General features: G+C 37.9%; 4 protein-coding genes across 6 annotated transcripts in view; 2 read left to right on the top strand and 2 right to left on the bottom strand.

Moving 5' to 3' along the window:
* Positions 1-6,161: 6,161 nt before the first annotated feature.
* On the bottom strand, positions 6,162-8,435 carry LOC117413172 (forkhead box protein I1-ema-like). The gene is made up of 2 exons (XM_034021972.3): positions 7,774-8,435; positions 6,162-7,287 (listed from the first exon to the last, which is right to left on the bottom strand). The coding sequence occupies exons 1-2, from the start codon at positions 8,348-8,350 to the stop codon at positions 6,677-6,679; spliced, it is 1,188 nt and encodes a 395-aa protein (XP_033877863.2). The 5' UTR covers positions 8,351-8,435; the 3' UTR covers positions 6,162-6,676.
* Positions 8,436-15,762: 7,327 nt separating this feature from the next.
* Positions 15,763-34,447, bottom strand: LOC117973822 (lymphocyte cytosolic protein 2-like). Its single transcript, XM_058996843.1, has 21 exons — positions 34,244-34,447; positions 30,436-30,498; positions 30,083-30,129; positions 24,238-24,303; positions 24,065-24,093; positions 23,793-23,836; positions 23,309-23,504; positions 23,027-23,130; positions 22,870-22,924; positions 22,629-22,727; positions 22,411-22,436; positions 21,868-21,887; positions 20,930-21,034; positions 19,574-19,601; positions 19,472-19,484; positions 19,217-19,343; positions 18,681-18,721; positions 17,946-18,061; positions 17,215-17,289; positions 16,781-16,936; positions 15,763-16,623 (listed from the first exon to the last, which is right to left on the bottom strand). The coding sequence occupies exons 1-21, from the start codon at positions 34,319-34,321 to the stop codon at positions 16,495-16,497; spliced, it is 1,617 nt and encodes a 538-aa protein (XP_058852826.1). The 5' UTR covers positions 34,322-34,447; the 3' UTR covers positions 15,763-16,494.
* Positions 34,448-36,129: 1,682 nt separating this feature from the next.
* On the top strand, positions 36,130-42,936 carry LOC117431060 (putative ammonium transporter 1). Of its 3 annotated transcripts, XM_034051662.3 has the most exons (10): positions 36,136-36,303; positions 36,712-36,801; positions 39,053-39,274; positions 40,164-40,246; positions 40,454-40,579; positions 40,829-41,053; positions 41,471-41,609; positions 41,792-41,871; positions 42,030-42,156; positions 42,528-42,936. In XM_034051662.3, the coding sequence occupies exons 1-10, from the start codon at positions 36,237-36,239 to the stop codon at positions 42,602-42,604; spliced, it is 1,236 nt and encodes a 411-aa protein (XP_033907553.2). In that variant the 5' UTR covers positions 36,136-36,236; the 3' UTR covers positions 42,605-42,936. The 3 variants fall into 3 exon arrangements, with proteins under 3 accessions (XP_058852825.1, XP_058852824.1, XP_033907553.2); XM_058996841.1 differs by having other exon boundaries at positions 36,131-36,303; positions 42,030-42,612; XM_058996842.1 differs by lacking the exon at positions 40,454-40,579 and having other exon boundaries at positions 36,130-36,303; positions 42,030-42,612.
* Positions 42,937-57,194: 14,258 nt separating this feature from the next.
* The window catches only part of LOC117413430 (Kv channel-interacting protein 1), an 83,104-nt gene continuing 68,209 nt past the window's right edge, over positions 57,195-72,089 (top strand). The window contains exon 1 of the mRNA XM_058996840.1: positions 57,195-57,870. Within this exon, the coding sequence (XP_058852823.1) occupies positions 57,783-57,870 (88 nt within the window). The 5' untranslated portion in view covers positions 57,195-57,782. The remainder of the gene's footprint in view (positions 57,871-72,089) is intronic.

The raw sequence follows: 72,089 nt of genomic DNA, 5'->3' as shown, positions 1-72,089 counted from the left end.
AATTTTATTTAGTTATAGAAACTGACCATATAGAGTAAGAAGCGGGTTCTGAAAAATGTAATGTTACACGTTCCCATGTGTTGCTACAACTGTTTAAATAACGTACTTGCAGTTTTTGTTTTTATTGTTAACATCCTGACAACTTTTTACAAAATCTCCACTCTAGTGCACTGAGTGTTAGGATTATTACCCACATTGTGAAACAGGTAACACAGCAATAACGATCCATGATGTGGTATGGAACAGAAAAGCCAGAGCACCTGCTGTTATGTTTTTTTTAAATCACTCTTTCTCCACTGATTTAGAGGACAGATCTCAAACCACAGTGCACTAGAGCGGAAATTTTGAAAACAGCTTTGAAACAGACTTTAAAGGTATATGTGTAAAAAGTTGTCAGGATGTTAACAATGAAAAGAAAAATGACAGGTACTTTATTTAAACAGTTGTAGCAACAGGTGGGGATGTATAATGCTGTTACTTACTCTATAAGTTCCTGTATGGAGCCCTGGGAGACACTATTTAAGGCTCATACCTTATACTGGGTACCTTTGATTCTACCAGTTATGTTCTACTTGAACGAAACTGGCATGTAATTGGTACCTCGTTAGTTTTTTGGAGGCTTCTCATAGCTCAAAAACATCATAGGCATGTTTATTCAGAAAGGATAACTTTCCTTAAAAAAGTTTGCCATACAACAGTTCAGATATTTAATTTAGGGGCTTTTTTCTAGTCTACAGCTGACCCTTTTTATCTTAAAAGTTGCAAACTTTCAGTGTGAAAAAAACAGGCTAACAGAGACTTATCGATTAATATAAATGTAAGGATTAAACTGAGTGAATGTGTGCTATCCTTTTTAAGAGATCATTTATAAGACATCAGATAAAAAACTAAGATATCCATATGCACTTGTTGCATACATTTATAATAATAAAAATAAATAAATGAATAAATAATAAAATGCTTTTTTTTTAATTGGGCCCTACGATAAAAGCTTGGCCTAAATTAATTGAAAACAAAGCACAAACATAAGCAGTCAAACATTCTCTTTCCATTGTGAAATGAATTTCTTTTTGTTGTAGTATTGTTTCAATCCAGTCTTACATGCCAGAATCAGCAGTCTATCCTTCTCTTTGTGTAAACACTTATTGAGACACATCCTAGTTTCCCATGCAGTCCTTTCTAATGGTCTAGTGGTGGGATTGCTAGGAGTCTAAAGAGAATGACTCCTCCGTTGGCACGTCCTTTCAGGTGACACTGCTGCATGCATCCTTGTAGTTCACTCAAGTGGAAAGGAAGGTTATACAAATAAGCTACAGGTAAAGATAGGGGTTCAGCAGCAAAAAACTGTTAAAAAAGCCGTTTTTCTAGCTATACCGGAAAGTACTGAATTTGAGGATTCACATACTAGAATAGAACCAGTTTTTTTCCCAGTAAATCAGCATTTTCAAACAATACTGTGGATAACTCCTGTCAAGCAGGGACCCTTGTTTGGAAAAGTACAAAATTATACTATCGGGAAAATAAAACGATAGCATACGTGTTGGTAATGTTCCATCCTTAACATCACAGCATGTTTGCTGAGTGCGTGTAGTAAATATTAGGGTGGCGCATGTAGTTAATGTACCTGCATTTTTAAGTGTATTCCAAACACAATGTGTATTTGGTGTATTCATGTTTGAATGTTCCATTTATTTTTAGTATTTGTATATATATCTTTTATGAACTCCAATTTTGCTGAAACTGAATTGTCTCTATAAAAATAGTTCAACATTTCAGGAAGCCAACTTCACACCTTATTGGCACCCTTTCTTTAGAGAAACATCGAACCTGCATCAAAAGTCCACATGTATAGAATGACCATGTGTTTTTAATGACCATGTACTTATACTTACTACTGCTTTAGCAATTGATTTTGTGACAGGAGAGAAGGCAAGTCATACCTACATTAAAGACCCAATTTTAGAAGGACCCAATCACATGAAACCTTGTGTTTACAGTATATTATTTAAATTAAAAGCTACATTTCCTATAAAAACTTCCTTCAGCGACTCTAATAAGCAGGTTTAAATAAATAATCACATTGTTTCAGTGGAGAGGGGTCAACCCCACCATGCTGTGTTTGCAGGACATAGCTCAGCTGCAGATATTTTGCTCATCAGGTTTGTTAAAGTGATTTGAAGCAAAAACCGTCTTTCCTAAGTTTATTTTAAAGCCCAGCTTTTGGGAGTTTCCCAGTCTGTGACTATAGTAATTTGAACAGCCCAATGAGGGCTTTTCCTGTAGGGTCATCGAATGTGCTGACAGGGTCATCGAGTCAGTGAGCAGTCGATGGGGTCTGGGAAGCAGTGAGATCCATCTCTCTATCTGGACTGCAGGTTCTCCGTGGCTGACATCAATGATACTCAGAGCAGTGCCCCAGTTGGCTCACACTAATGTCATACAGAGGAGAAAATTGACACCTGTCAGAACCCTATAAAAAGGGCCATCGGGGGGTTTGGTTAGATTACCCCTCTCATTAATCTCTTATTGTAAATAACCTCTAATTGCCTGAGGATAGCAGGAGTCAGCCTTGTATTTACAGTTGCTGTTTGAGTGCCCCAGGCAGGCCGCAGCAGTTTACCCATAAATAAAACACACACTTCAGCACATTGCCAGAACCTATGAAACTCGAGCTGCCCTTGTCATTGTCAGGGGCATTGTCAGTCACACTGTCTCACTTTGCTTCAGCCTTGGTATTTCTGTTCTATATACTGTATTAGCCAACAAGACTTGAGCAAAATATTTCAGGCCTACTTTTTATCCAAACTGAATGAAAATTGGGGCCCACTGATCGAGGAAAGCAAGCCATGTACAGGACAGCAAAAGGAAAGTCGACCAAAGTCGATTAACGGGTAAACTTAGTGCCTGTTCACAATGAAATAATGATGTTTAATATGAATAAGTGAGGATCAATACAATGAATAAGTAAAAAACAAATACCGGGTTTATTTAGTTTTCACTGCAGGTGCCATAAACTCAGTTATAGGAAATGGTTGTTTACGTTATTTTGACAAAAGGTATTTAGAGTGTGTCGCGAAGTGGCTGAAAACCGCGAGATTTCGAGAAAAATGTGGGGATAACGGGACCTTTGATGGAAAACCAGGACTGTCCCGACTAAACCGGGACGCCTGGTCACCTTACAGTGACTGAAATCATCTTTTGAATGCTTTACGGCTAAAACTAATAACAAGTAAACAGCAGTTAGGGGAAATCATTCAACTAATTGCTTTTAACTGCTTTTTTTTTTACTTGGGTAAAATCAAGATGTGATTATAGGTTTCGGTTTCAGGAAAACATCTCCTGGTTTTAAAGCACTGGGACATTGTACCTTAAATGAACATGCTGGGATAACATATAAACTGAAGTTTAAAGGTTGTATAATTCATTTATTTTTAACTGCCCCCCTTATCGTCATTCAGTTGAAGCAAATTTCCAATTCTTGAAACATCTCTCCACACATACAGTACAGGCAGAGGTGGTTTTAAGGGCTAGCAACCAGTGCGAGGCTAAGTTAGGTCTTATCTACAGAGTAGTGAAAAACATACATTTAACACACAAATTCATAACAGTACCGCATATGTCACCTTAAAGTTCAACAGTCTACTTCAAGGACTGTTTAATTTTACAACAATTGTTTATATAAAAGGGTATCATTACCTATTAACAGGTATGTAACAATAATTAGGCACCTAATTATTGGGCACCTTTCCAGGTAGAACTACACCCCTAAATACATCTTACTGTCCAGCACAGAGATAAGTGGGGTACCAGTCTAAGTACAAGGACAAATATTTAAAAGGCAGGACTGTCCACAGTCGGGACTGGAACCATGTGAACTGTGTCTCAGAGCTCTGCCAACACAATAATCTCGGCCTAAAGGAATCTTGCAATTGTGCAAGCTTTTGTGTTTTGGATCCATTGACAACCTCCCAGTTTGCCAATGCTACGAAATGCAGTATATCTTACATGTTTTATTCACAAAGCACAGAAAGCTTGAAGGAAACCAAACAGCAGTCTAGACGTTTTCATGAATATCAAACTTCATTTCATCAAGAAGAGTCTTTGAATATGTCATTTGAATTTTCCTCTTTTGTTGTTGAAAAATCTGGCCAAATGTCTTTTTTAAATGAATGTTCTAATACATGATACAGATGGATTTACAGACTGCTGCCTACAAGTGGTTTGTGAAACTGGCCCCTGCTTTATAAATGCAGCACGGGTTTAGAAAAATGTGTCTTGCATGGAAGTTCTTGGGAAAGCCACAATTAATAAATCAATATGTATCTTTAAAATATAAATGTTCACATATACAGTCATATTTCATAAATTATACTTAAAAAATACTACTGTAAAATATAACACAAGATTTTCTACAGTTGACATGGTCTGGTTCTTATTCTGTAGTGAATTAATTGCTTGAATGCTCAATTTAACTAAGTAAAACATCCACAAAAGTTAGATATTGTTTTACACAAAGCTTTATTTTACAGCTTTTTTCAGCCATTTTGACTCATCTGCTGTCACTCAGTCATCCCACAATGCAACACTCTGTGCCAGAAGGGTGTAAGTGTGCTAGTTATGCCCTCCTGGCACTAAGTTTACCTAGATTGTGCAGTTGTGTCTTTATTACTTTCTCACTTTATTCAATGCAGTTTGTGATTTCAGTGAGGTCCTATTGGCACCAGATAGATCAAGAGATTTAATTTGATATATAATATGCCATTTTGACAGAAATGTCACTTACGCCCCTCTGGTTCTGAGCCCTCAGTTTGTACTTAGCTATACATTTGTTTTACAGGTCTTTTTTCAAATAAGTTTAATAGAGGGCTCTTCTACGAGATGAGCCTTACTGTATAAAATACAAGTAATCACTCGCACTACTCAAATAAGCAACCGTCTGATGGAGAGTTAAGAATTTTACTGATAGCGTAAGTATACAGTATGTAAAGTACTTCCATTATTTCAAAGCTGCAGAGGATAAACCCTGATTTGCAGAATTATTATCTGCCTTATAAAATGCAATTTGATTCTGTTCTACAATAGCAGATAGATTGTTCCATACCAATGGACCTGACATGTATTTGACCTTGTGACTTTGTGGTGGAGAGTGCTTTAGGCTGTACCTGCCGCCAGTGTTTGTAGTATACACAAGAGGGTGAGCTAGGATTGTAAAACCAGAGCGTATTTAATCAGATTCACTTTCACAAAGAGGCTTTCATCTTTAATCATTTCATGTTATCTCCCTATCTGCCAGAGTTCCTGGCTCCAGCTATTTAGGCAATTGCATAATTGAAGCATTTAGGAACTGGTACATTTCTACTATGTACATTGCAGGCCTAAGGATTTACTGGCATGCTAATTCTTCCTGAATACATCCCCAATATCATTTGGTATTTACATGAAGGAGAACTACCCTTCAAGGCAAACCTTAATGATATTTATCAGAGTGACAAGGTCTGACTTCTTCGTCTCATTCGCAGGGTGTGTAAGTGAAAAAAGAGTAATTGCAGGAAGAAATATTTCAATGTTTTTTTCTGTTTAAAAAATACTTTATTACAAATATGATACCCTTTGCCCACAATGGCCAGTATTTACAGCACATCAGTAACATATAAAATTATAAAAGTTGTGTCACAGTGTTCTTTCAATCATAGAGTATCTTGCCCCGGAAATGCTCAATAACAATTCTTAGCACTTTTAAAACAATGACTAAAACACATCAATCGTCAAGACCTAATATACATACATACATATATATATATATATATATATATATATATACACAATCTCTCTGAATATTTTAACCATTTTAAATATACATTTTAAAGAGTAAACATAGTTTTGTTTTTTTACAATACAATAACCTACTACAAAAAGATGCAAGCTTCATTCATAACTTCAAAACATTAAATTAATTCTTAGCAGGTCGAGCAGACAAACATTTTGACTTATGCCTTTGTCAATTTAACTAAACGTTTTGCCACAAATGCTGGAGGCACTTGTAAATGAATTACATCTGAGTTTCAGCACAGACTAGCATGACACAAGTCTATATCTGGCTGCAAGACGAAAGCTTTTTGCCTTCATTGTGGATACAAATTCAAAATTACTGTGACAGAGAATGTAAAGAATGCATTTAATAAAAACAGAAAAAATATTACTCAATGTAATTACTGTTTAGCGATCTGGATGAATTGAAAAGGGAATAACAAAATCATATAGCATTAAAGTGCCAGTACTACACTGAAGTCCTATGAATTGACTATCATGCTTGAATAAATACATGATACAGCCTCTGTCTGGAGCTATTAGATAGCAGAAAGTACAGTAATGTACTGTATCAAAACCTTAACTGGCAGTAACCTTGCAGAACAAATAATGCTACAGGAGAGTTGGCAGAAATGTCTTTGGTCAACCTCTTTAATTTAAACACACAAAATCCTACAATATCTCTCTAATTGTGTTTTACAATGGGCCAAGAAACTGTTACCAAACAAAACCTTAAAAATAATCTTTGAGTAAAATAAAAAATACAATTTTTTTTTTTTTTTTCCTGTATTTGTTTGTTTTTTTAAATGTTGAAGGCAGGCAGACAGAGAGAGCTGCTACTTTCCTACATTTGTCTGTCTGCCTGCCTCTACACCTCCGTGCCTTCCCTGGGGTAGAGAAGCCCCCCAGAACTCAGACTGGGGTAGAAGTGGCTGTTAAACTGGTTGAGGACGGAGCTGCTGTAGCCTAGTGAGGAGGGGGGTGCTGGGGACGTCCACTCTGTTCCACTGACTCCAGGGATGCTCGGGGTGTTGGGGGAGAAGGGCCCAAAGCCGCCCATGGTCTGTCCTGCTCGCTGAGAGATCTCGCTCCCGAATCCTAGTGCCGTGGGCCTGCTCAGAGTGGGGGAGCCACTGTTCATATAGGATGTCATGCTGGACAGGAAGTTGTTGAGGCAGGGGGAGGAGGCAGTAGCGGAGGATGACGGGGAGGGCCCTCTGTCCTGGGCCCCTGTCTCTGAACTGTCCAGTAAAGCCTCAGGTGCCTTGGGGCTCCCTTCTAGGGAGCCCCCCCCCTCCAGCGGGGCTCCTCTCAGGGGGCTACCCCCCTCCAGCGAGCTGCCTTCGGGCCTCTCAGAACTCAGCGCCCCCCCGCCACTACTGGAGTTTAAGTCTGACTTTCTCTTCCTCTTTCGGCGGAAGTTCCCGTTGTCGAACATCTTCTCGCAGTTGGGGTCCAGGGTCCAGTAGTTTCCCTTGCCTGCAGAGAGTGGGGCAGAGAAAGCACCTACTTATTTTCATTTCCACTAACAGAAGTTCTAATTTAAGAACATCAATAAATATCAAACCTTTAGAGCCACTATAGTCATTATTATTATTATTATTATTATTATTATTATTATTATTATTATTATTATTATTAATAATAATTATTATTTTCTATGAAATCATGTGCTACATATATATTTTTTTACATTTAATTCTGGCTAAATACCTTCAAAATTCTCATAAAAACAGTAGTGGCAAGACAAGCTAGTGGAGGTCAGAACAACACCAGCTAGCAAAAAATGTTGATTTTGTTCAGGTGTATATTTTAAATTAAGGTGTGTCAGTAATATATATATCTATATATATATATATATATATATATATATATATATATATATATATATATATATATATATATATGTTGAAATACTGTAAATGCTCAAATCAGACTAGCACTCAGTTGTCAGCCTGCTCTTACCTGGGTCATCCTCATCACGTGGCACCTTCTTGAAGCAGTCATTGAGGGACAGGTTGTGGCGGATGGAGTTCTGCCAGCCTGCCTTGCTCTTGTTATAGAAGGGGAAGTTATCAGCCACATACTGGTAGATCTGGCTGAGGGTGAGCCTCTTTTCGTGGGCGCTGTGGATCGCCATGGCGATGAGGGCAGAGTAGGAGTAGGGGGGCCTCACCAGCTTCATCAGGTCCTCCTGGGAGGGAAGGGAGAACCAGCTCAGGTCTGCGGCTCCGAGCCCTGGGCCGCCTGGCAGGAAGGGTCTCTGCATGCCGTAGTGCTGTGGAACGAATGGTGCAGCACCTGACCCGGGCAGGTAGGGAGTGCTGTTGATCCCTGAGCTGTTGAACCACAGGTAAGGATTGGGGGTGGCCCCGCTGTAGTCTCCAAGGTCATAACCTGGTGGCCTCTGGGGGCTGGGCAGGCTGCCCGGATGGTAGTAGTTGTCGCCGTACATACTCATTTCTGGTGGCTCCTGCCCAATGTTGGGGAACTGAGGGCTGCAGCGAGGGGGAGATTGTCCCTGTGGGTCGAATGAGCTCATTATCAAGCGCTCTCTCTCTCTCTCTCTCTCTCTCTCTCTCTCTCTCTCTCTCTCTAAATTATCTACCTGTTTCCTAACAGGAGAGCTGCTGACAGGTGTATCATCGGGTGGCTCACCTGCAGCTTTAATACACCAGCTAGCCATGCCCCCTGGGCTCTGATTGGTGGAGCTGCCTCGCTGGGGTTTAGGGACCATTTCTCAGGTTTCACCATAATAGCCACATTTCAGTGTCTTGATACTTACAAGAAGTTGGGAGGAGTTATTTTCCATTGTTAAACGTTTTTTTTCTTCCCCAAACTAAGATTTTCTTTAAAGTAACTGGTCACACTTTTATTTTTTTTTAATGCATCCTATCCTTTTAATTAAAAACGTTCTCTTTGCCTGAGTTTTCTGTTTTCAAAGGAGATATGGGAGCTCCTTCTTTTACAGTGTCACACTGTAAACACAAAACCAAATGAGCCTGAGAGGGAATAAAAAATAATTTGCCTCGCTCTACTCCAAACTTATTTATGTAATTAATTAATTAAAGTTCTGTTTATCAAAGTCACTGCTCAGTTGTTTGTTTTTGTATTTATTTCACTAATTATATATTCAAATATAAATTACTGCGGATTCTTCTTATTGTTATTTAAAACCAAAATATAAATATTGTTATATTTTTGGTAGAAGAGCAGTAAAAAAAATAGATTACAACCATACGAAAGTTTGATCAAACATATACTACATTGTATTACATTAACCCTGCAAGTATATAGCGTTTTAAAAAAAACAACAGGATTTGTGTTTACATTACAAAATGAACCCAAAAAACGGATTAAAAAAAATGTATATATCGTTTTGAGATTGTAAACTGTCCTTAGATTGTCTATAAACTATTATTAAAACGATATTATTATTTTTTTTTTACATTATATATATATATATATATATATATATATATATATATATATATATATATATATATATATATAAAAGGGAATTAACGGGTTAAGATTCACGTTAATTTATTAAATGGTTAAACATAATATATATATATATATATATATATATATATATATATATATATATATATATATATATATATATATATATATATTACTTTTTATACAATTCAGTATTTAGGCTATGTATGTATTTTGTAGTTTCGCACAATTTTTTTGTTTGACCAAATTATAAATATTATGGTGTGAAAGCTATTATTGTTATTCGCTGTGTTTGTTAAATAAAGCAACACAAATCTGAAACTACCTCCAGACTTGTGGTACCCAATAAAGCCAAAATGTATTGAATTCAATTACAAAACAATCGGGATGCAATATATTATTTTAATTGGAGACCGAATATATTTTTGTTCTTTTTTGTTTCTGTTACCGAATATTTTCTGTTATTTTACAACTAGTTTAAACAGTAATCTTAGTTAGTTATAGTAGCCCACTTGCACAATTGGTCACCGGTGCACTTTGCATTAAACAACAAATGGGTGTATTTGAGGGATATCGGCACAGCTGATACCAGCAGCGATCTTACAGTATAAATATCTCATTGTGCGACACTCGCAGTTTTATTTTGCCTTTGCAGAAATGTTGCAAGTTAAGACTACAGTAAGTAAAAGCTCTCTAAATATGGGCATCTGTTTTTAAATATGCACAATACGCAGGCTATTGTGCGTGGTTACTACACATATATATACCATATGAAATTAAGCCACGTTTAAAAATATTATATATTAAAAATATGATTTTATTTTCTACTTTTGAAAACCACGCTTAAGGTCTCGAACATTAAAAAAAACTCGGCAATGACCTGGACTCCCCTAGCACTAACTCGTGTTGAAAATGTTATAGGGACAAGCACCTGTAAATTTTATAGGCTATTGACTATTACAGACTATTTGGAAATACAACTGAGGAGAAACTGGAACAGGTAAAAAAAAAAGTGTAATAACAGAGTGTGGTTTTGGCATAACTGAGCAAACGGCACTTTTTTAGTTTTATTGAAGAAAAAAAAACAAAAACAAACACGACACCCCTAGCCCCCTTGTCTAATCAGTTATCAGTAATACCCTATAAAACCAGTCAGGCCACGTTACACCCGCATAAATAGCCATAAATCAACATCAACTGGCGACTAAAAATATGTCATCAAGTGCTTTCGTTATCACTTGCCAGCGACTCTCGTCCCCCCTTCTACCCCCTCACACTCCTCTGAGTGCCTCAGAAAAGCTAGACTGTCCTGAGCACTTTGTTTTACTGTGGGATGTACTCTTGTGGTAGCTATACGTTATTCACTTGAAATAAGTACAGTGTTACAGTGCCCCCCAGTGGTAACTGAATGTGTTTGAAAGTAAATCAAGCATTTTCGGTGCGCGTAACAAATGATGCGTTTTTTTTTTTTTTTTTTTCAAAACGGCATCCTGGTATTTAGAAAAACCGCATACACAGATCATATGGATTACTTTGAACATCAGGGGTAACATTTTTTGTTAAGAACACAAAAACATAAGAAAGTTTACAAACGAGAGGAGGCCATTCAGCCCATCTTGCTCGTTTGGTTGCTAGTAGCTTATTGATCCCAGAATCTCATCAAGCAGCTTCTTGAAGGATCCCAGGGTGTCAGCTTCAACAACATTACTGGAGAGTTGGTTCCAGACCCTCAAAATTCACAATATTTCAGATATACAAAAGCAAAACATTACTGATAGGCCCTATTTTTCTGCACGGTTTTATTAATGGAACCCGTATATTTTGTTAATAGTAATAAAAATATTACACACAATGGATTGACTCGGGAGGGCAAGGCAACAGGTGTTGTAACCAATTCTGTATCCCCTCAGAATCCCTGGCACAATGCACATGAGTAAAATGAGATCGGCCACAGGCACGGCTGATTCTTCTGCTCGTATTTGAGGTGAGTTACGGGTGATGTGCACGCGCAGCAGTTGTCAGCTGCATTTTGCAATCATTTACCAACATCCTGAATACGTATTATCGACAGGACGACATTATTCCTTTGTGATGTGTATTCTAATGAGATGTGGTTTATTTCATTAAAAACGTCTTTGACGTGTTCTTTGGTAGGCAAGTTATTACAAGGATTCAGTTACTGTGTGCATTATAGTTACTTACATTAGGACAATGTTATCTACTAGCAGCGTAGCGTGTGCTTTTTTTTATAAACTTTTTTTCTAATTGTATTTTTATTTATTTATTTTTGCTCTTGAGCAACCTGTGAAGTTTTGTATTGATTAAAAACGAAAATACACATTACGTAAGTCTATTAAATGAATGCATAATCTAGTAGCTATAACGTTACATTCATTTGTTTATATATTTTGTTACATACATACATACATACATACATACATACATACATACATACATGCCTGGCGCCAAACAGATTTGTGGGCCCCCATTTTTCCCCTTGTAATAGGGGGTTTCCAAGTGCAGAAGGACATACACAGAAGTGTACAGAAAATAAATTATTAATACAAAAACAAAAACACTGTCGGTAAAAACAGCTAACAAAAGTCAAAACTGGCCAAAACACCAGCCGTGCGTTAGTCCCACTAAAAAGGGAAACTTCACACTTTCTCACCCTTCGCATTTTTCATATGAACTACCAGGGCTTGAATTTTTTGTGCAGGACTGTGTTTCGTACTAAACTGTTTCGTTAAATAGTCCTGAGTGTGGGAAGAAGTGGTTTGTGTGTCTCAAACATTCGTTAATCGTGCCTTAAACGTCCCTTATTAAGGATGTTGGTAAATGATTGCAAAATGCATCAGACAACTGCTGCGCGTGCACATCACCCGTAACTCACCTCAGACACGAGCAGAAGAATCAGCCGTGCCTGTGGGCCAATCTCATTTTACGCATGCGCATTATGCCAGGGTATACAGGATTCTGAGAGGTTACAGAATTCGTTACAACACCGCCGCACACACGCGCAGTTTCGGTTGAGGTGTTGTGACTGGGCAGCACTGTTTGATAGAACAAGGCAGTCGACAATATAGATATTAAGGTACATAATTAAAATATAATACACATTTTTTAATATTATGATATACTATCAAATCAGCGAATTACCAAAATAAAGATGTCATTCTTTAAAGCATCCTAGTTTCTAGTGACTATCGAAATGTAGTTAGTGACAGGAAATTATTATTTTTTGCAACGTGTATTTTAAGATATATTTTAACAAAGTTCACTTCACAGGTCTATATCAGCAACAGCATTTTTAAACAAGATTAAATGTTTGTAACTTAAAATTTCCATTCCGCAGGCACTGTCATATCTCCACTGCTTGTTTAGTAAACGTATGGTAGATAACCTTTTTTTTGTTGTTTAAAAAGAACCAGAGGACGGTAGTGTTTTTACTCAGTTTATGTATGTAATGGCTCTTTATTTAATGTGTTTTTGTTGTTGTTTCGTATGAGAAATCAACAGCAAACTAACTGACTAACGTAACTTACCAGGTATGTATTTCAATGGTTATAGTACACTTTGTTCATAAAACAGTTGTTTCAAGAAAGCGGTAAGTGTTGTATGAAATTACAGTTTGTGGTTGATTTAAAAACAAAACAAAACAAAACAAACAAAAAAAAACAACAACAAAAGTGATTTTATAAGTGGCGTTCACGTATTATTGCAATGGTTTATTTGTAATCATTACTTTTAGATGAAAGATTCTGGAACATATCGCCAGAACCCAGAGGAAACAGTGCACCTGCTGGAGAACTTAGACAAGGATTTAGAAAAAATGATAGAGGATATGGAAAAAATATCAGGTAGATAAAATAAAACTTTCAGTGGTTTGACAGGGACAGATAGCCAGGACTGTTTACTAAATATAAACTGTATTTACATGGTCAGCACTGTAGCTGTGTATAGTATTTAGGGTCATGATCTGTACTGAAGATCTAGCCCCACATGTTTAGCTGTTTACAGTATACAATGTGCTGTCTCACAGATCCCCAGACATTAATTTGCTCTCATAATCACCCAGACTGTGTATTACTATATTTGTTCAATAAGCACCTCCCAGATCCCATGTACTGGCTAAGTTAGAACTGTACATGGCATGTCGCCTCCAGAGATATCTCTGCATTTGCAGAGTGCTAGGTACTACATGAAATCTCTTTAAATTATTATTATTATTATTATTATTATTATTATTATTATTATTATTATTATTATTATTTGTTTATTTAGCAGACGCCTTTATCCAAGGCGACTTACAGAGACAAGGGTGTGTGAAGTATGCATCAGCTGCAGAGTCACTTACAACTACGTCTCACCCGAAAGACGGAGCACAAGGAGGTTAAGTGACTTGCTCAGGGTCACACAATGAGTCAATTACATACTGTTAATTACTCACACTTTTTCTGTTACAGCGAGTGTTCTACAGTAGGACAGGAAAATAAATCTGGGTTGAATTTAGATTTTTATAAGACATTTTTAGTGGAAACATTTGTCATTAGATTTTAGTTTCAAGTTGCAGCACTGTTGAGGGTTTAATCGTTATGGATGATAAATCTTTGTGTAGCATGTGAAGTCTTCACTACTCAAGTATTTTAGGTTTGTACTGTAAAATGGGCTTCTTAACAGTAACCTACCCTGTTTGTTTTAGTGCAAGTGACCTGGATGGCCTATGACATGGTTGTTTTGCGCACAGACCCAGAAGTGTCCGAGTCCTTGGGGAAACTGAAAGACTCGTTTCTGAAATGCACTGCAGTGTTAGAGTCAAACTGGCAAGATGCTATTTTGGAATCCAAAGAAAATGATGTGGCAGACACTATGTAAAATATATCTCTACTTGGCAAATGCATGAATTATATTAGTGGAACCTATATTTTTCTCGAAAAAAGATTGAAAATGTAATGGTTTTCAAGTTTTGTAACATTTTGTGGTGTTCATTTTTGTGCTTTGTTAAAATTAAACAGATTAAATAAACATCTCAGGTCTCCATACTTATTATCTATGTGATTTATTTTTTCTTATGAGTTTTTCAGGTTTCTTGTAATGTATTCACTCACTCAAAACAAATATCTTGCCACAAAGAGTTTTATCTATTCATTCTTTAAGCAATTACTGGTAGGTTTGTTAGTGTTTTGTAGTATGACACTGTGTTTTGTGTTTTTTTTCTATCTGCTTGTTGCTTGTCTAGTGAAGTAAAACCAATTATTTGTTCTTATTACTAGTCCCAGGTTTCTCTACTTCCGTGAATAGGGAAGAAAGTTTAGTAAGAATTTGTTTACTGCCAAAAGTTTAAACAAATTTTAATATTTTTTTACCAAAGATCATTAATGTGTTTTTATGTGTTTCATTATAATTTCTGTAAATTCCTTGTTAAGAACATTGCTTAGTGACATTTATGAGCAATACTATTATAGGTGCAGTTATTATGTATTAAACCTTTACTGCTTGGTCCTGGTTAAAATAACCCCCACACATTGTCCAGGTGTGAGGCAGTAGGAAATGATAAGTTGCAAAGCTGTTGATGACAAGTGGAAAAACACTAAAGATTAAACCTGTCATCTCTCCCAAAAACAAATTTGCATTGGTTTGATATGCGGTCAGTCTATACGTCTGTCCAAATGAGTCCTGCTGTACCGTTATAATTAAAAAGTGTACAGTACTTGGTAAAAGTATAACACCAGACAATTATGGACAGACATAAATGGCCTGCTTGACCCATAAACGAATAATTACCTAATGCCTTTCAGAAATAAAAATGTTGGTTCAGTGATTTAATAGATAATTATGATCCTCAGATCCATGTTTCCTCTAAATCTATTATACCTAATAAAAGTACACATTATTCAAATAAAAAATGCTAATATCAAACTTGTACACTTCTTTGCTTTATGGTAGAGCCATAATGACAGTATAGTGTAATGTGTTTATTTGTTTCAGATGGACAGAGCTGATCAGATTGACTTAGATAAGATCATTAAACATTTGGATAAGATGTCTAGCAGTTTGGAAAAGTTGGCAGGTTAGCTACTATGTTATTTATAAGTCCGAAAAAAAACAAACACTGGAGCCAATAAAAAGATACAAAATGTTTTGTAGTTTGATTTGATATTGCTTTTGTAGACTGATTTCATGTTATTGGTTCTGTCATAAATAATTGCAGACACTAGATAATCCTTACTGTTTGCAAAAAAGTATGCTAGATTTTCAATGAATTGAAAGATAATTGGTGTGTTTGGTGTTATTTTTCTTAAATTCCAGTGAAGACTCAGCTGTTGCAGTGCAATCTGATTGTGTGCTTCGGCCACCCAGACAAGACGGAGGCACTAAAAGGAAAGGAGGAGAGCTACGTCCATCCCAGGACAGTATTAGAACAAGAAATAGATCCAACACAGCTGTGAAGAGTCTTAAGATATGAGATGTAAAATTAAAAACAAGTTTTTAAAAATTGATTTTAATAAAAAAAACTGTAAATATGCAGTATAAGAACACAAACAATGAAAACAGAACAATCCATAAATTCACAAGAAAAGCAGTTGTAATATGTGACCCACAATCGAAGCCATTAGTGCAAGTACTTGATAAGTTCCATTTCTTAAACCAAGTACACAGGTTATAGTTATCATAAAGAATGCTTTGATATCTTTAAGTTTCAGTTCATTGCCTATATAGTTAAACAACTTCCAAAAATGTATTAATTACAGCCAAAGTCTACAACGTTGTATAAACATCTTTTTACATACACTTCCTTTAACACTTATTGGCATTATGATATTCTATTACAGTATTAACATGTGCTAAAGAAACACATATCTTATTGATCATCACATGTTCTTTATCTGTTAGTTATCCCCTGCAGTGAGAATGATATATTGTGATGAGTGATACATCCCACTTGGGTAGCCTGCCACGCAAGCCTGCTCAATTGTATTTTGTTTTAAATAAATGTCCATGTTTGTTATTTTTGTTAAATTAAAAAGTAAAACTTCTTTATTGTGAAACATTTTTAAAATAATTATTTCCACCTTATGCTTCAAAGGTAGATATTTCATAAATATTGTGTACTGCTCACACTAGAATCAAAGGTATAGCTCTGGGTAAACATTGCACTACACTCACTGGAAACCAATGAGAGATCTGTCTAGGATACCTTGCACTTGTGCTCACTGCATGCTACTTGTATCCTGCTGGATAGGACAGACGGCACTGACTTTTCTGCCCTGAACTGCGGTTCTTCCCATCAATCAGAAGCAAAGGGGTCTGCATGTGGTAGTCAATAATTTCACTCACTGAGCTGAAGTTCTGGAAAACAGAAAATAAATATACTGAAGTTTATACAGTTAGCATATTATACACTACATTTGATATCTAGTCTGAACATTCCATTTGATGGTATGACAGGTATGTGCATAATAACAAGCCATAGTCATAATACATAGAAAGTACCACACAGACGTACATCTTTCCCTTTGAATCCAGTCCCTAGTAGATATACGTTTTGCTCTTCTTGGTAGCGAATCTGAATGTTGAACACTTTATTTTTGTACAGCACCATGAGAACAAATGGCTGGACTGCTGACTGCTTGGAGCTGTCTCTAACCAGGAACGCACCGTCCTGAAACACAACACCAAATACTATACATTAAGCTGACAATAACAATACAAATGATACATTTTAAACTCTTGACATCTTTAGATTAGATTTACAAGTTCACCATGTAAATATTAGTAATAACAACAATATAAGTTAATCCATCAAGATAAAGTCTTTCTCAGAGGAAATATTTATTTTTTTATGGTGCCTTGTATTACAGAATTAATTTGGATAGCTGAACTAAACTTGGGGGTACAGTAATTATATTCTGAAAAGAAGTGGCCCCCTCCCCCATTGACCTCATTCACATTCCTCAGGCAGTCCTCTGCATCTGGACGAGTAATGCTGGCCACATACCAGTGTGGATCCAAGCCCTGTTCAAAGACACAAGCACAGTCATTCACAGGACATTATTCTCCACACAGCATCCTTGGTACTGTATCTTGGTACTTCCTGCTTCCTGCTGTTTACTGGTCTGCACTTGAGCAAAAAAAAGCATTCTGTCCCATGCAGTACAAAATAATTAGAAAACCGCAACAATGAAACATCTGCTCTTCACTAATATATTGCATAACATCCTGGAAATACCCATCCTGGTGAGCACTAGTCAGTGCGACAGCAACACAGATGGTGTTAATTCAAGTTTGGTGAGCACAGAATTCCATATTCTGTCAGTTCAATGTCAACCACTATATAAGTTGTTAGTGTTGGTATATGTGATCAGTAGTAATACGTAAAGACAACTTCACTTAAATCTGTACATAGTATATCCCTATGTGTTCACTGCTTAGCATGTCCTTGTATAATCTGTGTGCTGTAATCCCCCAGTCAAATCTGACCAAAAGACATTTTAGAAATATTCATCACATCAGTTATAGCCCACGTTGTTGCCACAGCACTCCTCACTGATTCCGACCATAAACTAATTTTGACATGTTGATAAGGAGATCCAATAAATCGCTATGTGTACAGTACAGTGAGTAAATTGCTATGCTCACAAATGTCAGTTTGTGTGTGTGGTGACCCCTACCTCGTCATGCGTAAGGGAAGGTGCTGGCGCCATGGCAGGTTGTTGTGACTGAGGAGGGGGGAGTGGTGGCCTTGCATCACTAGGTCCTCTTGAGGGAGACCGGTTAATGTTGATAGCTTTAAAAAAACAATATAGATATAAAAAAGTTATTTCTGTTGTATTATTAATTTCTTAGCAGATACCCTTATCCAGGGCGACTTACAATTGTTACAAGATATTGCATTATTTTTACATACAATTACATTATTTTTTACACATTATTTTTACATACAATTACCCATTTATACAGTTGGGTTTTTACTGGAGCAATCTAGGTAAAGTACCTTGCTCGAGGGTACAGCAGCAGTGTCCCTCACCTGGGATTGAACCAACGACCCTCCGGTCAAGAGTCCAGAGCCCTAACCACTACCCCACACTGCTGGAGACACACTTGTAGTCTGTCTACACTCAGCCGGCCAGGTTCAAAGCAAGGAAACCGTGTATGAAGCAGAACAAAGTTGTATTGAATGAGAAAGTATGCCTCTCTCAAAATTAAACATTAATGTCATCACAGAGACAAATGTATAGTAGTTAAAGTTATACATTAATATTTCAGCCATTTTAAACTAAAAAAAATGTTTCTTGGTTACATTTTCCAGGGTGCTTTCTTTACCAATCAGTAGGCAACCTGCATTTTTCTTTTACTGTGTTTATGACCAAATTCCTCCTGTCTTTCATGCTCTAAGGAGAACGTACCTGACTGAAGTCTGGATGGCAGAGACCCACCGGGAGGTAGGCTGTCAGAGTGAGAAGAAAGAAGCTGAAGTGAATCAATGGAAAAGTTATGTGCTTTACTAGCTGGCTTTAGCAGGTATTCTTGGAGCCACAAGGAGGTGACAGTGTGTGTGACACAGTTAAAGCTTCTCCTCACAGCTCTGTGAGCACATATTAACCCTGACCTGAACTGCCATTGACAGAGACTGTCAATTGTGTTACATTGTGTGGTAGTTTTGTGGATAGATTGAGACTACCAAATTTATATATATATATATATATATATATATATATATATATATATATATATATATATATATTCACTTGAGCCAGATTTTAACTCATAAATATAAGATTAAACCACTGCACATTAACCTGTCCCTACTGAGTGTTTTAACTTGATTGAGACAGTATTTGGCTTAATAAAATCATAATGTGTTGATGTTATATGGTAAAAACAGTCAATAGAAAGTATACTACAGGATTAGGATTACTCATCAGTGGCTCTGTCGCTCTACCTGTCGTTGTGGTTGTTAGAGCTGATGGGCCCTGGTTTTGGGGGTAGGCCCTTCGATCGCAGTGGGAAAGTGTTGGAGTTGAATGGGGAACTCCCCGGCTGTGGGATAGGGGGCCGCATCAGGGCACCTGCAGGGGAGGGGGGACGAATACAAAAATTCGATTGGCAGCAACACTGACAACAAACCTGCCACGCTCGCGATATATTTGTAGTTTTTTTTTAATTTGATATCACAAAAAAGTTAGAATGTACTTACTGTCGTCCTGTGGCTGTGAACAAAAAATGAAAGTATATTATTTTTAATGTAAATTAATAGGTATAGGAAGAGAGGAATTTTGTTGACGGTTTCTTTACTTACTTCATCTTTTCTGTCCTGAGCCCATGGTCTGCAAAAAATTATTATTTTTTTTAAATATGTATGTTCGTTTCCTAACAGTAAGTAAGTTTAGTAAGTTTATTTAATTATATAGTGCCTTTCATATGACAGTATCTCAAAGTGCTTTACAAGTCAATAAAAACAAAGAAAATGACAATAAAATTAATTAAAACAATTAAAAAAACATCAATATTAGCAGAGAAATAAAAAGAGGAGGACACTTTTAACATTGTGTATAAAATGCTAGTCTAAAAAAGTTTGTAATCTTGATTTAAAAATATGAAGTGACTCTGCATCTCTAATGTCAGATGGTAGTTTATTCCATAATCAGGGAGCATTGTCATTGAAAGGACTTTCTCCTTTCCTTTTTGTCTTACTCTTTGGGAGGGACAGACCAGAATCAGCCGACTTTAAAGCACGTCTAGGTACAAAAGCTCTTTTAGATAATCAGGTGCCAGGCCATGTAGTGTTTTGTAAGTCAAAAGTTGGATCTTATAATCAGCTCTATACTGTATCTTACTGGAATCCAGTGTAGAGAAGCAAGCACAGGAGTTATGTGGTCACTTTTCTTTTTTTTTTTTATACTAATCACCCGTGTCGCTGCATTTTGAACAAGCTGTAACCGTGAAAAGGCATGGTCTGGTAACCCAGCAAAAATAGCATTGCAGTAATCGAGTCTAGATGAGACAAAAGCATGAATTAGCTTCTCAGAATCCAGCACTGAAAAACAAGACCTAATCTTAGCAATATTTCATAGATGATAAAAAGACACTTTGGTGACATTACGGATATGAGCCTCAAAACATAAATCAGAATCAAATATGAATCCCAAATTTCTGAATTTAAATTATTCAGCTCAATTGACAAATTCCAGTAGAGCTCAAGCTGGTGGGGTTGTTAGATAGACATCAGTTAAATATGTGTGTGTGTGTTTGTACAAACGGAAGTGATATGTAAGAGATGCAATTTCATCCACTTAGACAGTCTACAGCTCTCATGGTATAGTAGTGTAAGATGCGGTTCCAATACAGCCTAGATTTTATTCCAAACTGGTCTTAAAATATGTACATATGTACAATATGTAAACAGTGTATTGGTAAAACGTAGTTGTAATCTTGTCTGATTGGTATAGAATAATGTCAATGGTTGTCTGTACACCTGCATTCGGAGTGCATTAGAAAGCAGTGCAGATTACAAAAATGAATATTTAAGACCACTTGAAACCAAAGCTCTTTAGTGGTGGTCTGTTATTGATTGATTTGGCCGGTGGTGCTGAATGCAGTGGAAATACAGCCTGGGCTGTGTTGCTTCTTGCACCGGCACTGTGCTGGACCCCACCTGGAAACTGGTTGTCTTCGACCCATGGCTGAGTCGTTCCGGTCAATGGGCATCGGGGGTTTGGCCATTCTGTGCAAGTCAGGTGGCTTCTCTGCCGAGGGTGGCCTTTAAGAGACAATCAGAATAAACACATTGCCAGGGAGACTAGCTGTGGGATGGTAGAGGGGCGGGGTGGAGTAGGGTGCAGTCAGTGCGAGGCATCAGAGTGCACTTTGCAAAATTATATATTTTTTTCTATGCTAAAAATCGGAAAAGAAAAAAATACCATGCAGGATTGCTATTTTCACAGATGTTGAGCATGAAAAAAAACAAAATCATATTCAGCGTGTGAGTGAGTGCAGATTGTGCGTGTGTGCAAGAGCGAGTATGTCAGTACGTAATTAATACAGTGATTTACCAATCAACACAAGCTTTGTACAACACCATTGTGTTCAGAACAAGCCACTCAGCATCCTTTTTTTATAATTACATAAAGACAATCTGTAATGGGCTAGTGCCTGGAGGTAAGGCTGGTAATTACTTGTGAAAATTTTAAAAAAGAAACATTCTAGCCCCTTACAAAACACAGGCATTGGGTGAAATGTTTCTCTTCCTCACTTTCTTTAGTTTTTTCTTCAGAATGTATGCTCAAACTAGTCTGTTCATTACCTTAATAAAAATATATGTCTGTTTTGAGGGCGACCCTTTTCTCACAGGTGTGAGATGAGGTGTGTGAGTCAAGATTATATGTGTATTTAAACTTTTTCTCAGTCAGGATCAGCTACAATTGCTTTAATGTCAGCAAAGTGCTTTCAGTACGTACAGTAACGAGAATGCCTTGGTCAATTAATTTACTGACCTGTAAAAATAACTATTGATAAAAATAAAAATAAATTAAAAATAGGAAAAGCTACTTTACTGGCATATTGTATGAGTATAAGGTAATCAGGACTTCCTACCTTCTGGGTTGTGCAAGTGACTGTGGAATAAAGTATAAAAAGATTAGGTTAGAAGGTTAGAAACAATAAGAAAGTGAATTAGTAAATATTACAGTACGTCCAATTCTGATACTCTGGAGTCTGGGTTCAACTTATTCTCCCTGTCTCAGGTGGACAGAAGCAGAGATTCATAACAGACTGCTTGGTTAGGTAGAGGAGCCCAAGCCAATATCCAGGTCTCACCCTCCACCCAACTCTGCTACATTAGCTGAAACATTTGCTATACTGGATACAGGGGACATTCCAGAAAAGATCAGGGAACCTGAAAGGGTTATGGAAGATCAAAATGTAGGCTGTGGCACAAACATAAACATGTAAAAAAAAAATAAAAAAAATAACTAAACATACAAACATACAACTTCAACTTTCAGCACTAAGTAACTAAAGAAAGGCTTAACATTTCAGTGCATTATGAAGAAAAAATGATAAAAACAAGACTTGATACACATATTAGTATATTAGATAAGTTAACAGGTCTGCAGCATTGAAATGGGTTGATCTCACCTTATCACCAAAGGGGGGTTTCCTTCCTGGAAAAGAGTAACCAGACCAATAAAAAACAATACGATTCATTTCAACTCAACATCATTTAAAGAAAAAAAACAAACATGCTGTGGTTAGACTCAGATGCAGAGTCAAGTTGCTTCCCTCTAAACAGTACTGTGCTACCCACTCACAATGCTGCACTAGGAGAGGGTATGGGCAGATACACCCAGACTTACCCTGCTTGGGGGACCCTCTCTCAGGTAGACCTGGTAAACTGCGCTCCATTGTTGTCGGCTTCCTAGTCCTGTCCACTGAGGGAGCTCCTGGTAAACCAGCTATGGTAATAAAACAAAGAAGCTAATAAACAAGACTCCTTCCTTTCTAGTACAATTGCATATATTATATTTCTACAGCATGTATCTACTGAGATGTATTATCTCGTGTCATGTGATATAAAGCTAGTCCTGGGTTACTTACGCTTGGGGGGTTTGTAGCCTCTCTCTTCACATTTAGGAGGCAGCGGACTGGACATCTGCAACAGAAACGAGATAACAGAGAGTAGTATTGAGAAGCCTGGGATTGACAGAAAAAGCTTGTGTGTGTGTGCGTGGGATTGCCTGCAGGATGTACTCACACTGCCCCTGCTGGAGGGTAGCGGGAGTGTGGCTCCGGGTCTCTGAGGAGGGACAGGAGGCTGCCCAGGGAGAGTTCTCACAGAAGATGCACGATTGCGGTTATCTGGAAACACAATCAACAGTCGCTTAGCCCAGTACAGCTACACAGCCCTGTTAGGTTGTCATACACAGACCCTACATAACTCTACAGAGCCACTGTTTATTAAAGCAACCCCTACATCTAAACCACCCTCCCTATTTTACCCCTGTCAGTTTATCAGCCCTCCCCGGCCCTGCCTCACCGATGTAGTCAGAGTTGTTGCAGATGGCCTTAGCGGGCAAGATCTTGCTTTGATGGTCCTCGGGTGGGTCAGAGGGAGGGGGCTCGTAGTCGTTGTCACTTTCACCCTGTTCAGGCACGTCGTCGTTCGGAGACTCGTAATCCCCCCCACTGGCAACGTCATCCTCTGCGTCTGGGCTTTCATAGTCGTCTTCATCCTGCGGGAGGGACGGTCAGAACAGAGGCACTGCCACTATATCTTTGTCCAGTGAGCCAATCGTGATGCCAATTCCTGCTCCATCAGCCACAAAAACTAAATGAAGGCCTGAATCGAAACATTTGTCATCTTCACTTAGGGGTTGAATTGATAGCAGGAAAGGCTAAAATCAATCCCTTGTTATTTTTATACTGAAAGTTTTACTCCACAGGAAAAAAAAGGAAAATGCAGCAAGGAGAAGTGGTGTGTTTTTCCAGCTATTTCGTGTTTACTGAAACAATGTACTTACAAATTCTTCTGAATCCCAGCCTGAGGCATGATCTTGAGAGAATTCTAGTTAGAGAGTTCAAACAGTTAATTAATAGAGTTATTAAACACAATAATTCATAGAGGCACGTACAATTGGTATCAATGAGTTCTGATCTTGCAAAACAGAGTTATGTATTGTGATCTTTCTGGTCTCTGAGAGCAGGTACATCACAGATCCCTCCTGAATAATTTAATTATTTTACCCAAAACAGCTGATCAGATAGTACAGAAACAAATAATGAGTTTCCATACCTGGTTCTTGAATTTTATGGACGGTTGGCCTGGGTAGGATAAAAGGACACAGAGTGAATTCGGTGCAGTTATGAATGAATGTTGATTGTTTAAAATAAATACAGTACATCGTATACAGAATGTACAGTAGCAGGTTTGATCAGGGTTTTCTACAGAAAACGACAGAAACTCACTTTTTGTTGAAGAAGCCCCTCTTCTCTTCCTTTCTGTTGATCTCATGACTAAGTCGGCTTATTAGTCTGTGAGGAAGACATTGAAGATGATCAGATTCTATCCTGTTTGAGATCTTATTGTCTACAGCTTTCTCTTTCGGACTACAGTTCTGGGGTGTTAGTGCTCATTACTGGGGCGCTGGGTGACAGTGCTGGAGAGCTGACAGTCACTGCTGTAGTTCTCATTTATTCAGTGACAAGTGAAACCTAACCCCAGCCAGTCAACTATCCTGGTCTTTTATATACTGCTAGGATCACCTCCCCACCCTTCATGACACCACAGTTAGCAGGATGTGGTGAATCTTTACATGAACAAGTCATTTAGCTTGTTGCATTTTTAAACCTAAATTTAGGCTGTCAACAATAAAATTATACTGTAGTGCTCTTTAAAGAACCACAGCAAGAGAGAGACAGATGATCCATTTGTATTTTGGTGCATCAGCAATGAGTTTATGAAATCCAAACACACATTGCTGAACAGTTTACTGAATGAAATTATATTATCCCTAAATATATATATATATATATATATATATATATATATATATATATATATATATATATATATATATTTTCAGCTAACAGTTAATCGGTCTGCAATAAAAAGCCTATCATGTTTACGATTATGCACTGGAAACCAGCTTTTCTGTATACTCAGGAGGATTTTTCTTTACTCTGTGCTTCAGTTTTCATGCTCAGACCATGTGCATTTGCAGATTTCCTGTGAAGTAACATAAGGGCACCGCTAAAACTCTTTGTGTGATGTGGGCCTGCATTTGGGGCTCTGTGTGTGTGTGTGTGTGTGTGTGTGTGTGTGTGTGTGTGTGTGTGTGTGTGTGTGTGCGTGTGCAAGCGTGGCATTTAGAATAAGTTCCTGTTATCATTTCCATAAGTTTATCTGTTTGTCAGTTGGTTATTTTTGTTGTTTCTACAGGTTCACATCACTTTCTGAAGTTGCTGATGTTATTGCCACACACACACACACACACACCTTGCAGTCACTTCGTTAGTAGACAGAGCCTGTGACAGGAATTTTCCATTAAGCCAGCATAGGGGAATGTGACCTTCTTACTGTTAAGAGATTGTAATCACCAGAAACCTACCAAAGCATCTTTGGGGGTTGGGGTTCAGATATGAACAGGACGATGTATTTCTGTGGAAGAGGTTATGTAGGTGTAACTAACAGTGCCACTCTGTACTCAGTAAACTTTCCATTTAAAGCATGGTGACACGCATGTCTTTATTGTGTGTGATTACCCTGGTAAACACCTATATAATATTGAGATTGTTGTTTTGTTTAGACCTCCAATAACCTCATGTACTGTATGTGTAGTCGCGCAGAGCTTCACACAGAAATTGAACTGCCTGTGTAATTCATTGGACACTAAATAAACTGACATCTCTCGCTGCCCCATGAGTGTACACTATAGAACTGTAATTATAAAGTTCATAAAGCTTAGTAAAAAAAAAAAAAAAAAAAAAATTAGTAAAACATGTCAAGATTAGTGCTAATTTTGGTTGCTAAAAACAAATCTATGTTTCATTACCATAAAATATTAAAAATGACCAAACAACCACTTGACCAATTATATTGCAGGAAAGCATTTTCCATATACAGTATAGACTTGCTCCCAGCTTCAGTTGCTGACTCACAGTCTGTCCAGCGGCAGCCATCTGAAGCTTTATCAGAAACTAAGAAACCACAGAGAGGGTGGAATGCAGAGCACGGCACCCTGCTATACTGCAAACCGCACTCTAACTACCGACAAGTGACCCGTGTCATTTCCGCTGCACCTCACCTCACAACGCTTCACAGTGCCGTCTCACAGCAACACTCTGTGTGCCAAAGGATTTGTGTACTTCTATTGGTAGCTCTCATGAGCATGTAGATATATGTTCAAGCGTACAATCATTCCCCATAACGAATACAGCATCTTCATTCGTATTTCGGGTCATTACAAAATGCTGCCAAACACTTCTAAGACCATTCAGGAAGATCCTTTAAATTAGTTAAAAAAAATTGCAAATCATATTAGCAATAATCTGGATAAGTGTATTGTATGGTCAGTGTTACTTTATTATTAAATTGTCTATTAAATTGCTGATGTTTCTCTAAATGTTCCATTTTTTGTGTACTCTGGCTAAAATTGATGACTACATCAGCTAAAAAAAATGTCTAGTTATCATATTTCTCACTGGAACGATGTTAGGAATTAATTCACTTCCAGTTTGCTTTTCATGTGATTGATTCAGTAAAATACAGATCTGAAAATACAATCCATTTAATGTGTGACACTAGTCTTTTTTTTATTTAAAGAGTGAATGTATAAAGACATATGATGATCTTCAGTAATGGTAAAGTTTATGTAATCAAACGTTTTGACAAATAATAGGCAAAGATAATACAATTATGAGAAAAATGAAATTCAAGTTAATTGTTTTATTTTTTTTATAAAGATCTTGCAATTCAAATTTAAAAACATACCAGGTACTAGATAGATGACCCAGCAGGTGAGACGGAAACCAGACACAATAACATACAATTTGTCATATTCACATTTGATGTTGTCTGTGCAAGTCACTAATAAAAAAGTGCTACAATTTCCAAATGCAATGTTGCAACAGAGGTTCTGCTCTGCCTGGTTTGATATGTTTCCAAACATTACTTCTTTGCCAACTGCTTAAGGCATTTACGCCATTAACTTAAGATGTATGGATGGCTTCAATGATATCTGCAGCAATGTAACCAATATTTACATTTGCATGCTTTGTCTCTCTTTGATATCCCCATATTTTCCTCCTCTTTAGTCAGAAAGATTATGCCAACATTTTCTAAATCGCACCCCTCATTGGTCTGTGTTTTGCCTGTCTCATCCTTTTAAAGCTCCCAGCTATGTGTTTGAACCAGCGCTGTGCAGCACCACAGTCAGGTTCTTACTACCACAAACATATGCCAGCACACTAGTACACTCAGTAGACCTCTAGCTAGCAGGCGAGGACACTTCTTCTTTTTATTCTCTCCTGTTTAACAATCCACACATACTTTGCATGTGGTTATTATGATTTACAATCAGGGCTACATAAATAATAGCAGAACTGTGCTCAAAGGTATTTCCTTTTTCTCTCTTTGTATATCATTGACAGGGCATAAATGCATGGCTCTAGATATTCAGCTAAATTAAATTGGCACTGGTTGCTATGGTAACACCACACCGGTTGGTATAACAGCCATCCATACCATACCTTAAAACCATGAAATTTCTTACACCCAGAAGCGGTAGGTCGATTCCTGCAACACTTCTGCATGGTAGATGTGATGTAAGATGATGTAAGATGTAAGAAGGCGTTGCTGTATGGGACTCCAGAGAACAATACATGCCTTGCGAAAGTATTCGGCCCCCTTGAACTTTGCGACCTTTTGCCACATTTCAGGCTTCAAACATAAAGATATGAAACTGTAATTTTTTGTGAAGAATCAACAACAAGTGGGACACAATCATGAAGTGGAACGAAATTTATTGGATATTTCAAACTTTTTTAACAAATAAAAAACTGAAAAATTGGGCGTGCAAAATTATTCAGCCCCTTTACTTTCAGTGCAGCAAACTCTCTCCAGAAGTTCAGTGAGGATCTCTGAATGATCCAATGTTGACCTAAATGACTAATGATGATAAATAGAATCCACCTGTGTGTAATCAAGTCTCCGTATAAATGCACCTGCACTGTGATAGTCTCAGAGGTCCGTTTAAAGCGCAGAGAGCATCATGAAGAACAAGGAACACACCAGGCAGGTCCGAGATACTGTTGTGGAGAAGTTTAAAGCTGGATTTGGATACAAAAAGATTTCCCAAGCTTTAAACATCCCAAGGAGCACTGCACTGTGCAAGTGATAATATTGAAATGGAAGGAGTATCAGACCACTGCAAATCTACCAAGACCTGGCCGTCCCTCTAAACTTTCAGCTCATACAAGGAGAAGACTGATCAGAGATGCAGCCAAGAGGCCCATGATCACTCTGGATGAACTGCAGAGATCTACAGCTGAGGTGGGAGACTCTGTCCATAGGACAACAATCAGTCGTATACTGCACAAATCTGGCATTTATGGAAGAGTGGCAAGAAGAAAGCCATTTCTTAAAGATATCCATAAAAAGTGTCGTTTACAGTTTGCCACAAGCCACCTGGGAGACACACCAAACATGTGGAAGAAGGTGCTCTGGTCAGATGAAACCAAAATCGAACTTTTTGGCAACAATGCAAAACGTTATGTTTGGCGTAAAAGCAACACAGCTCATCACCCTGAACACACCATCCCCACTGTCAAACATGGTGGTGGCAGCATCATGGTTTGGGCCTGCTTTTCTTCAGCAGGGACAGGGAAGATGGTTAAAATTGATGGGAAGATGGATGGAGCCAAATACAGGACCATTCTGGAAGAAAACCTGATGGAGTCTGCAAAAGACCTGAGACTGGGACGGAGATTTGTCTTCCAACAAGACAATGATCCAAAACATAAAGCAAAATCTACAATGGAATGGTTCACAAATAAACATATCCAGGTGTTAGAATGGCCAAGTCAAAGTCCAGACCTGAATCCAATCGAGAATCTGTGGAAAGAACTGAAAACTGCTGTTCACAAATGCTCTCCATCCAACCTCACTGAGCTCGAGCTGTTTTGCAAGGAGGAATGGGCAAAAATTTCAGTCTCTCGATGTGCAAAACTGATAGAGACATACCCCAAGCGACTTACAGCTGTAATCGCAGCAAAAGGTGGTGCTACAAAGTATTAACTTAAGGGGGCTGAATAATTTTGCACGCCCAATTTTTCAGTTTTTTATTTGTTAAAAAAGTTTGAAATATCCAATAAATTTCGTTCCACTTCATGATTGTGTCCCACTTGTTGTTGATTCTTCACAAAAAATTACAGTTTCATATCTTTATGTTTGAAGCCTGAAATGTGGCAAAAGGTCACAAAGTTCAAGGGGGCCGAATACTTTCGCAAGGCACTGTATATATATTTAGACTTATGTGGAAGGCAGAGAGAATGCAGAACACAGAAAAGGAAGAAGGAAGCAGCCTTCAATCTGATAAGAACGGCAAACACATGAGCAACTCTTCCACTGCATGACCACACACTTACAGCTACTTCTCTTAAGTTATTTATGAAGGCAAGTTGTCAAACAAAAAGACAAATATATGAGTGTGCAGGACAACAAGCTGCCTAGAAATTGTGAAGACTTCTGGTCAGTGACTCATATCTCCTCTCTGTCTCGGTGTATGGGCCGATCTGAGCAGTAAAAGCAGGACTCTTTCTAACTTCTGATTCAGGTGAGCACTGTTATCAGTGGACCTCATTGTAATGAAAATGCTTCAGAAACTAAATCCGGTATATAAGTGTGATGCTACTTCAGGGTAACTCATCACTTCTTGTCTAGGTCACATGTTCCAAGTGTGGCCATATTATCTAATCCTTAGCACTGTATTTGAAATATGCACATTCAAATATAAAAAAAGCAACATAAAAAGGGTGATAATATTGTTAGTGCTAATATGCAGTCAGAAGGTGTTTTAATTTTGAGTTTAGTAGTTGGAATTGTGTTATATTCCAAACATAACACCTACAGTCCCTACTAACCTAACACCAAACGTGGAGCCACAGGTGAGATCATTATGAACTGACATGCATCTCATCTGTCACTCTTCATAATGATTTAAACCTGATTTTCCTTTATATTTTTACACTGCGTGTCCAGCTTTACCCAAAGTATGCTTCTCAAGCGATCAGGAGAGGCTTCCCCAGTACTCACGGTGTATGTAGCTTTGGGAACTTCTGCATGTCGCTGTCTGACATTTCCTAAAAGGGTAAAAAGGAGACATTTCAATGGGTTTGTTGATCTCAAGCGATTATACCTTACCCAGGGCTAGACTAAAATATAACCAGCATTATTCCTCCATTCATCCATGCTACTTCATTACTTAAAAAAACTGAGTTTACATTCAATAAATGCTTAATTTAAAACACATAGTGGGTGACAAAAAATGGTTAATAAAGCAATCTTTTGATTGAATTCTCTGTCAGAATTCACTAAGATGTCAGAATTCACTTTGATTTCAGGATTTTTTTGTAAACTAAAATAAAAATCTTTGAACGCATACTTACCAAAAAACGAGATCCATTAATGTTATGTTTTTTGACAACCTTATCGCAGTCCTTTATATTGAGCTGTGAAAGAAAAATTCCACAGTTCAGACTCTTTCCAATGTACAATGCTGTGTTTATGCTTTAATTTCATCGACCATGATAAACCATTGTTTGTTCTTATTTAATTTCTTCCACAAGCTCTGTCTTGTTTTGCAAGAAGAGTGAAAGTCTTGCACTTGTTTTTCTCACCACAATATTAGAACATAAGAAAAGCCTGGGAATGAGAAAAGGCTGTTTGGCCCATCAAGGTTCGTCCCTTGTTAGCGCTCCATTCTCCACTACAGGGGGGGATCTAAATTAAAAGCACTGAATTAAAAACGTTCCCACTGTTTTAGATCCTACTACCTCACCTGGTGGGCTATTCCATGCATGTATAACTCTCTGTGTAAAAAACTGTCCAAAACTTACTTTTGCTCATCTTCCATGTATGCCCTCTTGTTCTACTCTGTGCTAAATTTCAAGTGGTGGGTTAGCTTTATCTATACCATTTATGATTTTATAGACTTAATCAAGTCTCCTCTTTCCTTTCTTTTTTCTAGGCTGAAGAGATGTATTTATTTTAGCCTTTCCTCATAGTTCACGTCATTCCGTCCTGGGATCAGCCTAGTTGCCCTTCTTTGTACCTTCTTGAGTGCGATTATGTCTTTTTTTTTTATAATCTGTATGCTGGACTTTAAGCCGACACATCCTAAACATATCCGAAACATGGGCGACAAGCAGATACCGCTGGCTTTATGTTTTATTGGCAAGGATTAATTTACGTTTCCATCATCAGTAAATATTTCCATCACTGAATGTTTTATAACACCAAACATTCTATAGGCTGTGCCAAATACTGATGCAGCTACTGGCTGCATTCGTGAGTAAAGAGGGTTACCGGATTCCCAAAAATTCATAACAGAATATTAATTATTAAACACATAAGCAGTTTCCTGTCTGTAAAAGGAATTACTTCTGTTAGTGACTAAGTAGGGGAATAACATTGATGCTCCTACATGACTAAAACTTCTGATGACCTTTTTCTCAACGGAATTTGCATTTCTCAACTTCGGGAGACCAAAAAATATCAAAATGGTTTAATGGCAGTGATAGTAAGCATATTGTTTTATAGCAGACATGTACAGTATTAACCGTGCATCTTCAGCAAACGGAACAGTGACCTGCTGAACCGAGACCCTCAGCCATTTTCTCATTGGAAAGGTCACAGGTATTCAACGGGTCTGTTTTCAGATGGTTTCCCTGGCGTGAAGCATGCACAGCGTTCCAGGTTAGAGTTCAGTGTCATGATTTCACAGAGCAGAACACATAGCTACTGATTCATAAACAAGCAGCCGAAGTGCACGATGTTGTCGGTAGCGACGGAAAATGTGAAATACTTCAAGACTTTCGAAATACAAACGGTAAACTGCTATTTAAAAAGCATAAATGTAGATTTCCATTATGACTGACTTCCTTTGTAACTAGTGTTTGTTAATGTCAGCTAACGATGCATTAGTGGTATGTGTGCTACAAAAAAAAAAAAACTAAAGCAGTAAAATAAGCACCAACCCCCACACCACACCCCCCCCCCCAAAAAAAAAAAAATGACACAATTTTCAGAAGAATAATAAAAACTGAATTAAGGCTCATGAAAGGATTTTAAACTGCTTACAAGCGCATCTTTTATATCTTATTTTGCGATCTTCAATGTTCGTACCATAAAAGATTCCTTTCCTGGTATTAAGTGAAGGTTAATAATTTACCATGAGAGGGGAGAGACAGAAGCACCCCCGACAGAGTACAATGCAGCCTCTGTGAATGATGAAAACATGTCTGGGCTCTGAAGGGGCCAAGGGAATAAACAATGTCAAAATCCCTGTGTCTTTTTTCCACTCATTTATCAGGTAGCTGTGACTGGGATGCAGCCATGCAGCTACTCTGCCCACCCATTCCAGAGACAGCTTCATTCAGGGAGAGGTTAGAAGGCTCTTGACAGACTGGGCTTCTGGTTGGTAGGCTCCTCATTAGCTGCATTTCTCTGAGTATCGAGTATCGCCATTAGGTTGGTAGTTTTGGTTGTTTGACGCTATTATTGCTTTTGTTGGTTCTACTGTACATCAATTTTCAATGACTCGATCTCGAAAGGTCATTGTCTTATAAATATGTTGCTGATGCTTAGCAATAAAGAATAATAATAAAAAAAGTGTAATAAACTATTGTGAAAGCAGGGGTAAAGTATAGGTAAATATTGGAAAAATAATAGGAAAATGGCAAAAATATACAGTGCAGAAATATTGTGATGCTGCTGCTCTATTTGATTAATTACAGGTACAGCAGCGGGGCGGATGACTAGCTGGTAATGAGGTGATTTTACAGGCTGATCCATAATGTGGATGATACAGCGAGGCAGCCGTGAACGAGAACAGTTTTAATATCTCTTGTCAGCCAGACATCGACAGCTTCAGTCTTGGCAATGTAATAAGATTATTACTTCATCTAGTCTGGAGCTTAGCCTTTTCACAGAACGTATGTTTTTAACTCTTTCAAGAGTTCCGGGTTCCTCTATTCTGCGAGTCTCTGAAAAGCTGCAGGTGGTGAAAGAGTTACAATACTTCTCTCTCCTGACCAAATACTATTGAATATGTGTACATGCCAGCCCTACAGCTGTACACGTGTGTGTATGTGCGTATGAATATGTCTGCATGTGTTTGTGAGATCAAGACTTGTGGGGAAGCTCTTTGGAGATTCCAGCAATGGCTAGCCCTGGCCTGTCCTAGTCTGAGATTATAGTTTAGTTTTTAACTGGTCATGTTGATTCAGAGACAAGTGGAAGAGCTGGTTAAACTGATTCAAGAAAAAAAAAAAAAACTAAACAATTTAAAGTACCTTATTTCTAAGGTCAATCGATGGGTGTCTACAATCCTACATGAATCTATGTGCTGTAAACCTGTGCATCTTTTTTTATGAACCAGTAAATATCAGTACCAATACCAAACTCTTGCTGGTCACCAGCTCCCCAGCATGACTAAAAGGAGAATTATAGTACTGCAGGATTTGAATATGATCAACTGTACAACAAACCAGGCAGCTATATTCAAATGAACCAAGCGAGGTGATGAATGTATTGCTTTTCATGTTAATAATTCACACTGTTAATTAAAAGTTTAAAATCTGTGTTTGTACAGTGCCGACGTATCAGGAACATCCCTGCAAGTGCTCAGATTGGAAAGAGAAGCTGTGTGTCACACATGGCATTGAGGACTGTGATTCAGTGCAGTCTAAAAACAATGGAAGGAGGTGCAGTCCCCAACATACATGACACTCTTCTGATTAACATGTATCCTATATATAAAACTGAGCTGTCTACCTTTTATGTTCATGCTAATTTGCAACCCACCACCTCACTCCTCTTCACCTTTGCAGCTGCACCTTGGTTAAACACATTTTCCAATACAAAAGCACAGGAGTCTCAACAGTCACGTCCAAAGGCCAACCAATGAGCCCGTTGCTTTCTAGTATGCATAACACACTGCCTTTGATTGCATAGTCTGTGTTAGTCTATTTGAATCGCTACACTACAATACAATACAAAAAAAATAAAAATAAATTAGGATTAAGTGGAAACCAAAACCTGGGATGTAAAAGTGATCTCTGAATCTGAGCAGGATTGTGAATACAGGCCCTCAGTATTCTTTTATTTAGCAATGCAACTACAAACACAAAGAATGCGGCCAGGTACCCCCCCCCCTCTCCCCCAACCGCACACACAAACACACACTGAACTCACCGATTTTAGGTAGTCTGACAGCTTACTAGCGTTCCAGTGCATGACTTCGGATCTGCTGGGGACATTGCCGAAACTCATTTTTAAAAGAGCGCTGTATCCTGCTCCCTATACCCAATATATCATGTTCGACTGAGAGGCACAGAGAAAATGGTTCCTGTGTCTACTGCACCGCCCAGGCTTCTGCTGTGTGGCTGCACAGAGGAAGTGTGTAGGCCGTCCTCTGTTCGAAAAAAACAAGAACTAAAACTAGATGAATATGCCTTTGCCCTTTTTTAGAAAGAGTGACTTCCTCCTCTGATCAAGAAAACTGTATTCTTAACGTGCTAGTCGCACCCACAGAAAAGCATTTATCCAAGCTAACAAAAAGATTTTAAGAACAAAGATTTCAGTTCCTTTGTGATTTTCTGCACACACGTGTGGTAGGCTAAGCTGTGCTTGTTAAAAAGAATAACATTTCCGACAGCATAAGATTACATTGTAATGTACTGTATATGTAGCTGTGAAGTTAAAAAAAGTGTAATTACTCACTACATACACATGTAATTGCAAAATTGAAGTTTTCACCAGGGTAGATGTGCACTGTAACGTTGCAGTTTTCCCATACTTTTCCCATGGTTATATGCATTTACTGTACCGTACTTTCACTGTGCTTTATTACACATTGCTATGCTTTTCTTGTGGCAAACTTTTATAATGGTTATACCTGCTGTCTCAAAAGACAAACATGTTGAACTGTGCAGTCCATGGAGCAATTAGCAGCCATTTAAATGACATATTGAATTGACATTCCAGAACAGTAATATTAATAGTACACAATTAAAAGTTTTTCAGCATTTGAATACTCTTTCGTGTTTAAATAGATGAAAATAATGATAATACACTATAGAATCACAGTAGTGAAATATATACAGGATGCAGTAAAATGAAACCTATTCAAAGTTAAAAACCTGAAGGATTTTTGGTATTGTATACTCTATAAATTATGTTTGATACAACTTACAGACTTGAACTGGGTACTTTTTGCCTCCAAATTCTGCACTTGCAATGTTAGAATTCTCAAATATCCCAGCCCTAAATATTTCAATCTGTTTATGCTGTTTATAATTCTAGTTTGGGTATCATACAGAATCACCAGCACAGATGAACCTCTGGTTCCCACCTGCTCATGCTTTGACTATGCAGTGCAGTGTAAGTACAAACTGTATGCCTGTAGTCTTACTTTCATTTTTTGTTTCACAATAAACACTATTGCTATCTTTCACTTCCTATACACACACACACACTTCTTATGTAGTGTATATTACATACCTGCTAAATAAACTCAACACTCTCCTGAGCATGTTTTTTATATAGTTTCTGTTGCTGAGTATATTAAAACATTTCTTATTTTTATATCTGTTTTTTATTTGATTTATACTTGGCTACAGGGTTTAGTTTCAATATCATAAACAACCAACAACTAACAAACAGCAAACATTTTATAGTCCCCCGGATTGCATTAAGCACATTAGTTTTAGGGTAAGGCTAGAGAAAGGTGGTTGATGTAATCTACGATTTGATCCCCGTGCTGTAAATCTTAAAATCCAGCTGTGGATTATTTATCGGAGCTGGTATGATCAATAATGGCCCTTAGTTACTTAAATAGTTTACCTTAATGACAATTCTACTTACAGTATATCATTAATGTGAACACAATAAATTGCATTATAGTAAAGTAAAACCCATTTCGATTTCACATACATTGTACTTCGCCACCTGCACTACTGGGTTTACTAAAAACCGTTACTGCCTGCCTCGCGCGGTCACGTGGAGTATTCCTGGAGCGGAAGTGTGCTGGTTGTTATTTATTTTGACAAGGGTGTACAATTTAACACAATGTAGTTAATTACATGACTGCGATTCAGACACCTTATTAAAATAAATAAATACATAACAATATTTGAATCTTCAAGAGAGCAACTTACCGCTTTATTGTTACCAAATCTCATCAAAGATGGAAGGCGTGGACGCAGGCGCTGTTAACGACTTCTTTCTTATCATTTGTGGGATCTGGGTCATGTGTGAGTTATACTATTTAATTTCACACACACACACACGATATAGAGGCGCGTTTTTTGAATGGATACATACGTTGTTCAAATGCTGAATCTATGGAATCATGAGTTGAACATGAGGTCAGGTGGTCTGTACACCCTAGTACTAGCTAAGGAAGCCAGTACATTACAGCAGATTTTTGACGAATCATCATGGTTTACAAATACGACTACAAGCATCGAAAAATGTATTTTAAAACTTTGGTACACCTGACAGTGATGTGAGTCCAGAAAGAAACAACTTTACGAAAACTGCAAACACTAGCAGTGCCAACACTTCCAAATGCAATATCATTAGCACCTGTCTGCTTTTACAAAAACAAATGCTTCATAGGGTATTTCATCCATTCTTTCTTTCTTTCTTTCTTTAAACAGTTTTTAAATTTGGATTTACATTCGTTGAACTTGGAAAGACTTCTGGATCCAATACTGCAAATATTATATTCAAAAACTTAGCAGACACCTGTAAGTATAACAATTATTATACGAAACTATATGTTTCCTTATCAGTACTATAACTGCTTCAGAGACCTTGAATTAAATGACTTGGGTTTGATTTGATCAACCAATACACAGTGGATATATATATATATATATATATATATATATATATATATATATATATATATATATATATATATATATATGTGTGTGTGTGTGTGTGTGTGTGTGTAAATAACATTTTACAGTTCCATGAATCCATTGATCAAGCTGTTTGGTTCTAAATTAAGTTCGATTTTTCACAGTATAAAATATGGACTATTTACTTTTTCATTAAGTAGTCCATTCCATTGAGAACAATTCTGAAAAATAGCATTTTTTTGGGTAGTTTTTAGGCTATTTTTAATTACTATTTTTTTAAATGAAAATCACTCCATCAATGGGAAACACAGTGGCGAAAGTTGAAGTGTGAAAACTCCCAGAGAAGACCAGGTTCCTGGTACTAAAGTAAAAAAAAAAAAAATAATAATCTATAGCAAGCTATTCATAATAAGTTGTGGCCTATTGTGGGTGCAGGTTCAGAATTTGCTTTGCTGGAAACATTACAGAGGAGGCATTGTTTTGCTTTCCTGCAAACTTTTTGACTGTTTTAAATCAGATTCCCTCCCACTAATCACTCCCACTTAATCTATTCATTTTAATGCTTGGGTACTGTACCTAGTGATACATGGTTATTATATATATATATATAATGCTGTTGGACAACATGTTAACTTCATCATCCAACAGCAAAACTTGGGGGTGAGTTTTTGATACAGCATTGCTGTGCTTCACATTGCTTTTATTGTTGTAAGCATGGTGTGGGAAGAGGAAGTAAGTGATGCTACAGTTTGACTCCCATTGAAAATACTGAGTATAAATGCTAAACTGTATTGCACTTAAACAGGCTTCAAATCGTGGAGTTACATTTCATTAAAATGATGATGTCCTTGGGATTTGTAAGTGATTGTTGTTCGTGTATTTTCCACTAGGGGTAGTACTCTCCTGATAAATTACTATATTGAAACATTTCTTTCAATCACAGCACTTGCATTTCAGTTTCTGTGCTGTTGAAAAGACGATGTATCAATCCAGGTTCTGTTTCATTCCATATCAGATAATGCTGCTACATATTAAGATACAGATTTTATTAAAGACTGACAGCTGATGATCAAAGAGCAGGCTTTCTGTGATCACCTTGCCTAAATGTGTTCAATTTTCCTTTGACATTTATGAGCATATGCATTTTTGTATGTATGTTGATAGCAAACATTTAAATATCAAATGGCTCATGTCCTGCTAAAATATTTTCTTCTAAATCACTATATATATATATATATATATATATATATATATATATATATATATATATATATATATATATATATATATATATATTAAATAGCAACATCCCTCTTTGAGGCAGGAATAGCCTAAAACAGTTTGGGACAGCTGGGAGCTCTTAAGACAAAAAAATGAAGGCTTAAGTGTTAGCCTGTATCAATACTGTGTCTTCCCTAAAGAGCCACTGTTGAGATGAATCTTGCTGATAGTTTTGGTGCAGAAGTGTTTGAGGAGTTTGTTATAAGATGTAAAAAATAATACAAAATGAATGCATAAATAATACATGGTAAACAGTAAACAATATACTGCATTTCAGTATACATCTTTGAGACAGGAATAGCCTAAAACAATTTGTCAGGAAATTTTTGTTTTTTATTTTTCATTTGTTTTTCAAGTTAATCCAGGGTTAGTTAACACTTTCAAATAACTTTTGTTCTTGGTGAATTAATGTTAGGGTGTAACATGAGTAAGTATGCAGTGCATCATGGATTGATTATATATATATATATATATATATATATATATATATATATATATATATATATATATACAGGGAATCATGCGCTGATTAATTCAGTATGTAAACGCATTTCAATTACTGACACTTCATTAGTGTTACCCAAGAAAATGACTCAAAGTGGTGACATTTCATCCTGAAATCCCCCTTCAAGCCTCTTACAGGAAATGCAGTGAAGAGTGTGCAAAACATTACTGTTAATGGAGCAGAAGTTCACATAATGACCTGCACACAGTATGTAATCCATGCTGCTGTCAAGAGACCAGGTTCCTAGTAATATCATTTTTACACCTAGATACATAAATGTTTAGGGTGTCCAAAAGTTTATTTTGCAAGCCTGTAAATTGCATCACTTTTTTTGTCTCTTTTTCTTAGTTATCACTTTGATGGCTTATTGGCTGCACGGGTATGCTTTTGCCTTTGGAGAGGGCAGTGGCTTCATTGGTTCCAAGTACTTCCTCACCTTGGGTAGCCCCAACCTCTGTCACTTCTTTTTTAATTACGCCCGATGTGCTGTGGCTACGACTGTTGCATTGGGAGCTGTTATTGAGAGGACAGAGCCAATAGGCTACCTCATATCCAGCTATGTATTTGCAGGTATGGTCTATGTCTGGGGTTCCCAAACTGTGGTCCGCGGTCCAGACACAGTCCTGGGTGAGCCGCGGGAGCAATGACATTCTATGTATTTCTATTAATAGTGAAAAGCAGGCGCCAGCATCTGGCAACTGTAACTAGAAAAATAAAGTGTATCAAGGCAATTTTTTATTTATTTCACTTTTTTTGGAAGGGGGAGGGGGATGTTGCAAGCCAACTGAATGTGATTTTGCAAGTTGTATGTGGTTGTACAGAGTAGTGGCGAAAAAAGACAGTGTTCAGAAATTAGGATTTAAGAGTTTTGTGTTTTGTGCATGTTGTACTGGTTTTATTCAAAAGTTATTCCTGTTCAGGTATTTATGAATGGGAATAATGAGAGACATGCACTTTCTTGTTTGATGACCAAGAAAAATAACTGCATTTCTAAAATTTTCAATTATACAAAGTACCTCATTTAAATGTTTGATAAAAACATCTGTTTAGTTTTTGCAATTGATTTTATTTATTAAAATGAAAGTGTTTCAAAATGTTTTTATTTTCACTCAGTGCATATTCTATGTGATTTCCATCTTTCACAATATTTATTCAAATGAATAAAGGACAGTTTAGATTTGGTATATTTATAATGTTACAGGTTTAAACATATAAGATGTTTTTAATTTGACATTTTCCCCAGTGCTAATAGTGGGCCGCAGTGCCTAATGCAGCTGAACAGGTGGGCCTCAGGTAAAAAAAGTTTGGGAACCTCTGGGCTATGTTATTACAACCCAGTTAAAACACAGTGGTGTTCAAATGAAGAGGCACTGCAGTTCTTGGAATTTAATTGTGATGTTACAATTGAAAGTGAAATAAAATGTCTCTTATATTGTCCTGTTTCTCTTTTGTTTTCTAGGGTTTGTGTATCCAATTGCTTCTCACTGGGTCTGGGATGTGCACGGCTTTTTCAATCCATTACAATCCAAATTACCAGTTCAGGTCTAATTTTTTTTTTAAATGAAAGTGTTGAAAACAATAATGGATAATGTAAATAACAGATTTGCTTGTACTATAAAAAATGTATATAGTAGCTAAACAGTTTATTTTAAATGATTACATTATGGTGTCAAATCTCATATAGGAGACAATACTATAAGTCCTTTTGTGTTTCCTCCGAGCATGACCACACTCTATTCCCCTCCCCAGGATTATGGTGGCAGCGGGGTGGTGTTCTTAGTTGGTGGTACTGTGGCATTGGTAGCCTGTTATGTCATAGGAGCACGAATCGATCGGTGGACTCCCACGTTTAAACAGAGAGAGCACAACCTACCTGTGAGTTAGCCAGACTTGTTACTGCTAGAGTTCAAGGCATCACATAACACACATAAAGCTTGCATCCCATATGTCAGCAATTTCTTTTTTTTTAAAACAAGTTTACTCTTATCTGCAAGTGCATCCATAGTCACTGCTTTGCTTCTATCAGCACTTAAAGTGGTATAAGAATAATTCAGAGAGGTGTTTGCAAAACAGCATATATTGTTGTACAAGGTTTTGATGATTCTTCTTGTTTGTTTGTGTCAGCTTGCAGCACTGGGAGCCTCTATGCAGATGATGGGGTTTATTGGGTTTATCATTGGGGCCCGTTACCAGATAACTGCCCCAGGGGAGGGTCAGCTAGCAGCTCTCTGCGTCCTAAACATTCTGTTGGCAGGAGCCTCCTCTGGACTCTATGGGCTCATCTTACAACGTCTGCTGAAGAGCTACTACGACGTGGATTGTTTCATCAACACCACAATAGCTGGCATGGTGTGTACGTGCACTTAATCCCTGGCCAACAGTGTGTCAATAATTTTGTGTTTCTAGTGTTGCATACTGGTCCCTTAAAAGCACGGTGATGCTTACTGTCATGTACACATTTTTGTGCAGAACATAGATGCACAATGCATGCAGGCTGACATTAAAAACATAACTGAGTGCACAAGAACACTGGTTATATTAATATTATATAACCCATCACGTCCCAACAGAAAATTGCTAGTACTATTGTTTTTTTCCTCATCAAATAACGACTGTGCTACTGTAAAAGACTATTGTGGTTTGTGGACCAGCGGGGAGTCCATGTTAATTTCTATATTGTTTTAGTGTTACCCTTGTCATTGTCATTTATGTTTCAAACATGGCTTTTAAATAATTAATCAACTTCTGGCCTCTTCTGCTTGTCAGGTAACTGTGTGTGCAGGGGCCAATAGCTACATCCCTGGAATCTCAGTAATGTGTGGAGCCACCTCATCATTTTTCTATTTCATAATGGAGTGGTTAGTATTGAGGAATAAGATTGATGATCCACTGCATGTCATTTCAAGTAAGTTTTCACCATTGATTATGATATTAAAATAGGGGAGGTGTCCTTTGATTTGCCACATTTATTTGTCAGAATGACTATATATATATATATATATATATATATATATATATATATATATATATATATATATACAGTCTGTCTTTATGGTGGTAATGTCTCCCTCTCACATTCTCATTCAGTTTACCTGGGGAGTGGAGTCTGGGGCTTGATTTTCGCTGGCTTCTTTTCAGCACAGGGCACTTTAGGTGGCACAGACAAGGTATGTTACACCAGAATTGGCACAGTAGGTACCAGATTATTGCTGGCAGAGTAACTAGAGTAAAGTTGACAAAAAAGGCTATTAATGTATTATAAAAGCTTTTTAATTAAACAAATGTCAAGTGGGTTTCCTGTCAAACGCTGATGTTTGTGTTGCAGATTATTGGAAACAACTTGCTGGCTGTAGTGGTTCTGTTTTCATGGACGGTTGCTATAATGCACCCTCTTTTCTATGTAATGAAATATGTTAAAGTTTTGCGTATCCCACGGTTCATGGAAAAGCAAGGTAAGTGCACTGAGGGGCATAGAGTACATACACAAATGTACAAAAGATTGGTCCATGCCTTGCTGACAGGTGTTGTTGCTGTTGTAAAAAATTTGAACAACGTATCTATAATGTGTATAGAAAGAGAGAGAAAGATAAGAGAGAGATTGTGTATTTGTAAATTTAAAAAAAATGGCAGGTAATAAAGCACTTTGAAATAAAATAAGGTATTAATCATCATTTTAAACGTGTGACAGTATTTGCAAGGAAAATATATTTTTTCTTCGTGTCTGACATTGCTTGGGTAATCGTTGATTTTATACTTTTTTTCAGCTTGTGTTTTGAGTACCCTAAACCCATTCCTAGACTCATAAGTATTTTTGTCTTTACAGGTGTCGATAAATTCAGGCATGATAAGAGACATCCACTTGGAAAAAGAACAGAGTTTAAATTAAGCAAGCCTCATTGATAAAGAACACTCAGGATTTTATACCAATGAATGTAAACTGAATGGGCTAGTTTCATAGACCCGGATTAGCACTAATTAACTCCCTAATGTTATCTTTGGTAAGGTAGTCCAAGATTAGTGCTCATTTAGGTTTGTGAAACCAGTCAAATATGCATTGAAAGTCAGTAAAAGTTGATTTAGGAGCACATGTCTTTCTTCAATATCTTCATCTTCATCTTCATCAATTCTCTCTTCAGCATTGATAAAGATTCTTCACATCTGTTCTAATGATGCTTTTTATTTCTCAAGATTAAGATCTACATGTTCAAAATGTTTAGGTTTCATAAATATACACACACATTTATATATATATATATATATATATAATCTGAATATAAATAAATAAATATATGCCATGTTTCCTTGTACCTGATAAATATGTTTCTTTGAATTTTATACATGGCGTACCGTAGGTACTGTGGTACATGTACAGTAACTGGTTATTTTACCAGGTTTAGCAAAATTGTGAACATGTTTCAGAGTATTTTTTTCAAAAACATTAAGAATTTTCTGTACATACCTGTTCTCTCAATTCTCAACAAACCATAGCCTTATATAGTTGATGTGTTTTTCATGCATAGGGTTTTTTTTTTTTATATACCCCAGCAGGAGGAAGTTCTTCCACTAGGTGGTCAGCACTGCAGTTTGGACACTGTTACTGTCAAAGGGGTTCAGACTGAGGGAGAATTGATGACCAGTTACAATGATATGTATATGGGTACAGATTGATTAATAGTCAGGTGTCTGATCCAGTGAGGTTTTGAGGTACATAGATGGAATCATTGTCTGGTACATTGAGGATTATTTTATGTCCTGCTGGTTATTGTTGACATTACAAGTTGACAGCAAGTATATTCAAAGAGTATAAATTGAATTTCTATCCTAACTGGTATTTAATAATTGAAGAATTGGCTGATGATGGGAAACTGTGGACTATAACTATAAATAAAAGAAACCTCTTTCCGTATATGTATGGCCTTGCCAGTCCTATCACAAATTACTGTCAGAAGCCTAACTGGAGGCAGCTGGCTGTGTGTATTCAGTCCGGTCAGTCAATCCCCTATTAGCAATGGAAAGTGCTTGTGTGCATAAATTGCCTACTCGATTGGTACCAGCCAGGTCAGTATTGATGCTGGAATAAGTAGCTGTGTGTTGAGTGCTTTTCACTTAATCAAATACCCTTTTCACACTGCCTGTATAATGTGGAGTGATAACATTCAAAATGTGATTATCAATGAAGTGAATGCGATCACATGTTTTCAATGCATTGAGTGTGCATTATTTAGTGTAAATTTGATAAAAATAGAACATGGAATCGGACTGAAAGCAACACTGCATACAGTAATATAGTAAAAAAAAAAAAGTTATCATAACGTTTATTAGACACTAAAATAATATCTGAAAGGACAGATACATATAATATAGATACATGTACTGCTGTAGAGTTCTTGCACTGCATTACATTGCTCTGAGATATTTTTTGCTGCATTATTAAAATTAACGCTTAGTCTTGGGGTGTGTAAGCTTAGATAATGATAAATTGTTTATTTAAGATAGTTGAAGGAGACAGCTTGACTCTTCTAGCTGTAGCATATTTCTAGTTCTCTAAAATCGTCAGTGTGATTCTAACAATATTTCTACTTTGTATTAAAACAAAACTAAAATTCAGTTTTTGTGCAGGCCCCTTTGTCACATACAAAAAATATTAGCATGATTGGGACTCCCATTGGACTGTGGGTTGGTTGGAGGAAGGTTTATGGACGAGTTGCTAGTTTTATATAAGCAGAAAATAGATTAGGAATTTTCTGGATCAATGACTTCTGAAATACCAATTGTACTGTGATTGCAAGAAACAAATTATATGGTTCTGCCAGACCAAACTGCTGCCCTCGAGTCAGCTGAAACTTGTATTGCAAAATCTAAAAGGTGGAAAGAGCCATTATTATTGTTGTTATCCTCAATTCTGGTAGAGGAGGCTGCAGATCTTTGTGCCACTGACTTGAGCAGTATCATATGACAGGGTCATACATTAGCATATTGGGACCCTGCACTCCAGATAAGGTTTTGGGTCACTGAGTAATTACTCTCCAATTTAGACACTGTGAGTCATCTTGTATTTTTTTGGGTGAGTAAAATGCAGCATTACCTTGAAGTCATGAGTACGTTTAATAAATACTGTACATACTTTAATGCTTACGTATGGGGTATGCATTAACTACAACCTTACATTTTAACTGTAATGTTACTTTGTACTACTGTACAAGAACTTGGTCTGACAACAAAAACCAAAACAATTATTCTTATTTGCTTTATTGACCACAAACAATATGGCTATGAAGCAAATAAACACAGAAACAGATTTTTTTAAAATTCCAACACTGCAGATGGAATATACTTAACAAAAGGCCTGCATGCACATACTATATATTTATAGAGAAACAATGATATTGTAGTCCTTATTGATCACCTTGTTATAGAAATATAAAGCATCCTGACTCTCTAAATACGGAATATTGTATTTCTCAATAGAGAAACAATAATATTGTAGTCCTTATTGATCACCTTGTTATAGAAATATAAAGCATCCTGACTCTCTAAATACGGAATATTGTATTTATTATATAGATTTACCTTCCAAAAATTCGGTTGACAGATAGGTAAATTGGTAGGTTAGGTTGAGGGGGGCTAAGAAGGCGCTGAGAAATCCAGAATCCAAAATCTAGAATCCAGTCACTTATTCACCAGTCACAAAAACGCATTGCAAATGACGTTTTTTTTTTTACTTTTTATTATTAAAAACCTAGACTTATTGGTCACGTGTTTCTGGCAATTGCCAGACAGGCTTCAATTAGCTGCCTCGGCTTTTCTGTGATCCATTCTCTAGCTTCCGCATGCAGTATACAGTATTCACAATTAACATTGAGACACCGGGAACGAACAAAGTGCAAGAAGCTTGATAACATGCCAACTCAAGCTGTGCAGCCAAGTTGCTATGTGTATTCGTTACGCATTCCATTTAAATGTCATACGTAATTCATATTCTTTCAATGTGTAAAACATCCATTACTCAGCTTAGGACCTCTTGTCAGCTCAGTGCTCTCAGCAAGGGACTGGGGTGAGGAGAGGCATGGTATTACTCTGCTTTGACATAATTCATTAAGACAGGGGCAATGATTTGGGCTTAGTCAAGTGAACACAAGATAGTTTCTAAAAGCACTTAGATTGTTCCATTTTAGCCTGGGGTTACATAAGACTGTCGGTGCTCAGAGTGAGAGTAGAATTCAGGAATCGATTGCAACAGCAAGCTTCCAGATACACCTTTGTCAAAAACAAAAACAGTAGTCCTGTATTCCTTCCAATGAACCCGGGATTCCCTAGATGCAAGTTATTTTCTCCTTCAATACCAAGCATGTTAATGGATGATCCCTACAGTGTCTCCAAACACCTTGCTGGGATGCTGGTAGACTGGACAAGGCTAGGTTATCCCTAAATTAAATTCTAGGTTATCCCTAAACTGCTACTGTATCAGGACCCATTGTTTTGCCATAAGTGCAAACCATTGCTGTTAAGCCAAGGTTTTCTCTGGGTTGTAGTTCTGTGCAAGGACACTCACTTTTTGTCTATGTCTCTGTCCAGCTGTACAGACAGTAGGCAGTGTTTACCAGCCTAAATGAATGCTATTCATGTGTTGAATTTATATCCAATGACGGTCCTGGAGCGCCATTCCCTCCAGGTTTAACGGTATGGATGGAGGTTTAATTGGTGCAATTAAACAATTTAGAAATGGGTTGGAACACAGACCAGGAGTGGAAGGGCCAGCTTTGGACTCTCCTGATATATGCAAACAACATACATGACAGCTTTAGAGCAGAGAACTGTGAAGAAAGAGTCTTATTTATTCCCCTCCTTTTTAAATGATGTATGTTTCTGATGCGATAAAGAGTGAGAGAGTGGTACTGAGGGAGCATGCTGCTTTTATGTAGCAGTGTCATTATAAACATGAAACAGCTCTACTCTCCAGGTTGAGGCTTTAAGACTTTGAAGTGCTTCGATTCATTTGCTGTGTTTGCTACAGAGATTCACTCATAGGGGTTGTCGGGCTCAGTCCCTTACCCGCAAATCAGGGTAGAAATATTGGATAATAGATAGAGTTGTTATTCTTTGTTATATATAGCTCACTGATTATGTTTTGCCAGTTAATTTTTTTTACTATGAGAGACCCCACCACTAAAAGTACAGTATTCACTGCAATACTCGTTTCTCATCTGAAAGTACTGAGCCAAACCCCAGGCTGCTGATAACTCGGTTTTAATTGTGAAATGATTTTGTTCTGTTCAGCCTGATTGATTTCAGTGCCAGCCTTGGATATTGCTGTGATGGGAAAAGAGCAATTACAGAGGCAGTCGCTGGTCAATGAACCGCCACTGCATCCTAGCACTAAACGTGCCATCCAAGGACAGCTCTGTCATTTACAGATCATGGGCATGTTTAATTTTGTTCTATTTTTCTAAAACCAATTAAAACTGTTATTGTTTCAATTCAAACAACAGAGCATCTTAATTAAATGGCTTCTACATGTCCCTGAGTTATTTCTAGCTGACTTTGCAACATTTAAAGATGAGCTATGTTGTTTGTCAAATAAAAATGCACAGCTTTTTGTAATTTGTGTTCAAATTTCTCCCAGATTCCAAAGATTTCAACTGCTCTTTTGTTATTTCTTTTCTGGTAATAGTTTATTTTGGAATGCAAATAACAGCAACATCTACAGAACCTATATGTTGCGACAGGAACAAAGCAGCACTTTTTATTGAAAAGTATTTTTTAAGGGTGTTCATTTTTAAAGTAGCTTAGTAAATATTATCTTTAGTTTTGTTTATATTAAATATTTCTAATATACCAGTAGTTGTGATCAGCATTCTCTTAAGTTTTGGTATTCACCTGTCAGAAGATTTCTCAAACCTAGTAGCACCTTCTGCTGCCAAATGTTGGGACTGGACATGCTTCCCTTGAGCCACTACAGTTTGACAGTGCAATCTGCTCTCAGGCAATTTTCATCTCCAGCATTGACAACAATTTGACACAAATGATGCCTCCTACTTATTTATCTTGCATAAGGTGCTGACTGCAAGCCTATCTACCTTTCCTTTTTTCCACCTTGTTCGCGATGCAGCACCCCACCTTCACTTTGGTATTAGAAATGTTCACACCTTTTCCCATATGAAAACAATAATATAGTACACGTTGTGGTGATCGATAGCATTGACATAGCAAACTGCTGAGGGGAAAGCTTTATTTCTTTTTATCAAGCTAAGTTAAAAATACACCAGAGTATGAATCAGCATGTTTTTCAAAGATAAACTAAAGAGCTGATGAGCAACTGTAGCTGTAATTCAAATACAATTGGTGTTCTTTTTTTAAGAATAAAAGAGTATTTTCTTTGTTGCATATTGTACAATTAAAATTTCTTAACATAACCAATATGTGTCTTGGTTTTCCCTATTCTGTCCCCTCGGTATCTCTCAATTGGCCTATATTAAAGGCTGAGTCTGTTGTACTGACAAGAAACGCATACCAACACAATTAGTGTGGTAGGCCAAGCATACCCGCAGAAGGGGTGTAATTGAATTTAATTAGCAGAGTATTGCAGGGACATTAGGATATTATTGTTTACCGTTTAGTGCAACAATCCAGATGTAATTTTCTATCTGAAAATGAACTTTTTCAAATTTCCGCTGCTGCAGCATTGCATTTTTTATTGAAATATATTCATCCCTACAATTGCAAGGTTTAGGGAAAAGGGAATTAGCAAATGCACATAAGTTAGAACAGGAGCAATGTGCACAGACGGTCACCAACATCTTTTCCCTATAAAGTGTCAATGGTGACTGTTGATTTGTGCTTAGTGCTGCTGGATAAATGTCATAAGATAATATTAGAGATGGATACTAAGGCAGATTAGGAAATAAAAAAATACAAGATGACTTTTATACAATGAAATCAGGGTTCTGATTGACAGACACTCGTTGCAATTAAAACTAACTGCTCCTCCCGCCCCTATTGTTTTTTATGGTGGGTTGGGCGATGTTTTATAGTGATAGATGGTGTGTGCTTTACTGCTTGCTGCTCTCTATACAAGCAGCTGTACTGCCCAGCTCCCCACTGCAACCGGCAGACTAGCCCCCCTGGTAAAACAGCTTTCAATAAAATAAATACAAAATGATAGGGCCTCATCTGTGAATCTTAATTCCTACATTTCACTTGAATAACTTTTAGCAGGACAACAATATAAATCAATCCAATAAACAGAGCAGTTTTACTGAGAGCAATATTTAGCTAGAAATAAAAAAAATTCTGTTTTGTGTTTATCGAATCAAAACAGTAATAAAAAAAGATCCACATTTGATGCGATTATAACATTATTTTGAAAGTTACTAACATTTATTTGAATTGAGCCTAAAAGCTGTAGTACACATCAACAAATAGAAATCACATTCAATACTGATTACTTTTTTTATTTAGCAATTTGAAAAAGATTAATTACAATACTTAATTAAACCTGAGTTGCCGAAGTGTTTTGGGAATACACTGAAATTGCAGCTCCTGCAAAAGTACTGCTAGTTAACATATGCTTGTAGTTTGAATTTATTCACCGTTTCCGTTAAATTTCCAATTTTCCTACCCATGAGTGAAATCATACAGTATAAAAGTGCCGTCTCAGTCCAAAACCATAGTAGGTTACAGTACAGGTGGTCAAGTTGCTTGCTAGTCTAAAGTGCTTCTGTTGATATTAAATACATATTGTACAATATGTGTATTTTACACATGTCCTACTAGTGGGATTAATACAGAGTTAAAGGGTAGACCTCCCTGAGGTTAGAGTTAAATTGGTTGGTTAACCTGAAACTCTCCTAATGACATTAAACACTGTCCTCGCTGCATTCCTCCACCCGCAATGCTGAATCATCACACGCTTCAAGTGCAGGAGTTTGAGCAGCTGCCAAGTCTGATCAAGTCCTTAATTATATATAGATTAAAAAGAATAATCAATGCTCTCTGCCACTTGCTTCTTGGCCTGTTTTACAGCCTGCATTAGCTGGCATCAGAACGGGTTTAAAAACTATGAGACAACAGAATTAACATCGTATTACTGTCAGGTGTTCTACCGAGCATCTGACGTTTTCTCTGGCTACTGTCCTGACAACTGTATTAAAAATAACTCATACCAGATCAAAAGCCAATAACGATGATCAGAAAGTCTCTGATCTCTTTCTATGCTTTTTTCCCCACTATGACCAAATACAGCTGAGTTTTATATTATATTGTACTTTCTTGCTGTTGCTGTTACTAATATAATTGACTGTTGTCTTCTAGGAATTCACTGGAATTGAGATTCCTGGAAAACCAATACAGAATTGGATTGAACTAAATCCCAACAGTCACTTACTGATCCACTAACTCTCTCACTGCTGCAATGTTCAGGGAAATAATAATGTGAGCGTGCAAGCTTATTCAGAACACTCCTTGTGTTTCACGAAACTCAAACTTCTTTGTGACCCAAAAACAGAAGATTAAAAAAAAAGAAACCCTCAACTGTACTGATCAGAGTTGTTGCATTGAGAAGTAGAGTATATTATTGTCTTTGGAACAACCGTTTAGAATTTAGTTGAAAGGACCAATATGTTTATATGCAGTATGTGTAATCCAAAAGTTACTGCGCCTTACAGGAATGCATCCAGCAAATGTGTGGTACAGATGCATAAGAGTCTCAATAAATAGATGGAAAGCAGGTAGAAATAGACTCACTGATGCTGGAGAAAAAAAAAACCTCCAAAAAGCCATCAATGCAAAAACAAAGCTTGTTTTTATTTATACACAAGTTGCAAGTGCAGTTAAAGTGCAAAGTAGAAATAAGCGCAGATGTTTCAGTCACAGCTATGACTATCCTCAGTGCCGTGTGACTGAACCTCACATCACAATCTCAAATAATAGTCAAGGCAACGAATGCACGTGTAGCATCCCAACTAAAAACTATTAGTGATTCGTTTCAGACAATTTAATGCACCTGAAATCAGACCAAATAATTAATACATGATTTAAGCAATATTTAAAGCACTTAAGACATTCAGAATGCTGGAATAGTCAGAACTGAGGAAAAGAAAATGTGAATTATACATATCACAGCCAATACTACTTACAGAGATACAATAATATCTACCAATTGAAAATAGAGAGAGGGGATATTGTGTCCAGCGAGTCAGCCTGCCTCTCACAATACATGCAAGCGTGCTCATAGGAACCAAGACAACCCTAGTTCATCATTTAAACCACCAGGCTGCATAGTTTTAAGATACATGTGACAAAAAATCTCTTTTAGATTCACATTGTAAAAGTCTTTGCTCAACATTACCACTCCTACAGACCTGTGGTATTCTTTCAATAGCACAAAATCTGAGATGGGATGATTAGCACATTGAAAAAGCAGTATCCAAAACTGCTGAAAGCAGTGTATATAATGGTAGAATCTGTTGTAAGAAGCAATTGTGTGCAATTTAGCAAGAACCCCCTGCAGCTTTCTATGGAATCAGCTCCTGGCTTTCTGCCCTGATTGAACACATTGAACATTTTGTATTTAAAAAAAATAAATTACCTCTGTGTGCCTTCTCTGAAACACAATAAAAAAAATAAAAAATGGGAGAAATATCTATTAAAACCATTAATACACAGGTTCTTTTCCCAGGCCTGAGTTTCAGGTCACACAATGAACATGTGCTGAACATGTACTATTGTGTATTATTAAATTAATATGATTTTTTATCTTTCTTTAATCTTTTATGTGCTCTGTGGAGGCAGAAAGCCAGGTTCTCAACAGATCCTTCCACAATATAGAACCTGCTCATCGACTGTGCACAGCTGCACTAAACAAAGACAATTAAACCATGTTCAGCCACAATGAGCAGCACTATTGAAGGAAAGCTTTTGTTTAAGCTGCCCCCTCAGACCGGAATAAACTACCCATAGAACTCAGATCCACAGTGTCACTTTCTCATTTGAAGAGACTTTTTTGAGTGTCTGAAGCAACCTTGTGAATGAACGTGATAAGAAATGAATGCATGGATGGTGAAACTGTGTGCTCTCTGCATGCTTGTATGTAATGGTAACTTGCTCCTGCCTCCCTCCTGGGACACCTTTATAAACGAGCTGTTTGTAGCTCATGTGGTTTCTCCAATGAATACAATTGTAAATAAATACATAAATAACAAATTATTTTAAGAATCCACTGTTAGATGTGTATTATACAGGAATTTCTGGGAGATATTTGGTTTATGAAAATATTATTCATATTCACAAAGGATTACCTCAGGAGTTAATAAAGTCTAAGTCTGTTTTATGAATAATGTAAGGTTTGGTGCCTTGACAACTTTCCTAGACTGTTGTTAAAAAAAGCTGACAATAATCTACTTTAAGACAAAATCAATGATATCAAACCACGTTTTATTCATGAAAACACACTTTGAAAAAAAAAAAAAAAACGTTCTATAAATATATAAATGATAATGAAGCTTTTTGATTGAACCAGTTAGCAAACTGTTATTCCCTTTAATGTCTTAGTCAGGAGTTTAGGGTTCATAAATTGTTGATACATCACTGATTAACTATTCAACTCTAATCAGATAGTAATTCGTACTGAATGCAGCTCATTATGACTTTGTATTCGTATGAAGGAGCTATTGCAGCTCTCTGTTCTTTTAATGCCTTGAAGTCATACTTAAGTCACAGGAGTGCCAGAAAAAGCTCAGCTGTAGCAAATACAAGTCAATTACATTAACATTTTATAAGCATAGCTTCCAGTTTATAGTGTCATAATGCAAGTTACGCGCATTAAATTAAACAGCCAAATGCTTCTAATGCATAGAAATGTTTAATTAATCTATAGCAGTGGCTTTAATTCTTTTGCTTACTAGTGTATTTTTACATGTCAAGATTCAGTTGTTCCCCTCAGTGCTGTGAAGTGGGGGGGGTCAACATTTCCAGGCAAGCTTTCTGTCCTCAATGTCAACACAGCTGGCTTCTGTGTTGATCAGGTTTTACGTAGATAGGAAAGCTGAACTGCTTACAGTTTTTCTTAAACAATGATCCAGTGTCTGGGTATATATGGTCATGTATAAATCTTCAAGATTACAGCATGTCTGTGTTTCAACAGCTTAATTTATCATCCAAGGAACAGGCATATAGTATGCGTTCTCGATATGCTTGTGGGATATCAACCAATAAAACCCTCGTACAGAAATACTGAGATTTTTACTATTTCTAGGTAGATTGCCATAAAAAATGACAAACTGGGCTGTCGTAGAATTCTGACTCATTCACCCCTGGTTCAAAATGTTCTGCTTAAAAAACAACAAGTGTGTGTTCTGCTCAATTTCTTTCTAGTTTTTCTTTTTTTTACACTTAGTTTAATATTACTCTTGTTCATGCATATGGTCTTGCCAACAGTTGGACTGAAAATTGGAAACACCTGCCCTGACACTGTCAAGGCAACTGTGAGCAGTCATGACATCACTGATTCTACATGACGGGCACACATTCTCAATGGTTGTGGGGCTGGAATAGGAATCAATGTGTGCTTTCTAGAGTGGCACAAAGCTATCACGTTCAAGACTTTTCCTTGTAGATCAGTAATCTGTGAAGTTCTGGAACACCTACCAATTGAGCGTGAAAGCTAAAACTGACCTCGAACAGGGAGATGCAACTGTTATTTATTACAAAATATCTTTTCTGTCATTCACATGTTAAATTAACCTGTCATGTGAGTGTGTCTTGTTTGTCTGCTATATTGACCTCCCCAATTCTGCCAAGAGGAACCTCACAAGACTACGGCCAAGAGGAAAGTTTATTAAATGCTGTTAAAAACCTTTATTCTAAAACCCAGATTCCCAACCTTACTTTATTGATTATCACGTTTGGGCACCACCTGAAAAAAACCTGCATCAGGATAGTAACTATTCTGCATGTAATTTCCAGAGCTCCTGTTTGCATTAGTTGCTCCCAAGCGCTAATTGAAGTAGGACTGATGTTTCACTAGGTGCAGGCTTATTCATTACATCATACATTTATTTCAACAGTTTGTGCCAGTGTGCAGATAACTGAGGGATTGGGACCCCTCCCAGCCAGCCAGCTCCCTCCCTCTCAATGCCTCCTGCAGTGTCAGTAGAAAGCCGTGCTGCTTTATAGAGAGAACTTTAATTTGCAGCTGGTGCTCAATCTAAAGCAGGTAGTTATCCTGACTTGGAAAGTTACAGGACTCAATCAGTAACAGTTTCAGATGAATTTCAGGGCATACCTGGAGGATCCGAGTGTTTATGTGGTTACTGCAAGTGTGCAAAATCCCATGTTGCCATTACTGCTCACCGGCTTCTTTTACACCACAACTGATGCATAACATCATTAATGTGATGCTTTGCAGTAGATTGATGATATTGTTGTTGCTGTTGCATGGTTCTTAGTAATCCATTGGTTACTACATTATAAAAAATATGTTGTGGTTAGGAGGTTAATAACTTAAATTAATGTTTATTGGTTGTTTTTTTGCAATTTCTGTTCAATCATAACCTTTTACTTGGTTCAAGGTTGTATGTGCATGTCTCTCCTTTAATATTTTAGCTATACTACACCTGCAGTATAACATCATTGATTTCTTGTTAGAAGTCAGAGAAGTGGGGGTGTGATGATGTTACATAAATTATAGATTACAAGTTAATGTGCTCTGAGGTTTATTAATGGGGGTTAAAACTGGCAAAAACAGATTCATATTAACTTGAATTAACTTTAATGGTGTAATAGCACAGACATTTACACAACAATGCTATAAAACCTCCTCATGCCTATCAGACAAAGAGTTCTTATCATAATAATATCTTGTGATGCTGGCAGCAGTAGAATCTACTAGCAATGTGCACAATACCGAAGCCTGAATCCTGAGGAGGAATTTACACTTTCAGAACTTGTCATTTAGCCCTCTACACATATATGTGAGACAAACAGTGTGTTTCGTGAACCATTTTTACTATCCTACCTTTCAGGTATATGGCATCAAATACGTATTAGGTCTTACCCAGCTTTGCAATATGAAAGCCAACTTCAGATACCCAGTAACACATGTCAGCAGGAACTGCGGGAGATGTTCAGTTCAAGCCCTCAGCAGTAATTGCCTCTGAGCTGTTTGTTAATGCTGCAGCAGGTTTTCGGAATCAGCTGAGAGACGTTGAACTGAACTGGAGATTAATGGGGCTGTCCCTTTTCATAAACTACGAGAGAGTGCACTATATATATATATATATATATATATATATATATATATATATATATTTTCTTAAACACGCCTGTGTGTAATGCATCGTTAGTGCTGTAGAAACCTTATTAAGTGGAGTAGCTTAGTGCAAAGCGAGGAGTGTAGGGCAGAAGCCTTTGAAATTTTGAAATGACTGACTGCCTTTTGCTCTCGCACAGTCTGCACACAGTAACTGTCAATAAAGGCAAAATTAGCTTGAGTACTTAGAAGGGAATATATCATCTATAAAACCGAAAGCAATCTCTCTCTCACTCTCTCTCTCTCCAGTAAAGCACGATTACATAAGCTGATAGGCCATGTTCTCACAGGGGACATGGCAAATGTCACTTAAAATGCATGACCTCTTTTGCGTCGCTGTGAATTTGCGATACATACAATTTTCTAGAACTGTTTGCCAATTGCAGCCAGACTTTTGGACAGAGTGTAACAAGCAGAGGGACGGATAGACACAAGGTAGACAAATGTCAGACAGACAATTAGAAGAAACAGACAGACTGAAGGACGAGGCGGTAACAAGGTTTTCAATCACTCCATCATGGGCTGTATTAGAATCTGCATCACTGCTCGTGGCTCCTCCCAGCCCCAGAGCAATTTCAACACAATATCATGAAGCATTGCTTTCCTGTGTAAAAACAGCCAGTGCATTATTTATCTCCCCTTCAACAGCACACTGTCTCTGGGATGCTGATTTAAGGGATAATCCATACCTGGGATAGCATCACTGCTCACAAAGCTGACCTACACCAATATTTCAGTTGAACATTTCTAACAATCTGACAACAGCTTTTATCACTTCATTTTTATGCTTAACTCGGCAATAAATTATTCACGTCAGGCCGGACTGAAACTCAGTTCTCCTGGAAAGATCACAGCTATGAATATGATGCTTTCTTTTGTTTTTTAATTAATAGCTGCCTGTCAAAGGCATGGCTCAGCACTGACAGAAAAACAGTAGTTCATTCAGACAAATAAATGGTAAAAAAAGTTAATACCGGTTTATCTATGGTATTATCACAGACTACAAGGGTGATGGGGTGGGGGAGTGGACTTTTTTTATACATATCCCAAATTAGTATTTTGCTGAACCAGTTGCCAAGCCTCTTAACGCTTCCTGTACTTAAATACTTCACAGTTGACGTGGAAGCGCATAACTTTAGTTCCTATTTGTTTCCTAAATTTATTGTGCTATCCAATCTACATATTGTTTAAGCCAGAAGTATCTATCAGTATTCAATGTGCACTCCAGCCATGATCCTCAGTTTCTCAATTATTCCGTTGACCGCACATCTATATTTACATCTGCATTTCCAATCTATATTTTTTTTGTAACAAGCTAAATATAGACTGTAACCAGCCTCAGCAGATGCCTTGAGAAAAATGATCCATTTACCCTCTGTTCTGCTAAAAGGAACTGTCTCCCTTACTCTTATCACTGATTATCCGGAAGCTGTTTGTGTAATTAGAAGCCACTTTCCTGGACAGGGCTTCTCAAACTCTGTCCTGGGGACCCCCTGTGTCTGCTGGTTTTCATTCCAGCTGAGCTCTCAATTACTTTACTAGACCCTTAATTGAACTGATCATTTGCTTAATTTGACCTTTTTACTTGTGTTCAGCTTTCAAACAGTTGCAGATATCAAGTTAGCTAGAACATTTTATAGGGGTCCCCATGACCGGGTTTGAGAACCCCTGTTCTAGGGTATCCAAGCTGATTGATGGTGAGTGCATAGGGAGTGCCTCCTGCTGTTAATCTGCCTGAAGTACTGTGACTTGATTAGGTGGTAGTTTTTGAGGTTTTCACATATAAAGTCTGAAATAAGTCCCTATCTTTTTAGCTTCACTCAACTGGGCAACACAGACAGAAGACAAATATCTATCGCATCTTCTTCTTCTTCCTCCATATGTCCCTCTCTCTAACCCTCCCTCACCCTCCCTTCTCCCCTCTACCCTACCCCAAGATACCCTGAGGAGTGCAGAGTGAAATCCGCTTCAGAACAAATCATCTGACAACAGCCCTTTTCAGCACAGTCTAGGATCCTGTACGGATGGATGGACAAACTGACTTCTCCTGACACATAACAGGGGAGAGAGGCAGAGAGAGAGAGAGAGAGAGAGAGAGAGAGAGAGAGAGAGAGAGAGAGAGGGAGAGAGAGAGAGAGAGCAAGCGCTGTGAGTGAGTGGAGGTGTACTGCATGCTGCTTTGTGAGAAAGGGAGCTGTCCACAACCGGGAGTGCTGAAAATCAAATATAAGACAGACTTTACTATCCTGTACAGCCCAGGCAAGGTGAGGGAGAGGAGCAGAAACCTGGCAAGACTTTACTGACCTGTACAGCCCATGCAAGGAGAGGGAGAGGAGCAGAAACCTGGCAAGACTTTACTGACCTGTACAACCCAGGCAAGGCGAGGGAGAGGAGCAGAAACCTGGCAAGACTTTACTGACGTGTACAGCCCAGGCAAGGAGAGGGAGAGGAGCAGAAACCTGGCAAGACTTTACTGACCTGTACAGCCCAGGTAAGGAGAGGGATAGGAGCAGAAACCCGGCAAGACTTTGAAAAGAGCAGATCAATTACACTTTATCAACTGCAGCAAAGCTTTCAGAAAAGAAGAACGGTCCACAGCTTTTCTCCTTGAATGGATTTGGGAACTGTCTGTGGTTCAGCTGTGGAGGGAGAGTTCTGATCAAAGCAAGTGTCCTGAGTGGGGCAGGTAAAGGATTGACTTGTTTAAACAGGGCAGGCACTTGAAATACAGGCGGATATACTCTCCACTCTCGGGTCCATCTGGTCTGCAGGATGAGTGGCTGTGCCAAGTGCTGTAAACTGGGGCTGGTGAAGTTTGCCCGGTCTATCCACAGATTCATCACTGGGACACTCAACAAAGGTAAGAACATGCCACTGAACCTTAATAACATCATATGTTTTTTTTTTTAACAAGTGTGGACTTCTGCAGTCACCAGCATTCTGCCTCTTGTAGGAGACAGAATGTGTGTTGGATTTCAAAGTTTAGCTTTTTATTTAACAAAATGGCTTTTTTTAAAATGGTACAGATTCTAATCAGTACAAAACAAATGGTTCAGCTTAGTCTGCTGGGTTATTATCATAAAGATGATATCATTTATATAGGTAACCCTTGTCCCAATAAAACCTAGCTTGGATTGTGGCACTTAATGATAGTAACTAAATGCATGTGTGGTTAAGACTGCATTGTAATGGTAAATGGACTGCTCGCTTTAATTTAACATTTGCAGTGAAAGCAATGGAGCTCTATTGGGCTCTCGATCCAAACATGAACTTTAAACCACAAGGGAATGATCTAAACAGCTGTTTTGATACATTCAGTCTTTAACTCTCTATTAGTCCCACTGGAGTTTCCATCCAGCTTGGGTGATTTATTGACCCTGGTTTTAAGAGCATTCAAATTCAGTGGAAACAGGTTTGCAGTAAAACAGGTTTATACATTTTGGGACGGTGGTTTTAAGAACCGCTGTTGATCAGATTTAAAAAAAAAAAAGACCCCAGTATTTCTTCTATGACATCGAAATGTTTTATATCACCCACTTTGCTTTAAACCTTTTGTATATAAATAATACAACACAATCAAAGAGGTGGAGGGGTTGCCCATAGGAACCCAATAGGAATTTGAACATGCTCCCAGTCACCCCCTCGTTACAGGATTTAGTATTTAGGGGCTCTTTAACTTCTGGCTTCATCAGGAAGTGCTTCAACTCTTTCAGTTCATTACTCACTTATGCATTGTCCTGCTGGACACTTTGTGCTTAAATGAACTTCAACTGACCTTCAAAACTCCTTCCTGTCAAATGCTATCAATGCCATCTTGTAGACGAAACTCTCTCACACTAATGCTGGCATTAACGTTTGAGGAAAAAAAAAACCTGCATCTCTCGCTTAGGCGGCAATATTATTAGAGAGAGACAAATTGAAGACAAAGGGTATAGAAACAGTTTACAGAAGTGCTACCATTGTAAAACATTGTGTTAACGGCTGCTATGCAATTCAAGTGATGAAAGACTTCTGCTTGGATATGTACTGCTATCAGCTGCACTATTGTCAGGCCGTCTGTCAGTGATACTTACAAACAGGCAAAAAAAAGCAATTACAATTCCAACAAATGAACAGAATTTCAAAGACACACACACACACACACACACACACACACTTTCGTTTGTTCTGTATCCATGCATTTGGTGCAGAGTGTGTGTATTTTCTATCATATCCTGCGATAACAGTCTGCATTTAGGACAGGTAATGAAAAGAAAATAATAATAAAAAAACATTGAAATAACTTATTAGCTAAGAAAAAATGTGAAATGAATCAAAACATTCCTGCAAAAAAGCATAGTGAACAGGGAGGGTTTTTATTAAAATTCTTATTTGCACATTATAGATGATATTGTTAAATAAAACTGTTACTGGTCATATCTTAATATTGTGCAGGATAGCATTTACATGTGAGTCAATAAGAGTTAAAAAACCACAGCGTTATAATGATAAAGTGCTGTGTGTTTTTTCTACTCTCCCTCCCAAGACCTGGACACTGTATCGCAGTTCATTCCAGCAGGAGGTTGCAGGGTTATGCGAAAGGTAAGGTATCCTTTCTGAATTGAGTTTGTATTTTAGCTGTAGGGCAGTGGGCTGTAGGGCAGGGATAATTGATAACCATTCACTAACCATTTGTTAATTTGAGTAGCTTTGAAAACACGTGTCCTGTCAGCTACTGTCCTCGCTTCAGTTTAGAAATACAATCTAGTTTTTTATTCCTCTTGGTAAATGTGCCTTCCCCTGATAAAAATGTAGTAAATTAAACATAGAATAAAAGGACACTTTGCTACTGTATTCCTCACAAAATATATCCCATAAGAATTTGATAGACTATGAAATCTCACAACAATGAAACTTTTATTGTAGGAATATAAATTTCTAAGTTGGTATGGGTATGAGAAAAGCTGAGATATCTTAAATAATGTATTCTTTATTTTGTTTAGATTCAGTTTGTGTAATTTTCTGTTTCAGTCATCACATACTGTTTTTAAAACTAAGAAGTTCAATAGAACCCTCAGTAGCACGCTGTCTTGATGGTTGTTCGATACACATGCAGAGATCAATGATGGCTTCTTTATAGGCTCTGTATGATTACTGCTGCATCAGCGTGGGAACCAGGGATGGAAAGAAAACAAAGCCATCAAAAAACCTGCTGGGTTTTACAGCTCACGCCCCCATGGCTGTGCCTGAAAAAGCTTGATCTGCTGGAAAAGGGATTTGAAACTCCTAAATGTACATGTCAGTGTTATTCTTATTAGCTGTACCCCCCAGTATGAAAGCTGCTTGTGCTCTTGGTAGTTTTGCAAGGTCATTTTGCACTTTTCACATGCTTTTTCACATGCCTCCTGTCTCCTTTCGTATAGACAGTCAGGGCTTAAAGGTGAATTAGTATTGAAAACACCCAGCACTGCCACCTTGTATCTTTATAATGAGCAACACAACACTCCACTCTCAGCTCTCCAGCACTGCCACCCTGCACTTTATTCTCTATGCAGAATGCAATATATGAAATGAGTATACAGTAAGGGTTTTAATAAATGCTGAAGTGTCTGATCTGCAGCTCCTCAATAAATCAGCTCTCTGGTTATCACTCTGCATTTCATTCTAATCTCCTTTAATACTGACTGCACTAGAGGAGCTTTCATTGTATTGAATTAGGCAGGCTGTAGAAAAGGGGGTAGATTTTTGCGCAGTGATGCTATTCAGCTCCAGCAGAGCTTTTTCACACTGTATCAGTCATCGATTAAACACTGTTGTAGTAGGAGCTGCACCATAAAATTCAAAGTGATTTCCAGCTGGGTGCCAAGTTGCCATGTCCTCTCATTGTTTTTGCATTGCATGCACACGTTTGCTGGTCATTTGCTCTTAGCCCTCCTTATGCTGTTTCTAAATAAAATAAGTTTCAATTGTGAAAGCTGGTTTTGTGCAAAGCAAATGCCATAACATCTCAATGTGTGCCTCATAATCTATATTATTAGTATTTGTTTATTTGGCAGATGTCTTTATGTGGCTCATAATCTATTGTGAACCGTATTTCTGTTCTTCATCAACACAATTTTACATCTGTCACCTTTTGTGAGAGAGGCATCCCCTGTCAACCAGTTGAAGCTGATCTCAAAGAGGGGGGATTAACTGGGCAAATGGATCAGATCTCAAGAGGGACAGGGTGGGACATTGTAGCTAAGGCATGCCTCCCTGTTGGTATCTTTTAGAGACCTGTGTCCTAGCCCTGGGCCATAGTGAATGTGAGTGCTTTGTACTTTCAGCTCTCTTGAAAGCCTCTCTTTGTGATCAGAGGGGTGCAGAGGGAACCTGCTGAAGTACATTAAACTGCTCCCAGGATCATGGTACAGAAATCTCATAACCGCACACTGGATTAGATTAATTGAATTTTTTTTTTTTGTCAACTGCAGAGATATCAGTCACAGTTTGCTTTCATTACAGAGCTGAATCTGCAGATGAATAATTTGTCTGCCTCTATCTGTCAACCTGCCTCCCTGATGCTATTCATAAAGCATCAATCCCCTCTATATACTGTAGGAGGTCAGCTAGGGCATGCCTGTGAGTTTGAAAGGAAGGGGAGGGGAGGTTCTCTATCTAAACCCCGCAGCCTTTTGTGACATAGCGGGGGATCAGGCTGCTGCCTGTTTGCTCCCCGATTAATCAGGCTGTTTAGAGCTGAGGTAGTGATCCCCATTGGCAACTCACAGCAGAACCAGATTAAACAGGGGAATTGTAAACGTAACTGATAATGCCCACTGTCGCTCGTTAAATGTGCTTAAACGATAAGGAGCTGTGTACAGAGAGTCTATTTGGCTCGTGGTTTACGTGAAAAATGTAAGTTCAGTAAAAGTCCTAATATTTAAGCCAGTTGATATTCTGTATGATGTTCACAACTTGGCTATGTCTGTACTGTAGGTTCTACAGTAGACCCCCAAAGTTACAAACACATCAGTGGAGGATGTTCTTAAGACTGAAATGTCACTCTAAAACTATTAATTTCAGTGATTTAATGTGTGTGTACTGCATTATTAAAATGTATGCATCTTTAACATTAACAGTATGAAGAAAACAAACAAACAAACAAAAAAAAAAGACCAGGAGAGCTGTGTTTAAATGTTAGAATTCATACCATCAGCACAATTGACTGAAGTCTCTTGTACTGCAGATCAAATCCAGAGATATCCTGTCTTGGTGTGTGTGCACCTGCTCAGATGTACAATGCGATGTTCAGGCCTGTCTGATATAAAGCGGGCGCTGCTTCATTGCTCTCCGTCAATCAATGCTCCAATGTATAGGAGAGGTTAAGGGAGGATGAGCAGGTGTTGAGAGGGGTGTTCTCTTGTATTGTTTCAAAACCACAGCGGATATTGGAAATGTCAGATTTCAAGGACTCAGTTGTGCTGTTGAGATCCAACACTGTCAACCACTCTACATATCCAGACTATATAAGTATTGGAAGCAATCTCAGTAAGCACTTCTGAGTTCTATTGCTGACCCAACTGAATAGTTTTATACTGTAATTTTTCAAATTGTTTATTGCAGTTATATACATATATGAAAGGAGAAAACCACTTGTTAATTAAAGGAACTAAACAAGCAAGTAATTCAAGGTATCTTATGGAATTGGAATTTCAAGGAATTCCAGGCTAGTGTTATTAAAACATAGTGAAAGTATAGGGGAGTATAGTGAATCACTGGGAACTACAGTATGGTAAAGCATGGGAAAACACAGCTAACCATGCTAAAGAACAGTGCATTCATAGTATAAGCATGGATCTCTCTTGCTTTTTTAAAAACTTTACATTTTTATGTCTGTTTATAATAGTTAGGAAACTAGCCTATAATTATGATTGTTAGACCATATTTATCAAGCAGTGTTGCACTCATTTTATGACTATATCACAGCTATAAAATCACAACCCCATGTGAGCATGTTCTCACAAAACAATTATCTGATAATTGTCATGTTAATTGTGGTTTGATTGCTGTTAGCAAGTACTGACACACGTGAGTCCTGTAAGATATTCAATAAACATCAATGTACCTTTCAGAAATTGACATAACTGCAGTATGAACAAAATATTGAGTCTGAGTGCAGAACTGGTGTGAAATTAGCAATACGTGATCTTTATGAACAAGTGTTGACAAAAAGATTATAATTTTCTAAGTGTATGTTAATCCCATCAATCAAACGTTTTCATAACTACAGAAATAAATCACTTCAACTTGTGTCTCCCTAGTTGGCCACTGAGTTACTGTATTTCTAATTCAGTTATTATTAATTCAAATTAATTCACAAGTTCTTTAAAGAACACTTTAAACACAGCTTGGTGTTCATAAAGCATTGTAATCAGAATACACACAGATAACCAGGCATTACCTTGGTAGTTGACCTTGTCTGTACGATATTGTACCTTTATTTTCCCAACATGATCATGTTCTCTAATCAGCGTTCTAGTGCATGATTACCAAATTATTCAAAACCGACTTTAAATAACAATCTTTAAATAAAACAGCTGAAACTCTGTGAATAGTATTGAGTGTAAGGACAGCTTCAAGCACCCATACATCTTACCATTAAACATTCAACATTACATATTTGTTACATACACAACATTTACCTGAACATCACACTCCATAGGTCCAAGCTGAACTTTTTCCAAAGAATAAATTACGGTTTTATGTGGGTCAGCACAAGATCTGTTATACTAACTTTTCAATATTACTGCGAGGGGCTGCTGGTATTAAAATTGATTAGAAACTTCCCAAGTTTGAGCAGCAAATCACTTAGCTCTTAAACAATAAGTTATCTGCTTCAGTCAGCACTGCAGAGAGTTCTTTGTCTTTCTATTCCTTTCTCTGGGGTTTCATTTCAATTAATAGCAGTAAAGAAAAGGCGAAGCTCATTGACTGTGGCACTGCCGAATGAACCAAACCCAATAGTGAATCTAAAGGGTATCTGCAGAGGGAATGCAGTGGTTTGTCTAAAATTCAACTGTAACTTCACTGTCACCTACACAGCTGTTGTTCAAAGGAAGCACATCTACTAAATGTGAAGCCGTCAAATACAACTTACCTGTAGCATAACTGCAGTTAAAATAAAAACATTACAGTCAATCTGTCGTCTTTTTCTCCCCGTCTGTATAGTGAAACTGCAAGGATTTCACACCAATTGAAAATGCAGGTCTAAGCTTGGGCAAGGGGGCCAGTAAGTGCATCACTGAATGTGTCACTATGTGCATTATTGTTAGAGACTGTGTCTGTCGCAGTGCCACTTAGGATGTCAATGAGTGTTTGTCAGTGTTGTCACTTATAGTGTCAGTGCGGTTTTCTGTCAGCCAGAGAGTGAAAGAGAGAGAGTGAAAGAGAGAGAGGGGGAGAGAGAGAGAGAGAGAGAGAGAGAGAGAGAGAGAGAGAGAGAGAGAGAGAGAGAGAGAGAGAGAGAATTGCCTATTATGCTGTATTTTCACTGCAGCAATTCTACAGGTAATTTAAAGCCAGTAAAGAGAGCTGTGGAACATCATTCCTCCTCACAGTTTTGATTCCACACTGCAGCCTAGCACTCTAACCACTGAGCTACTCAAACCCATTACCTTCCACACTGCAGCCTAGCACTCTAACCACTGTGCTACTCAAACCCATCACCTTCCACATTGCAGCCTAGCACTCTAACCACTGAGCTACTCAAAGTCATCACCTTCCACACTGCAGCCTAACACTCTAACCACTGAGCTACTCAAACACATTACCTTCCACACTGTTGTCTGGTAATTTGTCCTCTAACCACTGAGCTGTTTAAAATGCCATGGTCCTATTTTGAAGAAAGAGCAAAGGCAAATATAAGTAAGTTGTCATGGTATAAAAATAAGAAGAAACAGATTAGTATTCTGAGTAACATCTTGCTAGTTCTGCTCCTCTTAAATAATTGTATTCCTTTCTGAAACTTTGCTTTCCCACTCCCTCCTACTCATTTCGTTACTTGATCTCCCAGCACATCAATCTCACTACCATCTTGTTTCCATACGAGAGCCATCCATCAACCTGCGTAACTTGGTGCTGAAGTGGGACAACTTGGTGACTGTGTAAGTGGGAGAGACAGCGAGAGTGGGTGCTGCAGGAGCATGTGGGTTTTTAGCATTATGTTGAGATCTACAGATTGGTTCCTTAATTGTCAAGTGTCAAAAGCTGACCAATGAGTAAGACCAGATTTGAGTCAATGAGCCTGATTTATTAATGCCTTCACATCAAAATGTGCTCCATTTGTTTAGTTTTTTAGTTTTTTGGGGGGGAAAGGAAAGTAAAACTGGTAATATTATAAAACTAGTAATCAATGTATGACAGAGGTATTTGTTATAGGCTTTGATTTCACACAAAAGAAGCAGATTGTATTTTGGTGCAAAGACCTTTAGAAATGTGTTTTACTCGTAAGCACTCTGCTTGCTTATGTTGAGTTTATTTGCACTTGAATACTAGTTTATTTTACAAAAGTGTTCCCTCGTCATCTACCGTAAGCTTTAATTAGATATTGTGTACTGTGTCTGTAGTTGTAACACAAATGTAGGAAATAGAAACTATTAAATTGCACTTGAGCCAAAACCGAAATGGATCAAACCTCTGTTTATAAACTGTTGGCTTAGCCAAAAAAAACAGGGTTGAAACCAAATAGTGCCAGATTAGATCCCTGTCAGTACAGACGCTGTGTCCCAGTGCTTGGAAGGACAGTGTACAGAACACCTGGATTGTGATCACACCAGTAGGAAACAGCTCATTTCAAAGTACTATAAAGCTAGCTAGGCAACCAATTCAAGATGCAGTCTTCGGAACTTCTTTACCACAGAGACTCACAAAAATAGACTCAAACCTATGAGGGCTCTGAAAACTGCTAGGTCATTAAAATGGATAAATAAGATGCTGGTTTCTAATGAGACATAACATTCTGTGTATTTATTTTTAAGCATTCCCTAATTGCTGATGTGCTTCTCCATGGAAATGTTAAGTACTGATTTTGATGAACAGCTGGTTTATTTTAAACAAAAAGCCATACTTGGTTGTAAGCCAGGTTGAAAACCATGTAAAAGCATCTTTGCTATAAGGCCTAATGTCAACTCAGAGGATTGAGGTGGATCTAATCTCCGTCTAAACATCAAGCCCATCTGGTTTATAGCCCATGCAGCTGGCAGGGAGCTGTGTTTTTGAAAGTGCTCAGCATGGTGATTGTGGGAGAGGGTGTAAATCTACAAGGATCTCTGGGGTCTCATTTCCTGTTTCAGTGAATTGCGTTTCAGTGAATTGCATCCTGTTAAGTTTGTTTTATAGATCCAGCACTGTAACATTATGAGCCGCACACCTCTTGCTGTGCTAAAGCAGCAATATTTCACTTCACTCTTCGTGATGCAATGCGTGCTCACCCAGAGGCGGAACCTAATAATTTATCATCATTGTTGCTTTGAGCCCCACACTTCTGTACTGTGTACTCTCTGGAGGTTCCCTGTCCTAGACCAGTATTTATGCACAACATTCTAGCACAGTAAAACAGTACTGCAACTATATTGGTTGGAAATTCTGGCCTGTGGTTGGTTAAAAGCCCTCCTCTCCAGTCCATATTTAATATACATTTTAAATTAATTCAATTAGTTTCTGACCAGAAGCATGTCTAAAGTACATGGGGAATTATCCAGCTTCAGCACCATGGACAGCAACTAGTTAATGTGCCTGGATTTTAAATACCCTGGAGAATGTTTAGGGCTGCATAGCCCTCCCTGTACAGCAATTACAGTATTGTATGTCTGCTATTAAAGGTCAGTGGATCATGATTAGCAGCATCACTGTGGTGTCAGGATCCAAGACAGTGATTAACCAAGGCTGGGAACCCAGACTGTCATTACAGCAGCAGCCTGCTCTCTGTTAACAAGCCCTGGGGAAAGGCTGACGGCTCCTACCTTTTTATTTCTTCAGGTGTGCATCATAAGTCTATTTAATGAGGTAATAACCAAGGCCTACTGTGTTGCTATTGAGACTTTTTTTGATATTAACTTACAATGTTTATTTCTCATTCCACAAAGCATGATAAAGAACCCATTCATTTCTTCTTTGTGTAGCGGTGGGGATGCGGAGGGGGGCAGTCGTCAGGTCTGACCCATCGACCTCTAAGACCGGTCTCCAGCGAGGTGCAGGAAGATAGACCCTGCGGCTCTGCTGAGATTAGGGATAGCGTTTCAGTCTGCAGCCCAGGTCTCAATTTCATTCCTCCACTGTCCGAGCTGTTTAATACAATCATTAACCCTTTTGTGAAATCACAGTCCAGCAGATTCCTGGCACACTCTTTTCTACTTCTGCAGACAGATTTCCCAAGATGTTATACCTACTCTATTCAGTTGTGGAGGACAAATCCTCACAACACAGAATTCGTAATGTATGGTATGGATTTGATGATTATGGAACCATTTGGCCATACAAGGTGCAAGATGAAACCTTTGGCCACTTGATTTAAGGGCCCATCGTCTGGCTGTTTGGGTGAGATGATAACCATGGGGAAAGAAGGTGGTTTTTGAGGGAGGTGGTGGGATGAGAATGTATTGAATAAAAAGAGGCGTATGTGACAGGACACTTTGTATTTTTTTTTTACTGTTAACTGAAAGGGCATATGATATGTGCGCGGGAGGGGAGGGAGCCTGACGTTAGAAATGTTCATTTTTTGAGCGAAGTTTTCAATCTTAATCTAATGTTAAAGATAAAAGCGTTTTTCCATCTACACAATACCATTAACCAGGAAAAATCTATTGTAAGGCTCTCTGATGCTGCCTGTTTGTCTCCTTATCTTTTTGCGAGGTTTTGAATTATCCCTGCTTTTTTGCTTAATGTTTGGCTTGCCTGGGAAGACTAATGAATCCTGCAAGGCTGGGAAGCATTGAAGAATTGGACACGGCTGATGTTTTGACATTCCACAGACAGCTACCTGTTACTAGATAAACTCTATGAATAAGCAGCATGAAGGAGGACAGTGGAATGGTTTGCTAGGCAAGATGAAGATGTTTGTATTGCTTTTGACTATGCTATGTGGATCAAGCAGAGGACTTTAGAGCCAGATTTAGCAAATTACAAAATGAGTACAGTATTATTTTATTTCCACTTTGTGGTATTCAAAAAGGTAAGTATTTGTTGTAAACTGTTTAATTAAGCATAAACTTCAGTAACTTTAGTATGAGAAAAAAGATCAAATCAGCAGAAACAGATAAAACAAACCAAAAAGTTATAACAAATTTACACTACAACCATTTTGACAGAATTCATCATTTTATGTTGGAATTTTGACAGATTTCTTCAGCACAAGAGCTGCTACCATATGCCTGATACAAGATAAAATCTGTTCCTCTGAGTTACACAGAACGAGATGGATTCATTCAGCTCTGGGTCTTAAATGTGAATGAGGATGATGTTAAAAGTGAAAAGATCATTTTTATAATTCTACTTGGCCATAGTAGAGATAGCAGAATAAGGTTCTAGGTATACTTAATGTACTGTCTCCTATCTGTTTTTACAGCGCATCTCTTCAACAGGCCTAATACCGTACATATGTGGATGTATTATTTATATTATTTATAGCTCTGCAGCATATGGTACCGCAATCCTGACCGAGCATCCTCTGCTGATCAGACCTAAGCCTCTCTCAAGTGGAGACTACTGTGCCAAGTTGTGTGTAATAATTTTGTTGATGTGGATGGACAGGCACTGGCGACTACCTCTAAGTCATTTAATGTGTGACCTGATTTGGGTTGGACTGGAACCCAGGTCTCTAGGGGTATGAAAAGCTAATAAATTATCTAACCAGAATAGGATGCTGCTACAGACCCAGGCACTCCCGAAATAGCGCAGTACAGGACTGCATTCATAGATGTGGTTATGCTGTCCGCTGTGCTAGCAGTCCACCAGGTTTAGAGACTAAAAGGACACCATCAAACAGAAATATTGATTTTTCAGCTTTGCAGTGAAAAGCTTCTACTTCTACAAGGTAATGGTTGTCTGAAACGAGAATCAGAGAAAACTCATGCAGGTTATTGGGATATGCAGGATTTAAAATATGCATAATTAATGATAAACCAACTACAGCTGCTGCAACTGCAGCTAATGAGGGGAACTGTGAGTTAGGGCTCAAAACAAAGCAGGTCTGAGTACAGTAGCAGTGATTTGAGTGCTGGGATTGAGTTTGGAAAGCAGTGGATTTGAGGCTCAGTGGCTATAGGGTGCTGGGGGGCAGTGCGGAAGGCAATGGGTTTGAATAGCTCAGTGCTGATGTGCTGGGAGAGCAAGTAATGAAATGAGTAGGAGTGAGTGAAAAAGCAAAGTTTCAGAAAGAAATACAATCATTTAAGAGGAACAAAACTAGCAAGATGCTACTCAGAATACTAATCTGTTTCTTCCCATTTTTTTTATATCATGACAACTTACTTATATTTGCCTTTGGTCTTTCTTCAAAATAGGACCATGGCATTTTAAACAGCTCCTAGGCAGGAGTGAACCCCATTTTTAACTGGGCAGCTGCAAAATTAGGGGATACACAATGTTTAAAATCAACAGTGCCACAGAAAAATGAGAGCAGTAAACAGCTCAAGAAACTGCAGCAGAATAAATGTATGGTACAGCCTGCATATCATAGATCAGCTGATGCAATACAATTGATGCCATTTAACAAGTAGGAATAGTAGATAAATGATACATAAAACGTCACATTTTCAAAATAATGCTACGCAATTACCAAGCAGTTTGGATAGCAATAATATATTCCTCAAGCTACCGTAGTAACTGAAACTGTATCTATTTAGAAGCCACGTGAGAAATACTAAAACATTTCCAAATCCGCAGTAGTGGTGCAGCATGAAAATGCATTCAAATCAAGATCCCAGGAGCACATTTTGTATTAACACTTGTTTTCTTTGAGAACAACAGGAGTGCTTTAAGGCTAGCTTTTTATAGCTTTTTTAAGCACTTGGTTTTAAAAATGTGATAGAGCTACTGTATGCATCAAATGAGCACAGCAAAGCTCCAGAGTCTTCTTTATATTAAATATGCACAGAAGCCCTGGCAGAACACAGTGGTGTATGCAGTGCATGGTGACTAAATAATGCAATTTGTGCAAATACATTGTGTTACTGTGCTTCAGGTACATAGGTACAGCTTTCCATTGCATGCAGTGTATTTTATTTAATTTAAGTATTTTAAAATATTAAACATCTGTCATTCAACCCACGGGAAAGAAAACACAGATGTTGCTTGTCTGCAAGCGTGTTCTGTTTGCCAGAGCTAGAGGATATCTGGGACTGGTGTAAATCCGAAAGAAATGACGCCTTGCATTCTAAAAGATTAAAACCCAAGTATGCCACCTGTTTATGATTTTCTTTGATTTGTAAATGGTGATTTTAACATAATCTGCACCAGAGATGGAGGCTTACTTCATTAACAAGCAGTTAATGCTTAAATGCCCTGCAGTTATTGTTATCTACTTGCTATGCACTTAGGCAATACAAAGGAGAGTGGATGAGAAAACAGAACAGAAATACAAGTCATGTCTGTTTGCAGCAATAACATGACATGTAGGGTACAGTACTTGCTGCACAAAAAGTTTAAAGAAGTGTCAAATTACATTTTCTTATTAGCTTTATTAATAAACTGGTCCCACTTTTTTGTTATGCTGATAATCTTTTTCTAGTTCTTTACTTATGTCATAAATAAGTTATTTTCTAAATGTGAACTATGTCAGCCAGACCATACTACACACCCCTCCCTGATCATTGCAGCTCTGTATACTGGAGTGGATCCACGGGAGTTCTCAAAGCCCTGCAGCTGATTCCCTCAGGGAGAGCTGATCAAAGCTTCTTTAATCTTCCTACTCTCTGCCCCTGGCTTGCTGGCAGCCCTCTGGCTGTCTGGGGCTCTTTAATCATGCCTACATTAGGAACTCCAACACAGCCGTGAATTGGAGCAGGTCCACTTCACTATGCCCTGGCATTAAAAGCTCCAGTGCCTCTCCTCCACTTAGATGTGCCGGTGGTAACTGAATACAGCGATTCAGCCATGGTAAAGGAAGCAGTGTCTCTCTCTGACATTCTAACTATTGATATGTTATTGACTACATTAAAACTACCCAGAAGTTTTCCAAATTGCAAAGAAATTATCTCAAAGAGCTGCCAGTCAGTCGCATTCTAAATAGCAACCACACTTGAACTACAGAACTTTTTTGAGAACTACAGAGCGTTTTTAGTTGGTGGTCAGTAGTCCTCTCCATGTGTTTCTGTCTGGACAGTGCTGTGAGCTGGGCAGAGTCCTCTCAGCTTACGATTATTGTTACACTTTGCCCACTCCAGACCAGAGAGCGGATATTGCTTCAGCTCCATCAAGCCAGATGGAATGAAAGAGTCTGTTCGCTGGGCTGTGAATTTTGCCTGTGCAGGGGGGTCAAAAGTTAAACAGTGTAGCCCTCCAGAAATGAAATATGATAGCCCAGCAGTATTACTAGTGCAGTGCTGGCATTGCATGGCTGAAGAGCTGCTATACAGTAATCAGGAGTCAAGCACAGCCTGTGACAGACAGACTCTTCTGACAGTCCTGGCCTGCAGAGAGACAAACAATGGACTTCAGCCTTCTGTGCTGCCAGTCAGTCCCATTCTGAAAGATATCTTGGTATATTCGTACTGTAATTTAGCATGGCTTTGACTATGTTTTTTTCATTGATTTGACAGAATTATCTTTTCTTTAAAGCATTCACTACTCCTGCTATGCTTTTATCATGGTATACTGTATTTCAAAGGTCCATCTTTCACTGCATTTTTTGGTGCAACATGGATTTTTCTCTTTCAAATTCAATACCAGGTCATGGTAAGAACACAGCAGATGTTTTAGTTAATGTGGTGCAGACAGATCATAGCGCTATACATCTCAAAGTACTGGGACAGGTGAAGAAATGCACAGCCACTGGCTGTTAATTGCTACGGAGATTGTTAATTGCTAGGGTGTTAATTGCCAGTTTTACCTCACTACTCAGAC

Source organism: Acipenser ruthenus, chromosome 23 (assembly GCF_902713425.1).
Source record: "Acipenser ruthenus chromosome 23, fAciRut3.2 maternal haplotype, whole genome shotgun sequence".
Taxonomy (NCBI): domain Eukaryota; kingdom Metazoa; phylum Chordata; class Actinopteri; order Acipenseriformes; family Acipenseridae; genus Acipenser; species Acipenser ruthenus.
This window is presented reverse-complemented; position numbering and strand designations above follow the sequence as displayed.

Excerpts from the sequence above, each read along its gene's own strand:
- LOC117413172 (XM_034021972.3), bottom strand. The coding sequence starts at position 8,350 with ATGAGCTCATTCGACCCACAGGGACAATCTCCCCCTCGCTGCAGCCCT. Across the intron at positions 7,288-7,773 it reads ACGTGATGAGGATGACCCAG|GCAAGGGAAACTACTGGACC; the intron begins GTAAGAGCAGGC and ends CACTCTCTGCAG.
- LOC117973822 (XM_058996843.1), bottom strand. The coding sequence starts at position 34,321 with ATGAGTTTCGGCAATGTCCCCAGCAGATCCGAAGTCATGCACTGGAAC. Across the intron at positions 22,437-22,628 it reads GAGAGGGTCCCCCAAGCAGG|GAAGGAAACCCCCCTTTGGT; the intron begins GTAAGTCTGGGT and ends ACTCTTTTCCAG. Across the intron at positions 19,602-20,929 it reads CGAAGACAACCAGTTTCCAG|ACCATGGGCTCAGGACAGAA; the intron begins GTGGGGTCCAGC and ends AATTTTTTGCAG.
- LOC117431060 (XM_058996841.1), top strand. The coding sequence starts at position 36,237 with ATGGAAGGCGTGGACGCAGGCGCTGTTAACGACTTCTTTCTTATCATT. Across the intron at positions 41,610-41,791 it reads TCCACTGCATGTCATTTCAA|TTTACCTGGGGAGTGGAGTC; the intron begins GTAAGTTTTCAC and ends ATTCTCATTCAG. Across the intron at positions 41,872-42,029 it reads CTTTAGGTGGCACAGACAAG|ATTATTGGAAACAACTTGCT; the intron begins GTATGTTACACC and ends TTTGTGTTGCAG.